The following is a 72,089-nucleotide window of genomic DNA, read 5'->3' as shown; positions in this document are numbered from 1 at the left end:
CTTGTCCTCAAGCAATACAGTCTTGAAATATAATACATCACAAGAATCACTTCTTTATTCTTCACACTTTATACATCAGTGATTTTGATAGAGCGGTATAAACAATGATAGTAACGATAGAACCATGGTTAAAGGTGGGTGTGCCATCCACAGTTGCCTTGGGTTTAGGTCAACGACACTTGCAATCAAATAGCCGATTTACTTTCGGTTTCCAAAGCAAAGTGCACATTTGAAAGGCGGTTTACAGTCCCACATGACTATAAAAATTTAGATCCTTTAGGAAATTGGATCTTTATGAAAACATTTGATCTTTTGAAAATTCAAGCTAGATTTTACCCTAGACAAGTTTTCTGATTTGATCCATCATCGGTGTTGCAAAATATATTTGTGGATCATTATTTTGGCTAAAACTTTTAGGTTCGTGTAATCCACTGCTATCCCGGTATCGGAAAGCACACATCCAGTTTACTTGTTCCGTATATTACCTTTCGGCAAACTACCGTCCGGTTGTAAAGGAAAGCGATGAACAAGAAACTGTTAAGGCAATGTCCCGTGACATGCAGATGATTATGGTCTTTTAACGTGTCGGATGCTAGAACTATCCTTGGTAGGAGCGATAGTAAAGATCATCCTATGATTTTTCGGTCTGGCACAAGGTCCTGTCTCCGACCATGCTATGCAACCACCGTTCTTACGGTTGACACCCGATTTGGTTCAGGTGACCTAATGAATTCCAGGTGAATTCCTAGGATTTTACGTTCAATGGTAATGAACGCATTGAAAATGGATTTTCAGAAAACAAATCGGTTTGCAATTTTGATCAAAATATTTTCTCGTTCAAGCTCGAGTTTAGATATCATTGAATTCCATGAGTTTGAATTCTCAATCTTTAAGGTCAATCTCTAGGATTGAGTAATATCAGTCTTAAAAGCTGATTTTTAATCTTTAAGGAGATTATCCTTTCTGGGGATCTGATTCATTAGTCTTATCAAGCTAATTTGCACGGTGCCCCCCATTGTACGAGATAAATCCTTCTCATGGTTAGGATAAATCTGACCACATGGCGACCCTGTTTGATGCTGAGGTCCGTGGATTTCCTGCTGATTTTAGAGATGACTTTTCTAGATTTTTCGTCAACCTACAGCTGGTCTGGACGACAACTTCATGACCTAAATCAAGAAGCGCGTGTCTTTTTCGGAAGACTTTACTTCCTTTTAATGATGGAATTGATTCATCGTGTAGATCCATCTTTCTTTCAAATGTATTACAGTAAACCGGGTAAAACTGTTAATTTAGTTCAAAACAAAAGCACCTGCAATAACTTTACAGAAACATGTGATAGATAGTTTTTAGTTGAATAACTTGGTACATTCTCCCCACACTTAGTTTCTTTCTTTGCCTTTTTATTCTCCTTTATTCCATTTTAAATGAATTCTAGCGTTTTAGGTTGTTTCTCAATTTATGTCCTTTTCGAGGTAACGATAATTTCGGCATTAACACCTAGTTTTCATCGTTCATAAATATGTATAAACATGATTTTGACTTCATTTAATTGAAAATTTTTCAAATTTTCACAAAATTTGGCAATTGAGATCATGCAATGCCCTCATTTGCATGAAATCAGACTATAATTATAAATTCACGAGGGTGATTAGTGTAGAAAAGTGATTAAAAATACCGAGTTTGCAAACATATTGTTGTTATATCACATTTGATATTTTGCGTCTTGTCGTCAAAATTAGTACCTTTTTGTTGAACTTAATGACAGTCTTTGAAAGTGCATTGTTTTACCCTATTTTGTACATAACATAGAACACAAACATATATATACATATTTTTGAAGTTTGGTATATAACCCCACGTTCAAAAATGTATAAAATCTAAAATCTTTTTAGCATACTTTAGATCAATAAAATTAAAAATAATGATAACAAAATTTGTCGCCCCGTCCTCGGGTAAAGCAATTTCGGCTCTATGACCTAGTCTTCAACTTACGACGAATTTTATAAATCATTTTTTTTTTCAACTTAATGAAATAAAGTAAATTTTGTTTTTAAAATCACACAAAAACTTAAATTTGAAAAGCATATTAATTTCATATAAAACCTACAAAACAAAAAAAAAATTCAGAATGGAGGGAGAAAACTAGTTCTTTAGTGTCTGCTAGCGGAAAAGACCAATCGGATTCCATTCTCGGAACTACACGAGAACAGAACAACTAACTCTAGACAGCATTTTCTTTTTAGAACATTTGAATCTCCCCACACTTTGGTAGCTGTGGTGTCGAAATTGTTATTAGCTTCATCTTCAATTTCTCTTGGTCCATAATCAACTTGCATATCTGTGACTTTTTCTTTAAGCCATTGACTAGCTTCTCCAGTAATATCCACAATTTCAACTAGTTTCGCCTTTTCTTTAGGTGACAGATTGGATACTAACTGGTTACATAACTTAAAGTTCCCCTTACTTCTAGCATCTATAACCCGTTTATAAAGTTTCTTCATTGAACTGTTAATAACGGGATCATTTAATTTCGTATCAACAACGGGGTTATTTGTTATTGGGTCGTCATTTGGTGTTACTTCATTTTCCCCACACTTAGGCGTTTTATTATTGTTAAGCACTACCGTTGAAGTTGGTAAAACAACATGGTTATTACCAATTGTTTTTATTGGTTCAACGGTTTTGGTTGGTGGAGATTTAGACTTTCGAATCATAAAGGTGATCGATTTGTCACCACTCTTAAGTGTCATTCTACCGTTTCCTACATCAAAGAACGCTCTGGTGGACGCTAAGAATGGTCGACCTAAAATTAGAGGAATGTTTGGGTCTTCTTCTATGTCTATGACAATGAATTCGACTAGAAACGTTAAATTGCCTACTTGAATGGGTAGGTTGTCAGCAATTCCAACTGGGTGCTTAATGGTTTGATCAAAGAGTCGAACACTCATATCCGTTGGACTTAACTTACCTACACCTAATCTCTTATATAAGGAAAGAGGCATAACACTTACACTTGCACCTAAATCTGCTAGTGCATCATACATGACACAATCACTAAGTAGACAAGGAACAATAAATTCACCCGGATCACCTACCCTAGGTGGAGGTTTTGGTGGAACTGTATTCACCGGGTTTATCTTTACGGTTTTTGTTTCTTGTACTTTCTTATTCTTTTTCTTCTTCTTCTTTCCAGAGGTATCACAATCTTTATTACCTATCACTTGCTCATACTCAACTCCTTTTCTTGGAAACGGGATGGGTGGTTTATATGGTGCCACCACTGGCTTTACATACTCTGGTGGTGGTGGTGTAACTTCTTCATTTTTACTCTCATCTAAAACCTTCCCATCTTCCGGAGCTGGTTTTTCAGAATTTGTTGAAACCATGTTAACATTCTCATTCCGAGGATTTGCTTCAGTATTACTCGGTAGCTTTCCTTGTTCCCTTTCACTCATCATGCTAGCAAGAGTACCTACGTGTTTTTCTAGATTCAAAATGGAAGCTTGTTGAGTTCTTAATGACTGATCAAACCTCTCATTCGTTTGGGTTTGAGATGTAATAAATTGTGTTTGAGATTCCATTAGCTTTGCCATCATTTCTTCTAGATTTGGCTTTTTCTCTTCGGGTTGTTGTGGTGGTTTATACAAGCCATGTCTTTGTTGATTGAAAGTGTTGGTTTGAGTTGGTTGGTTATTTGGACCTTGTTAGTTGTACGAGTTATTGTTTGGTCCATTTGGATTGTAAAGAATGTTTTGATTTCGATTGAAGTTTAGCCTTGGCGGTTGATAATTATTTTGATAATTATTTCCAGGCCTTTGGTTCATATAGGAAACATTCTCTCGTTGTTCCATCGTTGGTTCAATGTGACAATCTTTAGTTAAGTGTGGTCCACCGCATTGCTCACAACTGATTCGTATTGCGTGAATGTCTTTATTCATCTTTTCCATTCTTCTTTCGAAAGCATCTATTTTTGCGGAAACGGAATCAAAGTCAGGGCTAGAATCGGCTCTAGCCGCTTTAGATGAACGATATATATCTTTTTCTTGGTGCCACTCATGAGAGTGGGATGCTGTGTTATCAATGATTTTGTAAGCTTCAGTTGCGGTTTTCTTCATAATGGAACCACCAGCTGTTATGTCTATGTCTTTTCGTGTAGCAACGTTGACACCTTGGTAGAATATTTGTACTATTTGATAAGTATCTAAACCGTGTTGAGGACATCCTCTCAACATCCTTCCGAATCTTGTCCACGCCTCATATAATGTTTCATTTGGCTTTTGTGTGAACGTAACAATTTCTCCTTGAAGTCTCACGGCTTTAGATGCCGGAAAGAATCTTTTAAGAAATTTCTCAACTAAAACATCCCATGTGTCAATCGCCCCTTCAGGTAACGATTCTAACCAATCTTTGGCTTCTCCCTTTAAAGTCCAGGGAAATAACATAAGATAAATAGTTTCATCCTCAACTTCTCGGATTTTAAATAGATTACAAACCCTATTAAAAGTTCGAAGATGTTCGTTTGGATCTTCTTTTGTTGTACCACCAAATTGGCACTGATTGGTGATCATGTGTAGGATTTGTCCTTTGATTTCAAAATCTGATGCTCTAACACCTGGCTGATTAATGGCGTGACCTTGGCCCGTGCGTATGGCTCTCATTCGGTCTTCCATGCTTTGAGGTTCCGTTATTTCCATTTTTGAATTTGTTGAATTCGAATCACTAGAAGATTCTGATTTAACGGTTTGTGGTTCAGGAGGAATAATTAGTGGTTCAGGATCTCTGAATTGTCCTTGAATATCCTCCGGGTTCTTAGTTGTGAAGTCGGGTTCAAAAGATGGATTGTCGGAAATTTGAGTTGGAGTACTTGATCGACTGGATGACGATTCTAAAGAAAAATCAACGGCGGTTATATTTGCTAAATGTCTTGATCGAGTTACAGGTGGTGAACGTACAAAAGGTGGTGAACGTCTTGCTCGGTGTATTCACTGAATATCCTATTAGTTTTTAAAAAGGAAAGAAAAATTATATAAGTTATCCAATCAATAGACTTTTCTGATTTTGCCCACGTTTCGAATAGCCAAAAGATGCAGCAGAGGGGCAGGATTCGTTTGGTCTCAATATAATTGAGTACTGTTTGGCTCTAATAACCCGGTCCACGTACAAATCCAACTATTACTACGAACCAGAAAATTTTGATGTCTATCAATTTAACCACTTAAAATAAATTTTCGTAATTTTAAGAAATTTAGAGAAGAAGTAGAAAAAATTCTAAGTCCTAAAAACTAGAATGGCGAGAAATAAGAGAGAAAAAGATTGCGCGTCGAAAAGTGTCGAAAAATGAAAAAGACGAAGAGTGGTTTGTAAACACGCGGTTAATCCAACCTTATAACGATCACTATCTTAAAATTAAAACTACAAATAGAGATTACTAATTGGAATTGTAATTGATACATAGGTAAAAGCGTCAAAAAAAAAAAAAAATAAGAAAATAGCACGAAAAATAGCGTCGCAAAATTTTAAGGCACCTAAATCTTAGTCTAAAGAAAAAGCACTTAAGGGATTTTACGGCAAAACTAAAAATTCTGGAAGTAAAAATAACTATGGCAAAACTAAACTTAATACTAAAAGTTGCGAATATAGTCTAAAAATCTAAAGGTAATAAAACTAAAAAAAAAATTTTTTATTGACAAAATCTTAAAAATATATTTTTTTTTATTTTTTTTTTATTTTTTTTTCCTTAAAAAAACGTTTTTTTTACAGAATTTTTTTTTTTTTACGTTTTTTTTTTTACGTTTTTTTTTTTAAGAAAAACGATAGTGGGAACAAAGATAGTGGTTTTTTTTTTTTTTTTATTTTTAAAAAAACTAGTACAACAAAAGAGGGACAAAGCGTGTCATTTTTTTTTCTTTTTTTTTTTACAAATATAAATTAAAAATATAGTGTTTCGCCGAGTTCCCCGGCAGCGGCGCCAAAAATACTTGATGTCGTAGGGGGTGTATACAAAATAGTATTATTTTTAGTGCGAAATACTATTAAATATGCTACAATTTTACACAAGTTATTTATTTATTTATCGAGTGGATATACTTAAACCTTGCTACAACACTTATAGGCAGTGTACCTAATCGTATTATAGTATAGTTTTTAGTAAGTCCGGTTCGTTCCACAGGGAGCTCGTGAAGTATAACACTATATTTTTTACACACAATAATTGTAAAAATACAAATATATATATATAAGTAATATTATTATTATAAAGGGGGGTTTTTACCGTTTAATGACCGGTTTGTCGATTTTAAAACTTTAGTCGCAGTTAAAATCAAATGTAAAATATTAAAAATAAATACAAGACTTAAATTAAAGCATAAAGTAAATAACGATAATGAAATTACGAATAATAAAAGTGCGATAAAATAAACTTGCGATAATTAAAAAGTACGATAATTAAAAGTGTAATTAAATACAATAACAATAAAAATGCGAATATTAGAAGTGCAATTAAATATAAAATAAAGGAAATAAAAGAATTATGCTTATTTAAACGTCCGTAATCATGATGTTTGACGTGTTGATTTTAGTTTTATGCCCATGGGTTAATTGTCCTTTGTCCTGGATTATTTAATATGTCCGTCTGGTTTTTGTCCAAAACAGTCCATCAGTCATAAATATAAAATGCGAGTGTCCTCGTCAAATTATTCTTATACCCGAAGTTAAATATTCCAACTAATTGGGGACTTAAACTGTAACAAGATTTTAATACTTTGTTTAGTAATTACACCAGGATGTCGACTGAGTGTAACCCAAAGTTTTAATATTTTGTTATCAATTATACCAAGTGTCCTTGTACATAATTTCACCCCTGTTTTAATTATTCTAGTGGCTATTAATCCATTCCCGTGTCCGGTTAAATGAACGATTATTCGTACATATAAATACCCCGCCCATCGTGTCCGATTGAGTGTATATGGTAATTTATAGGGACGCCCAATTGTAAATCTTTATATTAACATTAACAAACTATCATTTAGTTAAACAAATATAAAGCCCATTAATAGCCCATAGTCTAATTTCCACAAGTGTCGTTCTTTTGTCCAAACCCCAATTATGGTACAAAGCCCAATTACCCAATTTTAGTAATTAGCCCAACATCATGATTACTTCGTTTTAAATAAGCATAATAATAACTTAGCTACGAGACATTAAATTAAAAAGGTTGAACATAACTTACAATGATTAAAAATAGCGTAGCGTTACACGGACAGAATTTCGACTTACACACTCAAACGATCTCTATCATAAATCTTATTATTATCATAATTTAAAATTAAAATTAAGATTATTGTTATATCTTATTAAGTTAACATTATGATAGAGATATAGAATATAGATATTGATAATTGATATTGATAATAGATAGATGGATCGATATATAGATTTAGGATAGAAAAATGTATCGTTCAATTGATCGTTACATAGCCTTTTATAGGCGAAATTAGAAATTGAATTTTCATTTACGACCCCTGAACTATGCTCAATTAACAACTTTTTATTATTTAATATTATTCTTATTATGAATTATTTAAATATTATATTTTATTCTTGTGCATAGTTGACTCGTAATTTTTACACCGTTGCGTCGAGCGCTGAAAGTTGGTTCATGCCCCGGTTTCAGATTTTCGAACGTCCTTTCGTACAATTTTATATCGTGTACTTTGCGTTTTGTAACTTGTACTCTTGTCATTTTTAGACGTTCCTCATCAATAATTTGAACCTTTTTGATTGTATCTTGTACTTTTGAGCTTTTTGGACCTTTCCGTCTTCAATTCGTCGTTTTCGCCTTTTGTCTTCGCATTTATTTAATATAAACGAATATTACTTGAAAATGGAACAATTGCAACTATAATCTTGTCTTTCTTGGGGAATAATGCTATGAAATATATGTTCCTTTTTAGCCTTATCATGTACCAACTTTAAATTTTTTGGGTAATTCACGCACACTCAACCAGACCTGATTTTGGCGTGTACTTGAGTTTCCATATTGACCTACTAACCGAATCTGTCTGACCGGACCATTTTATTATCTATCATGTCAACTTATTACATTCATTCAAGTGGTCTCCATATTGAGTTTCCATATTGACCCAAATGTATTGGCTTTATGTGGAAGAGCAATTGAAAACATGCGTTCAGATGTGCAGCATCTTCTTTCTCATAAAATGATGCTGTTTTAGTATAAAATGATGTTGTTTTTTGTATGAATGATGTTGTTTGAAGTCCATATTTTTTGCAGTCCAAATTCGGTACTAACAGGTAAAATACCGAAAATTACCGGTACCGAACCGGTACCGGTTTTGTAAAAACGGTACGGTACCGGTATTCGAAATTGGGAAAATTCGGTACCGGTACTTTTCGGTTCTGGTACGGTTCGGTACCGGTTCCGTACCATGCTCATCCCTAGCATAAACAGTGAAACGCTTCAGGGAACACGGTTGAAACACCATGTGCTATTGGCAAACCTCGATCCAAAATAAAAGTAAGCTCTGACATACGATCACCCATTCCCCAAGTCATCAAATGGTCTCGTAGGTTGCCCAAAAACCAATCCAAAGACTCGTTTGTCTTACCGCCAACAATTCCATAAGCCAATGGCAAAATTCCATTATTGCCATCCATCGCAACAGCAACTAAATTTGTACCCAAATATCCTGTCTTCAAATGCGCTCCATCGACGATGATTATCGGGCGACAATGTTGAACAAATGATTGAATCTGCAGGAATGAACAATGTTAAAACAAATATGTTTTTAATTTTTTAATCGATACGCAAGGAACGCAAAATTTAAAATATACGTATTAAATAGTAATAGTGATACTTACAACTACACCAAGGGTATAATAACACATCAGAAATCTATTTTCTTTGTCTGTGATCAAATTCGTTACGCTTCCGGGGTTGTGAATCTTAATGTTATGTAGGTAAATTGGAAGCATTTGGTACGACTCTTCACTACTCCCACGAAGCATCTGTAATGTATGACATTTGGCCCTCCATGCTTGCTTGTAAGATATGCTGACACCAAATCGGCTGCCTATATCCGCACGTATATCGTTTGCTTTATATTCCCAGTTTGCAGATTTGAATGAATCCACAAGCATACTACCCAACACCTTTTTTGTTGCATGTTTATTATTTCCCATAATTAGTGTGCGTGAGCATGTGTGTACGTCATGCAGTTTCTTTACCATAAAGTTTTCAGTGAATCGTATTCTGTAAGCACTACATTTCCACTCACAGTTTGGCAACACACATTTAGCGGTGTATCGAGATTTGTCTGACTTTACAGGCTTTATTTGGAAGTTTTCTTCAAGACATTTTGTAAATATGGTGTTTATAAACTCTTCTTTGTTCAAGAAAGTTTGACGGACTTTAATTAAATCTGACACCCTATACGTGGTTGGTATTTCAGCCGTCTGTTCGCGCTCTTCCTCATGCTGACTCAAAAGAGTTGGCATATTCCAGAACGGATCTTGCTTTTCTTCTTCATATTGGAATTCCGCGTCTCCGTCTTTTCCTCCATCTGAATCACTATCTTCGACAAGAGGTACCTCAAACGGGTGGTCTAATTCTTTAATTTTACATACGTTTTCAAGACCATAGTTATGCAAATCAAACTTGTAGCGACCCGACAAAAATCGTCATTGACGGCGCCGCTAACTTAGGTCCCGTTACGTGGTCGTAGTCCCTATATGAGACTCGTTTGACCAAAACTATGTCGCATTCATTTGAAAAGTACAAGACTTGCAAAGTTTAGTTTACCAAATGGTTCGACAACAAGTTTAAGTTTACAAAAGTTATAAAGTATAAATGAAATAACTTGCGACATAATAAGTTGAAAATCACGGCTGCTATAAATAGTGTAAGTATGTAAACATTTGTTTGAATCCAAAGGTGCTATCACTAGCGTATGCATGTATGTATGCTTGACTCCAAGCAAGAAATCAGAGTGTATGCATGTATGCTTGACTCCAAGCAAGTATAAGTGTACGCGGAAGCATGTATCAAATAGCCATGTATGAACCTGAGAAAACATGTAGAAAACTGTCAACGAAAAACGTTGGTGAGATCATAAATGTATTTGTAAAAGTATGTTTTTGAATCACAAGGTTTAGTATCAAGCGTATACATCTCTAAAGATGTGTTTGTATCAAAAAGTATACATCTCAAAAGATGTTATTTGTAAACCATAAGATTTTGTATAAAGTGAATATCAAGCGTATACATCCCAAAAGATGTTGTCTGTATCACGAGCACCCAATTACCAAAACTTAACTGAATCTTACCTCTGCATAATAGTGTTAGAACCTACACTATACACCGAAAATACGTTTCATCCGTTAGACGAGGGTTCGTCAAACCCGTATGGCCACACAACATAAATTCTCGCTCACACCCTACAAGTGTAACTAATGGTAATTGAACTTGAGGATTTTTGTTCTAACTCGTATGTTTCTTTGCTCTTGTATTAGTATTTGTGTTCAAAGTATGAAAGTATAAACCGTATAAAATGTATATAAAGTATATGTTTCTCAGCCCACGATTTAAAGTATAAAAGTATTTGCAAAGGTGGGACTATGATCTCACCTCGAGTGCACGAGTATAAAAGTACTTCACAAAGTAAACGTGTGCATGAAAGTTGCTTAGCCTTGACCTAAACAAGTAATTTGTATCAATTAACCGGTTACGACACAAGGTCGGGTGAAATGTGTTCAATTATTCCTATGGCTCGTTACGACTCGAATAAATAGCATGTGAATCATGTTATCAAGTTTCATGCAAGAATCAAGTATAAAATAAGATTAGAACGATTGCATAAGTGTTTTGTTAAGTTTGACTAAAAGTCAAACTTGGTCAAAGTCAACGGGGTCGGGTCGGGTCCCGAACTATTTTCCTAAGCTTAGAAATCATATATGAGCATGTTGTCCAAGTTTCATGTTGATCGGGGGTGCGTAGCATGCTTAGAATTGAACGAAAACTGACCAAAATGGGCAGTCTACCTCAGATGCGCCGCATCTGAGGCAGATGCGCCGCATCTGCATCTGGTGCAGCAATTCTGGGGCAGTTTACACTTAGACGATTTCAACTTCAAACGATCATAACTTTTGACTCGTTAACATTCTAAATACGTATCTTATATCATTGGAAAGGTAATTTAACAAGGAATACAACTACACACATTTCATGAATTAAATCCATCATTATCAACAATGAAAACCTCAATAAATGATCATTAAACGTTCAAAATCAAGGTTTCAAGTTCACAAAACGCATTCCTTAACTCGGGAATCCAATTTACAGATACGATACATCGTTTTGAAGGTAATGAAACATAAAATACAATTAAATACTTACTAACAAAATTAACAAGCATTCAATGCATCAAAATCCCGTTTTAAAGTTCATCAAACCCTAACCAAAATCATGAATTCAATAAATTTGTAAAGGAAGCTTTTCTAAATCAACCTAAACATCAATTTAAAGATAATGATGCTTGTAACACTTTTAATACATGAACTTTAACATTTAAACAACATTAACTCATCCAAAATCAAAGATTAAGCACACCCATTTCAAGTTCATGCTAGTTACTCCAAAAACAACAAATCGAGCAAACCAAACATATATTCATGTTTGACTTGAGCCATAGACACTAACTAACACCATTTCAAGTTTATAAAACGAATTTGAGAAATCTAGAGTTTTTAGAAACCTTACCCCAAGCTATGAAATTGGTACCAAATCGAAGAGGATGAAGAGAGGATCACGAATATGTAATTTGTTTTGTGATGAACTTCCTTGATTGAATTTAGATGATAAATCTTTGATGTTGGGGTTTGAGAGAAGATATGAAAGTAGCAAGAATGAGGGAGGTGGAATGGATGGAGGAGAAGGCCACTTTGACTATTTGACCTAGTCAAATTTTTGCCCACTTGGCAAGTTTAGTCCCTCAAGTTTCAAAGCGGGTGCGGGAATTAACCGAGCGAATATTTTTAAAAACGCTAGAGTAAACGAGTGATGTTATAATTAAATAACGGGAATATTATGAACGTTAGTTAACGAAAGACACGAATTTAGATAACAAAAGGTATTATCTAAAAAAAAAGACGGTGTTAAAACAAATTTAACGGAAAAACGCGGGATGTTACATTACCTACACCTTAAAAGAAATTTCGTCCTGAAATTTAGTTGGAAGTAATAGTTGTTGCTTCTTCTTCGAAACCTTGCGTTGTCAATTCTACGAATAAGTGAAGGTACTTCCATGGGCATTTCAACGAATTTTGGCGGTCGAGATTTTACGTTGTTTTAAGGTTCGGCTTTACGATCCATAATTTCAATCGGTTCTCCTATGAAGTAGAGTTTGTCATCGATAGTAAGCTCATCGAAAGGAATACAAGTTCTTGTTCGGCAAGACACTTTTTCAGGTTCGATACATGGAATGTAGGATGAACGGAGACTCAAACGAGTCGGAAAATCTAAATGGCTAGCAACGGGTCCAAAACACCCCAAGATTTTTAAAAGGATCAAATATCGCGGAGTTAGCTTTCTACGTTTCCGAAACGGACTATACCTTTTCAAGGTGCGACTTTTAACGTTATGCGGTTTCCCACATGGAATTTGAAAGGTTTACGTCTAACATTGGCATAGCTCCTTTGGTGACTACGGGCCATCTCGAGCCTTTCTCGGATTGGAATGATTTTAACGGTTACTCCATGAATGAGTCCGGGTTCGGTGACTTGATTATCATTTACTTGGTTCTACAAAAGGAGAATGACGTTTCCGGTCATATAAGATTTCAAAAGGTGTGACGTTAAGATTTGAATGATAACCATCGTTGTAAGAGAATTTGGTTAAAGGCAAAAACTTTTCTCAAGTAAATTTGAAGTCGATAACACAAACTCGTATTATGGTTTTCGAGGTTTGAATCGTGTGTTTGCTTAGTCCATCGGTTTGTGGATGATACTCGGTACTCATGTCTAAACGTGGTCCCGAGGCTTTTTGTAAGGTACTCCGAAATCTAGAAGTGAAACGAGGATTTCGATCTAAAATGAGGTACAGTTCTGTAAGGTATATTCGAACAAGTTTGTTAGGACTTGAAAACGTTTGTTGGAACAAGTTTTTGTTTCTCAAGAATTTTGCGCCGCGGAAGATTTATCGGTTTCTAAAAACGTTCGTTAGAGCATGTTTCTTATCGGGTTCTGAAAAACGTTCCTTAGGACTATTCACCCTCGTGGCGAATACTAGTATAACGTGAAGAGTCTCTCTCTCCATTGAGAATTTAGAATAAAGATTTCCTTAAACGAAAGTACGAGTATAAGGCGAGAGAAGTTTCCGCCTCGATATGAGCATACCAAACATTTTGTAGTTCGTCGATAAAATTGCGCGAAAACGAGATAGTATACACGTATATCATATGGTTGAAGTCGAAGGAATTTGTCATTCATTCGGAAGCATAAGTTTGGTTCGATAATAATCGACGATGTGTACCCGGGTATGGTTGTTATCAGTATTCTCGGAGTTGTCGGATGTTCAAACAAGAAAAATGAAGTCATGTACATGGCACATGGTGGTGATTAGGTTGATCGAGTCCAATCACCATCACGAGTCATTAGAACTTTGGTATGGCTTACCATAATATAACCACGTTGATCGAGTGTCGTTATATTATGCTAACTCATACCTCCATTCCCACATCACCCCATAAATTCAAGTTCGTGTAATCGTGAAAATTTAAAATAAACAAAGTGTAACGACGTCTCTAACGTGACTCGTATTGAATCGAAAGAATTAGTGCAACTCTAAAGAAGCGTTCCCCGAGGGAAGTGTATAAATGATTGTTCACGTCAATGCGGTTCAAGTCAAACAATAATGCATTTAGGTACTAAAAGAGTAATGCATCATGATAACGAATAGTATGCAACCGTAGTGATAAGTAGTGACGACGATACTCACCTAGAGTAGTGATGGTAGTAACACGAAAAAGTAGATAGTAAGAAACACCGGTGGGAAACTGATAGTAAGTTGAAACGGTGGCGAATAACAATCTGAGAGTCGAAGTTCCCGAACAAATGTGACTAATGAAGTCGTCGTCATCCTTACGCGCATGAATCTCGAATTTACGTGTGTTATCAGAAAGTGGTAGAATACTGATTCGTATGATGAAAGTTTGGTACCAATAAGGAGTTCACCTAAGAAAGGTTTAAGTATAATGCACAACTAGTCAAGTAAGTGCTATCTATAGCAAATGTATGTCAGAATGCAATGGTTAACTATCCGGTTGTAGTCTAGATTCACTAATGCGTCCTAACGACTCTGTCAGACACACTAATGCACATCCTAGATCCCTACAACCAACGCTCTGATACCATCTGTAGCGACCCGACAAAAATCGTCATTGACGGCGCCGCTAACTTAGGTCCCGTTACATGGTCGTAGTCCCTATATGAGACTCGTTTGACCAAAACTATGTCGCATTCATTTGAAAAGTACAAGACTTGCAAAGTTTAGTTTACCAAATGGTTCGACAACAAGTTTAAGTTTACAAAAGTTATAAAGTATAAATGAAATAACTTGCGACATAATAAGTTGAAAATCACGGCTGCTATAAATAGTGTAAGTATGTAAACATTTGTTTGAATCCAAAGGTACTATCACTAGCGTATGCATGTATGTATGCTTGACTCCAAGCAAGAAATCAGAGTGTATGCATGTATGCTTGACTCCAAGCAAGTATAAGTGTACGCGAAAGCATGTATCAAATAGCCATGTATGAACCTGAGAAAACATGTAGAAAACTGTCAACGAAAAACGTTGGTGAGATAATAAATGTATTTGTAAAAGTATGTTTTTGAATCACAAGGTTTAGTATCAAGCGTATACATCTCTAAAGATGTGTTTGTATCAAAAAGTATACATCTCAAAAGATGTTATTTGTAAACCATAAGATTTTGTATAAAGTGAATATCAAGCGTATACATCCCAAAAGATGTTGTCTGTATCACGAGCACCCAATTACCAAAACTTAACTGAATCTTACCTCTGCATAATAGTGTTAGAACCTATACTATACACCGAAAATATGTTTCATCCGTCAGACGAGGGTTCGTCAAACCCGTATGGCCACACAACATAAATTCTCGCTCACACCCTACAAGTGTAACTAATGGTAATTAAACTTGAGGATTTTTGTTCTAACTCTTATGTTTCTTTGCTCTTGTATTAGTATTTGTGTTCAAAGTATGAAAGTATAAATCGTATAAAGTGTATATAAAGTATATGTTTCTCAGCCCACGATTTAAAGTATAAAAGTATTTGCAAAGGTGGGACTATGATCTCACCTCGAGTGCACGAGTATAAAAGTACTTCACAAAGTAAACGTGTGCATGAAAGTTGCTTAGCCTTGACCTAAACAAGTAAGTTGTATCAATTAACCGGTTACGTCACAAGGTCGGGTGAAATGTGTTCAATTAGTCCTATGGTTCGTTACGACTCGAATAAATAGCATGTGAATCACGTTATCAAGTTTCATGCAAGAATCAAGTATAAAATAAGATTAGAACGATTGCATAAATGTTTTGTTAAGTTTGACTAAAAGTCAAACTTGGTCAAAGTCAACGGGGTCGGGTCGGGTCCCGAACTATTTTCCTAAGCTTAGAAATCATATATGAGCATGTTGTCCAAGTTTCATGTTGATCGGGGGTGCGTAGCATGCTTAGAATTGAACGAAAATTGACCAAAATGGGTGGTCTGCCTCAGATGCGCCGCATCTGAGGCAGATGCACCGCATCTGCATCTGGTGCAGCAATTCTGGGGCAGTTTACAGTTAGACTATTTCAACTTCAAACGATCATAACTTTTGACTCGTTAACATTCAAAACACGTATCTTATATCGTTTGAAAGGTAATTTAACAAGGAATACAACTACACACATTTCATGAATCAAATCCATCATTATCAATAATGAAAACCTCAATAAATGATCATTAAACGTTCAAAATCAAGGTTTCAAGTTCACAAAACGCATTCCTTAACTCGGGAATCCAATTTACACATACGATACATCGTTTTGAAGGTAATGAAACATACAATACAATTAAATACTTACTAACAACATTAACAAGCATTCAATGCATCAAAATCACATTTTAAAGTTCATCAAACCCTAACCAAAATCATGAATTCAACAATTTTGTAAAGGAAGCTTTTCTAAATCAACCTAAACATCAATTTGAAGCTAATGATTCTAGTAACACTTTTAATACATGAACTTTAACATTTAAACAACATTAACTCATCCAAAATCAAAGATTAAGCGCACCCATTTCAAGTTCATGCTAGTTACTCCAAAAACAACAAATCGAGCAAACAAAACGTATATTCATGTTAGACTTGAGCCATAGACACTAACTAACACCATTTCAAGTTTATAAAATGAATTTGAGAAATCTAGAGTTTTTAGAAACCTTACCCCAAGCTATGAAATTGGTACCAAATCGAAGAGGATGAAGAGAGGAACACGAATATGTAATTTGTTTTGTGATGAACTTCCTTGATTGAATTTAGATGATAAATCTTTGATGTTGGGGTTTGAGAGAAGATATGAAAGTAGCAAGAATGAGGGAGGTGGAATGGATGGAGGAGAAGGCCACTTTGACTATTTGACCTAGTCAAATTTTTGCCCACTTGGCAAGTTTGGTCCCTCAAGTTTCAAAGCGGGTGCGGGAATTAACCGAGCGAATATTTTTAAAAACGCTAGAGTAAACGAGTGATGTTATAATTAAATAACGGGAATATTATGAACGTTAGTTAATGAAAGACACGAATTTAGATAACAAAAGGTATTATATAAAAAAAAAAGACGGTGTTAAAACAAATTTAACGGAAAAACGCGGGATGTTACAAAACTCTTCTGTGTTAGGAAGTGGCAATTCAGGTTCTTTCGCTTCCAAATTGTTGCTTGCAAGGTTTTCTTCGGTATCACTTTGTAGTAATAATTGTTGTGGTTGGTGTTTTAGTGGTTTTGGTGATTTTGGTTTTTTTGGTGTGGGTGTTTCTTGGTTTTGTTGTAGTAGTGGCTGGTTTGTCGAGAATTTTGTTTCTGGAATCCATTGTGGCTGATGCATTATTAATCTATCGACAATATAAATATCAATAGGAGCATTTACAATTGCATATTGTAAAAACTCTAGAAAGTCTTCATCATCATCAGTAATATCAAAAACTTGATTATTAAAAACGTATCTCATTGAAACAGCTGCATTCGGTGGGAATTGAATCTTTTTAAGAACATTTTTTAACAATATTCTCCGATTCATTGGTTTTACGGGCGCAATTGGGAGTCTTAACCGAATTCTAAAACAATCTCGTGGCATATATATGGTTATGTTGTTAATGTACTCAAAAGAACTCCCACAACATATATTAACAACAAATTTATCATCATTTACACAATTCATAATGACAAAATTAGTGAAAAAGTGATTAAAATAGTACCTTAACGTGGGTATAAGCTCTGCATTGAAAATTTTTGAAATATTTATGAGACTGTGATTTCAAAGTCTCAGGGTCAATCTATATATAGGGACATAATATTATCCGTAAAAATCTAGGATATCTGACGAAATCTTATCCACAAAATCGTATTTCTGATCAGATAAGGTCGCAAGCTCGCAAGACGCAAGGACTCAAACTTGCACCTTGCGATGGCAACTCGCAAGCCTCCTTGCGTCTTGCGAGGGCAATCTGGCAATTTTTTTTTTTTTGGGCTCCAGCGCAAGAAACTACATGGGAATGGGCATTTTGGCTATAATCCCGCAGGCAAGAGATTAAAAGGGGGTCAGAGATTCGCTTTCGCACGATTTAGCAAAGTGATTGATGAAGATTTTATGTTATAAACACTAAAACACATAAGTTTCGATGGCAACCCTATTCGAGTATTCAAGGCTGTAGAACGGAGACTTGATGATGATGATAAGTTCAATCCCAACCAAACTTTCAAGAACTATCATCCTGGATATAATCATCAAACCTACAACAATAATGCATTCAGAGATCACAGGTGTTACAGTGATGTTATCGGTAACAACGTCCCTGGGAATCAACAAGACATACGCCATTTTCTGAAAAAAGCGGACCTGAGAGAAGTTCTTAATAACAAAGCTGAAGAAAAGAAAGCAAAGGAGTGTAAAAATTCTGACAAGGTGAAAATAAAAAAGATAACGGTTAAGAATCATGAACGCAACACTCATCTATCAAAAAGATCACTAGTGGGTAATGTTAAAGATTGGAAGATAATACCACAAATGGTTGAACTTAGTCGGGCCAAAGGATTAATCAACTGTGAAGTTAAATATTTAGGTGGTACTGATATTTTGCAGGTGTTTAATTCATCATTTGAAGCAAAATGTGTTAGAGATAATAAGGATTATGCAATTCATAAGTGGTGTAATAGGGTTAGGGTTATGGATGATAACTATCTCTGTGATTCTAGATTGGTCTGTTTAATGGTGAAGAATGTACCAACAGTTTGCTGGAATGAAGGAGTCTTCAGATCAATAGGTTGTATGTGGGGGGAAGTAGTTGACATGAAGAACTGTGAAATTACTCAAGGGGACCAAAACCTTGATCATGGTGAAGTCATCATAGTTTCTAGGCATAAGGGTATAATAAATGATGAAATTATTGTATCTGTAAGTAATAAGGATTGTCCAGTCCTAGTCAATGAAGATTGTCATGCTGTCACATGTCTTAAGTTAGTTCTGAGTCCTGAGGAAGATGAGTATGATGAAAAGGAACAAGATTTTAATGATGTTAATGTTGAAGATGAGGATGAAGCTAAAACAAACGATGACATGGTAGATGATGATGACGAGTTCGTTGGGGATACCTTTGATGAGGAAGATAATGTTAGTCTCAATTCGTTTAACTCTGATTTTGAGATTAATATTAACTATATCAATGTTGATAATCAGTCGGCAGAAAATAACAAAGAGATGAATGAGGTCAAAAGTCCAATGGAAGATGAGAATCCTATGGAAGATGGTTTTTCCGGTGAACATGGTTGCACGGAGAATATTCCGGTAGTAGAGGAATATGGGGAGACTAGTTTTTGTATAGGTTTACAAGAACTTTTTGAAGATATCGATGTTGGGAAATTAGAAAAAGATATAGTTGATGAGAATTGTGACAGAGATATTGTCGAGCGTGTGTCTCCAGGCATTATAAGTCCCAAGAAGAAAAACCCTTGTTTCCCCATAACAGAAACACGCGTGGAAATAGAGAAAGAAATAAATCTGGACGTAGGTAAAGAAAAAGTAGATAACATTTTAGTGGGCCAAGGTGATGTAGAGAGGGCCGAACTGATGATAATGAGGTAGACCAGGAGATAAATTTAGGCCCAAAGGTGGATATTTCAAGCAAAGTGGGTCAAAAGGATAATGGGCCGGGAGTTAAAACTACTAAAACTAAATTGAAAAGCAAAGAAACAAATAAACGTGGTTCTGAGAAGAGACACAAGTGCTGCTGGTCAAGTATGTGTAGATGGAAGGCATCATCAAGGATGATGAACATAAAAAACACCGCAAGGAGCTCAAGAACTGATGAACATCCAATCCGTTCCATGTGCTCATCATGTGACAAACATCTCAAGGACTCGGTGAATAACGTTCACTCACAGAAAACCCACTCGAGCAACAGTAATTCAACAGGTTCAATCAATTCCACAGATGTAAGAATTTATGGAACCAAATTGGGGCTTAAGTGGAAGGCCAAAACACCTTCTCAGTAAGCTTCCTTCATCCCCTCCTTTTTCATAATTTTTATTTTTCATGAAGATTATATCTCTTAATATCAGAGGGTTTGGGATCGGGTCCAAAGAAAATAAAATTTATTGGGTTAAAAAATTTATTACAAAAGAAAAGCCTACGTTTTTAGCGCTGCAAGAAACTCGTTTGAAATTGATAAATCTCAATTGGATTCATTCTCTTTGGGGCTCACCCGATTGTGATTTTATCCAAAAGGAACGGGTTGGAATGGCAGGGAGGCAACTGATTATTTGGGATTCTAGGTATTTTGATGCATCTGACACTATTTTCAGTGATGGTTTAATCGGTATTAGGGGAAAGTGGAAGGATTCGGGTTATAAGTTTAATCTTATTAATGTTCATGGTCCACACAATGATGTCGGTAAAGTTAAATTATGGGAAGAATTGAGTAAGCTAATTGACGGATGTAATTCGGGTTGGATTATTTGTGGGGACTTTAATGAGGTGCGCGCCCAATCGGATAGGTTAAATTATGAATATATTGAGTATAGGGCGAGAAGATTCAATGATTTTATTTCAAACAATGGGTTGATGGAAGTTCCAATAAGTGGGAGAAATTTTACAAGAGTTAGTGATGATGGTCTCAAGTTTAGCAAGATAGGTAGGTTCCTTGGCACTGAATCTTTTTACAACATGTGGAAAGATCTTACAACGGTAGCACTAGAAAGAAAAAACTCGGATCATTGTCCAATTATGATGCATGATGAAGAAAGAAACTTTGGTCCTAAACCATTTAAAATCTTTGATGCATGGTTTGAAGAAGAAGGTATTGAGGAGGTAATTAAGAATTCATGGTGCGTTCCGGTATCAAGTAACACTCGAAAAGATTGTGTGTTCTGAAACAAGCTAAAAAATGTGAAAGGTGCGCTAAAGGAATGGAGTATGAACAAATTCAATAGTCTAGATGGCGAGATTGAAGCTTTGAAAACACTTTCACTCAATCTTGAATTGAAGGCGGAAAACAATCAACTTAGTGAAATTGAGAAAGAGAATTGGTTAGAAACAAGAAAAAAGTGGATGGATAAAGAAAGAATGAAATCGAGTATGTTGAAACAAAAGGCACGAATCAAATGGATCCTAGAGGGTGATGAGAATTTAAAGTATTTTCACTCAATTATTCGAAAGGAAAAATAATAGAAGCAACATTAGGGGGTTGAATATCAATGGCATTTGGGTCGACACACCATGTACTATTAAAGAAGAGATTTTTATCCACTTTAGTCGAATGTTTGAGGAACCTAATATTGAAAGACCAAGTATGGAAGACCTTAACTATCCTTGTCTTGCCATAGATGATTCCATGACCCTTGAACTACCATTTTGCGAGAAAGAAATTAGGGATGCGGTTTTTGAATGCAGGAGTACTAAGGCACCCGGACCCGATGGTTTTAATTTGCGTTTTTATAAGAAATATTGGGAAGAAATAAAAGGTGACTTGATTGGTGCAATTGAATGGTTTTGGGAAAAAGGTGAAATCTCACTTGGGTGTAATTCCTCCTTTGTTACTTTAGTCCCGAAGAAGACCGATCCCATTGGTCTTTGTGACGATCGCTCCAAATCCATATGGATGAACACGTCATTCATCGATTTCATTGCGAGATATTTGACCTCTATATGATACGTTTTGTAAACATTGCATTCTTTTAAAAAGGCACACCATAAATGAATATTTAAATCAAAGGTTTTCGACATCTGATGATTTCTACATATAGACAATCACCATAAATAATAGTTTATAACAGTACTTCCGTTGACAATGCAGTCAAAATAAGATACATGGTGATGATTTGGTGAATGCAACGTTTTCTTGAAAAATATGCCATGTAAGACTCCATGCACATAGCTTGTCTATCATATAAGCAAACAGCGGAAGACTTCTAGGAAACCTGAGAATACACATGCTAACAAGTGTCAACACAAAGGTTGGTGAGTTCATAGTTTTAGTGTTTCGTATAATCTGTATATAAAAGTGAATCACAAGATTTCAGTTGTTTCATCCAGAAACGTTTATCAAAATATTCTACAAGATTGAGCACCCTGGTAGCTAAACTTTAACGTTATAATAAGTACCCCTGTTTTAACATACATGCAACCAACATGTACAATACACGCAAATCAACGTGTACTAAACTCAAATAGCATACATCTATTTTATACTTCAGGCTAGGGTTTCTATACCTGGAACAGACGGGGATGTCAAGCCCTATGGATCCATATACTGCTACTCGCGCCCACCAGTTCTTATAACCGGCAGTTACTAGTTACCAAAGCTAAGGGATTTTCGGTTTAAACTCAGTGTAGAATTAAGTATGTACTTGTGTCCATTGTGTTTAAAATAAAGTGCATGTATTCTCAGCCCAAAAATATAGATTGCAAAAGCAATTAAAAAGGGAGCAAATGAAACGCACCTTAGCAGCATATAAAGTTGTTCACCGAAATGTGATCGAAACTCGAAATACCAAATAACCGTAGATCTCAACCTAGAGAGCATATGTTGGTCAATAAATGTCTATCAAGTTAGGTCTGGTCATAGTGTATCATAATCCTAATGCTCGAGATCGACATACAAAAGTTATCCAAAGTCGTTTCAAAAAGTCAATTTTGACAATAGTTCACAAAACGTGATGTACCTTATATAAGGATTCATTTACTCGGTTGGTAATATTCAAAAATCCATTTTATCAATCTCGCAAACAAGTTGTTTAAATATTAATTGCAGATTCAAAAGCAATTCCAATTAACGTCAATCATAATTCAGTTGATCATATCTTTTAATCCGTTCATCGAAACTATTCGATATCTAAATGAAAAGTTATTGATTTTTTGTTAGCTTTCCAAAAACATGCATATCATATATCTTTTTCCAGTAATATATGTATTTAATTCGAGATTCATTATAAACTGTTTAACGACAAAATTTAGCATACAAGCATGCATAAATATAAATACTCGAGCACTAGACATGGATACACAATTAATATATAAAAGATAAGATATGAATACTTACGTATCAATATTGTGATTCAATATTGCAGGAAAGTATGTAGACGCAACAGAGATGATAAACACTAGGTTTGATTTGCAAACAATACTCATGAATATTACCCATAACCTCCATAGCAATAACCCATAATTTTCTTAGCTCTATCCCGCTCGAAAAACCCATTTTGAAAGTGACACGCTCATGACCTCGTCGTAGTATTTTATGTATAAATAATAATAATACTAATACTACTAATAATAATACTAATACTACTAATAATGATAAGATTAATAATAATATTAATCTTAATAATAATAATAATAATAATAATAATAATAATAATAATAATAATATATAATTTAAATATATACGGAGTAAACTGATTGAGGAAACAAAGAACCAGATCGAGCTTTTATAGTATGTGGCCTGCTACAGTACCCCATGCGATCGCATGAGTTTTCAGTGCTTTTTCCATGCGATCGCATGGCCGCCTGATCCGCTTTTGTTTGCTAGTTCGTCCACATAAAAATACTGTAGCAAATAGTGTTTACTGTAGCAAGTCGTTTTCACTGGAGTACTGTAGCAAATAGTGTTACTGTAGCAAATAGTGTTTTACTGTAGTAAAGTCGTTTTCACTGTAGCACTGTAGCAAAGTAGTTTTTTACTGTAGCAAATAGTGTTTTATTGTAGCAAATAGTGTTTTTCGAAAACACTGTAGCTTTTCGGGTACTGTAGCAATTCGAAAATACTGTAGTAAATTAGTGTTTTACTGGTTCATCTTAAACGTTTTAGTTAACTTATCTAAATATCAATCAGATAATCAAACCAATAAGGTTAATGCACGGTATCATTTTCATAACACTTTGTTACGTTTTCAAGTTATAGTATATATATATATGTATCTATTTACATATAATTGTTCGCGAATCATTGAGTACAATCAAAGGGTAATTGAATAGTTCAAAATTTTGAGATTCAACTTCATAGACTTTGCTTATCGTGTCGGAAACGTTAAAGATTAAGTTTAAAGTTGGTCAGAAATTTCCGGGTCATCACAGTCTTAGTGATTATCGTTCGATTAGCTTGATCGGTAGTTACTACAAAGTCATTGCAAAACTCCTTTCGAACCGTTTGAAGAAGGTAATTCCACATCTTGTTGGATCGGAACAAAGTGCGTTTATTAAAGGTAGATTTATACTTGATGGTGCATTAATCATAAACGAAAGTATTGATTACTTAAAGCCGTTAATAAAAAAAGCATATTATTCAAAGTGGACTTTGAAAAGGCATTTGATTGCCTAAATTGGAATTTTTTATTGGATGTCATGAAAAGTATGGGTTTTGGTGTGAGGTGGCGAAAGTGGATTCTTACTTGCTTACAATCCGCGGCTATCTCTATATTAGTAAATGGGTCACCAACAAAAGAGTTTTCATTGGGAAGAGGTATTCGACAAGGTGACCCGTTATCGCCTTTTCTTTTTATTTTAGCCACGGAAGGTTTAAATATTTTGACTAAAGCCGCCACCGAGAGGGGTTTATATAAAGGTGTTGAAATTGGAAATGACAAAATAACTTTATCTCATCTCCAATACGCGGATGATACTATTTTTATTGGAGAATGGAGTCGTGAAAATGCTTTCAATATTCGAAATCTCCTTAAATGTTTCGAATTGGCTTTGGGTTTAAAGGTGAACTTCCATAAAAGTTGTCTATATGGTATCGGGGCGAGTGTGAATGAACTTACTCATTTTGCAAATCGACTTGAATGTCAAGTGGGGGCCTTTCCATTTACATATTTAGGGCTACCAATTGGTGCAAAAATGAACAAGCTAAGTAGTTGGAACCCGGTGGTTGACAAAATTAAATCGAGACTCTCAAGTTGGAAAATGCGGTCGATGTCTTTTGGAGGGCGACTAGTCCTTATTAAATCGGTCCTTAGTAGCCTACCATTGTATTATTTCTCGATCTTTCGTGCTCCGATAAGTGTGTTAAAAATTCTTGAGAGTGTGAGAAGAGTGTTTTTTTGGGGTGGGTCGGATGATATTTCAAAAATTTCTTGGGTCAAATGGAAAAACGTTGTTACTTCATACGTTAACGGGGGGTTAAATATTGGGCTTCTAAAAAGTAAAAATCTTTCTTTATTGGGTAAATGGTGGTGGAGGTTTAATACCGAAACCAATTCTTTATGGGCAAAAATAATTCGTAGCATTTATGGTTCGTGTGGAGGCTTGGAATTAGAGAGTGAAGCAATTCGCTCTTTGAGACCAAGTGTGTGGAAAAATATTCTTATTTCAGGTACATATATGGAGGACTTGGGAGTCAATTTCAAAAACTCGTTCGTGAAAAAAGTTAGTAGAGCATCAACATCAAGCTTCTGGAAATCAAAGTGGTTGATAAATGGAACGTTAAGATCGAGATTTGCAAGATTATTTCGATTGGATGCTGAAAGTGACGCTGTAATCGCTGACAGGCTGGAGCATTCTGATGCAGGAACAATTCTGAAGAGCAACTGGGTCCGAGATCCTGCTGGCCGAACAGGAGTATGTATTCGAGGATTCGGGGTGCGATACGTGTTCCTGGGCATTAGCACATAACGGTACTTTCACTGTCCGATCTTTATCCCTAATTATTGATGATCTTTTAATTCCAAATACAAATGTAGAAGAAACTATGCGCAATAAATTGGTGCCTAAGAAGCTAGAAATTTTTGTGTGGCGGGTATGCAAAAAACGATTGCCCGTCAAAGTTGAGCTTGATAAAAGGGGTATTGATTTGCATAGTGTAAGATGTCCGTTGTGTGATGATGGCTTAGAAACCGTAGAACACTCCTTAATCTTTTGTAAATGTGCTATGGATGTGTGGGATCGAGTATTTAGGTGGTGGGGGCTTGGAAACATGACCAACCTTAGTATTACCGAGATTTTAAGAGGAAATGGTCCAAGCTCGCCATCTTCGATTGGAAGGAAAATTTGGCAAGGGGTTGAATGGGTATGTGCATACCTAATTTGGAAAAATAGAAATGAGATGGTCTTTCGGGGCAAATGTTGGAATTCTCCGGTAGCTTTGAACGAGATTCAAGTCAAGTCATTCGATTGGATTTCAAGAAGATTGAAGAAAAAGAAATTAGATTGGCACTCGTGGATAAACGACCCTAGTTGTTATTTAAATAGTTTGTAATTATTCTCGACTTCGTGTTTAGTTGATTCGTGTTCTAGTTGTGGGTTTGGTTTGCTTCCTTTGCAAACCAATTTGTTTTGTTCATTGCAAGACTGGACTCTTGCATATTCTCTGTGTTTTCTATTTATAAATTATTCTTGCCTTTCAAAAAAAAAAAAAAAAAGTTTAGCTTAATTTGACAAATCAAATTCTATTGTACTCCGTAACAATTCACTTTACAATAAAATATTTAAGAAAAGGCACACCAGACCGAAATTTATATCAATTTTATTTTATTTTATTATTATTATTTTTTTGCTAATTTAACGAAAATTACATCATGATGTAATATATTATTTCTTCTAAATTAATGTTACATGTAACCATGAAAAAAATATCACTACTCAAATTCACATGATCAACAACAAAATATGAAGACATACAAAAAGAAAGAAAAAAACTCGGATCTCTAATTTCTACTCGCATCATATCACAGATTATATGAAACCCATGAAAAAAAAATAAAAATAAACATAAAACTACAAATTAATTAACATGTTCATCTTGAGTCGATCATTTTCATTTTATTTACGTAGTAGTACTATAAATTGTTACTATTGATTTTCCCCAAATTTTCCGCAATTTGCTTTAGTGAAATCAAGTTACATCGTACAATCGTATCAACAAACACACACGTTTCTTCTTTAGTATTTTCCGGGGGCACATCCACCACATACGATTCCACAACCACCGTGCTCCCGTCACAGCTCGGTGACGAATGTAAAGTCGTCACCGATCGGTAATTCTTAAGCCGATGGTCCCCACCAACAACGCTAAAGCTCATGACGTGGCGATCATCATCTAAGATCTCAAGTCTTTCAGTACTGGATCCAGCTGGTAATCCTGACACCACGTGGACTTCTCTTAAAGTGCCCACGTCACCATCTCCGAGAATTACGTTACAGCTTTTAAGAAAGTGTTTATACGCTTGTGGGTTGTCGAAACGACGGACGACAGACCAGACGGTGGCGACAGGGGCGGCGATGGTTTGGACGACTGCGGAGGAAGACTGGTGGTGACCGACTGCATGTGTGTGGTGATGGATTAGGTCTTGTGGGATTGATATGGAAGATGGGGGTTTTGAAATGGTGGTTGTTGACGGTTGTTTATGGTGGTTGACTGTGGTGGAGGTGGTGACGGTGGTAGGGGTGTGGATTCTTTGAATTTGAATAGGAGACGTCATAATATTTAATTTAATTTAATTGTTTGGGTTTAATTTGGTGATTGTAGAGAGAGTATATATGGATGATATGTACGTACGTATAAATGTGTATATATAGATATAGAGATAGAGATGGATATATAGAGATAGCGTGAGGGATGGGAGCAAGTGGTAGTATGTAATGTCGTAATGTAATGGTGGAAAAGTTTAAAAGAAGAGGAAACACAGGGATTACGCCGGACATGCAAGTGGGAGCAACCAACTTGCATAATCTTCTTTTTTCCTTCTTATATATAGTAACTATTTCATATTTCATTTTTTTATATTTATTACTATTTTAATTTTTTTTTTCATTTCTCTCTATTAATTATTAATTATGATTATTATTATTATTATTATTATTATTATTATTATTATTATTATTATTATTATTATTATTATTATTATTATTATTATATTCGTATAAAATTCATGTTCAGTGTTTGTTTCTAGTTCATACAAAGAATACATATAACCACTTAAGACTTAAAGTATTTTTGCTCGGACCATCTTTAATAGTGATGAATGTGTTGGCGTGTTGATTGGTAAAGGTGAAGTGCTTGATGGGCGTGTTGGTAATCTGTAAATAAAGGTTGACGTGCTTAGTGGCGCGTGAATGGGTAAGGGTGGGCAATGGGTATTTTTAATTTCTTTCTCATTTTTCTTATTATATAAAATGATTTTAATTTTTATCTTATTTAATTAATTATATTAGTATTTTATAATTATAAAAACAAATTATATTAATAAAATATACTTAAAATTAAACAAACCATTACAATAATTTAAAAATTCAAACATTATTAAAGGTCATACTACAATTTTTAGGAGTCCTGAAAACGAAAAGTTATAATTATTAAAAGTATCATTCCATCGAATCTCCTGATTCGGAACTACTTCCAGAATTGGAAGGGATCAGATTAGTTTTTCACATGCTTAAATCTATAACATACAACTGAATTCGATTACCATTTTCCTTGGCTCGTTTTTAAAGCTTCTTCGATACGTCATTACACAGGAACATCACTTATGTCTTCTTTCGACTAAATACCAAATACTCGAAAATGGGACAGGTATTTCTTCTTTTAGTAACTTCTCCATCTCTGAAAAATAAAAGTCATTAATGTAGAAGTCGTTAAATTCAATATTCGTTTCGCCAACGTATGACTTCCAGTCGCTCGTTGTATTACCTCCAAAATGAACGTTGAACGAAGTCCTCATCGCTGTCATTGATGAAGTTGTGTATGTAGCTGAAAATGTATATGTTTGTGTATGTATGTAGCAAAATATATATGTATGTGTATATATAAATTAGCAGATCAAGGGGTGTATATATGTTAATTAAAATTGAAGTGGCTCAAATATATAACCAATATATCATTGCCATTTATACAACACGCCACAACTTCCTCTTTGTCATCTTCCAGCACGCCACCGCCGACCATTCACCAGCACGCCACGTTAGCAGCGTTCTTCCGGCGTGTTGCTGGCACACATGGCTAACACATGAGCGTTAATGATGGTCTTATGGATAAAACAGTTATGTCGTTTCAACGAAAGTAAGCTCGTAAGAGACATTTTCTTTCATATGTAACTTGTTTATTATGTTTGTACTAAATCATTGCTTGTTATAAAACTTAAAAAGTTATGTGACTCACTTTATTTTGCTATTAATTTGTGTCACCTATGATATAAATTACTGGTTTCGCCCCCGTATATAGATACTTTTAATATATATAGTTATGTGACTCACTAATATATAAATTCTTTCATATAGTTATGTGACTCACTAATAATAGACGCCATGAAAATGGTAGAATCAAATTTTCATGGGTTTTAAATCTTGCCTGAAATTTGATTTAGGCTCTAAGAGTCAGTCAAGTTGTCAATAAATTGACGATTGTTGTCGACTCAATAGAGCCGTATATATATATATATATATATATATATATATATATATATATATATATATATATATATATATATATATATATATATATAACCCGGTGAATAGTAGCATTAATATTTTTTTTTCTAAAAAAAAATCTTTCTTTTTTTTTTCTTTTCATTTTTTTATCGAGGCAAAATGCAATATCACCATATGATTGTGTCATAGTAACCAACCCTTAACACTTTATTAATCAGATCAACAATCGTAACAATATTCAGAACATGATCAATCACTAAGATTGCAAAACTCTCTCAAACATATAGCTGAAATAACAGAACAATGAGATCAGGTTAACAAACTAATATCACAATAAACAAGATTATCAGGATGATAATCTTTAATAATAAACCCTAATGGGTTATAAGCACTGTGGCAAAAGACCTCATCTCAAGCCGTTGCGACGTCCGTTGTGACCGAACCTCGAAAAGGACGTTGCTACCTATGTTGGAAGATGTTTGACTTGCTCCAAAGTCAAGGCCGAACATCAAAGACCATCTGAACTACTTCAACAACCTGAAATTTCGCAATGGAAATAGGAAATGATCACAATGGATTTTATCACAAAACTACCTAAATTAGTAGGCGGTTATGATACCATTTGGGTTATTGTTGACCGTCTCACCAGATCTGCTCACTTCTTAGCTATGAGGGAAACTGACAAGATAGAGAAGCTTGCCCAGTTGTACATAAAGAAAATTGTATCTCGACATGGTGCGCCATTGTCAATTATTTCAGATCGAGATTCTCGTTTCACATCTAGATTTTGGAGTGCCTTGAAAGAAGCTTTGGGTACTAGATTGGACATGAGTACCGCGCACCATCCACGAACCGACGGACTGAGTGAATGCACTAACCAAACCTTGGAAGACATGTTACGTGCTTGTGTTATCAATTCTGGAAACAGATGGGAAAAGTATTTGCCTCTAGCCGAATTCTCTTTCTACAATAGTTATCATTCGAGTAATAATTCCACACCTTCTGATGCTTTGTATGGCCGGAAGTGTCGATCTCCGATTTGTTGGGCCAAAGTAGGTGACAAGCAACTCACCGAGCCCTAGATCATCCATGAAACAACCGAAAAGATTGTCCAAATCCAAGAAAGGCTAAATACGGCCCGTAGTCGACAAAAGAGCTATGTCAATGTCAGACGGAAACCTCTTGAGTTCTAAGTGGGTGACTGTGTGAGGTTGAAGGTTGCACCATGGAAGGGTGTAATTCGTTTTGGAAAATAAGGAAAGTTGAATCCCCGATATATTGGACCTTTTGAAATTTTGGAACGCATTGGACCCGTTGCCTATCGTTTAGATCTACCGTTTCAATTAAGTTCTGTCCATCCTACCTTCCACGTGTCGAACTTAAAGAAGTGTCTTGCAAAACAAGAATTTGTTATTCCTCTCGACGAACTTACTATTAATGATCAACTCCACTTCGTAGAAGAGCCAGTTGGGGTTATGGACCGAGAGGTCAAACGATTGAAACAAAGCAAAATTTCCAAATCGTCAGAGTTCGATGGAATGCTGAACAAAGACCCGAGTTTACTTGGGAAAGGGGAGATTAAATGGATGGGAAGTATCCTCACTTATTTGGAAATGGGGCAATGGAAACCCTCGAGGAGGAACCAACACATGTTACATCCACTTAAATTTTCGGGACAAAATTTTCTTTAACAGGTGGGTAATGTAAAGACCCGACTTTTTCGACTTATATTTATACTTTATACTTTCATGAATCTGCGTATATGTACGTACTGAGCTAGATAATATTCTAGAGTCATTATCCATGCTAATTACTCTTGTTAATACCTTACAACGTGTTATTAAGTGCGTAATTACTTAACTTGATCCTCGAATGCTTTTACGACCATTAGTGTCACTAGTCGTTCAGAACGAGCTACGTACTTGGTACACGTTAACCTTTGGTCATAATGGGAATATTATGACACCTTAATTCTGATTGTTATTTCTTAATGACAATTACTTAGTTCGTCATTTGCTTAATTACGTTTAGTGAATTGTTAATTACTTGGGCTTATCTTAATTGGACTAGGTTTAACACCTCAGATTTTTTTTATATACAGCGGAAGACCTGTTTATCACATATATAATATAAAATCCACTTGAATATAATCATGTTAATATTTAAAAGTTCGAGTGTTATATTAAACATTAAAACAACTTTTAGTATAAAGGACACGACATCAGAGTTTCCGGCTTTGTTAAACATATCTTCCAGCATCCCATCTTCACCCTGAGAACTATCATACAACAAATTCATAACCTGCGAGGAAGATGTGGGGGATTAGCACGAAACTAAGTGAGTGCAACTAACCACATGTAATAGCATACAGGAACCGTCATACTAATCATGTCACATAGTCTAACACATAAACATCACCCAAGTGCTGTCTACAGAGACTCTGGCGGCTCGGCCAAACCATTAACCACCAGTTGATCGGACTAGGGCTTACCAGAAGTTCCTCCACCACCGTATGTATATATATAATCCACACGCGACGGACACGTCATTCACATATATATACACCACGATTTTCTAGGCTACCACATGAGGAACCCAACCCGCAGGTTGATCTCTCCTACCGAGGCTACCACACAATAGGGACGCACTAGGCTCCAGCAGACAAGCATCAACTAACATGCAGTCATCACAACGTACTAACTAATGGTAACAGTAAGTATATCTAATAAGCATGGCAATCATAATATAACATGCTACTCTATACTATATACTCCAGTTAGTCCCACTCACTGATACCAGCATCACTTGGTAGTCTAATGTCACCAAGTCTTCTCCTCGTCTGTATCACCTGAAGACAATACTCACAAGTTAGCAAATCATATTCCAAGTACTAACAATATCAAAATCACAATGTATATGTATATATACATATATACATACACGCGCGCACACACACACACACACACACACATATACTTAATACATATACATATACTTCATCATTATACAAACGGACAGCATAACGGCTATAAATCAACACTTAGTAAAATTTTCCACTGCCAAAGACACTCGGTCGACTGTCAGAGACAGTCGGCCGACTGTCTACACTCACTCGGTCGAGTGTCGAGTCATTCGGTCGATGGTCTCATGCAGACACACTCGGTCGTGTGTCTTACACTCTCGGTTGATGGTCGAGACGGTCGGTCGAGTGTCTGGAGACACTCGGCTGACTGTGTTTATCTGCAGGTGCTGAAGAACAAAGTTACGGGTTTCACACCCAATCCACCAATTCTTGATCTAGAACTCGTTTTTGACATCCAAATTAACCACAACTCGACAACAACATAGTTTGGACTATAAACCCACAATTTTGAAATCAAAACAACATCAAATTTAACCATTTTGACCCAAATTACACTTTGTAAAACCCAACACAAAAACTCAATTTTCTCAAAGATTAGAGCATGAAAGCTTGTGATTCTTACCTCAAAAGATTCAGCAAATCACAATGAACAAGAAAATGTAAAGGATTCGAGCTCTAGATCAAAGATTAGAATTTAAGGTTTGGTAGTTAGAAGGGATGAAGAACGAGTGTGTTTGGTGATAATCTGGAAGAATGGGGAAAATGAAATAAAACATAACACTAGTCATCTAAAGTGAGTTAATTTCCCATACTGTGTAACACACGGGTATTTATCAGTTATCTGATATCTTTCGTACGTCATTTGGTAACCCAAACGAAGTCCAAATTAAATAAACAAACCTGTCATGTGACCCTTGTCACAAACTGGTCCTAACCACATCATCAAATAATAATAAGCATTAAATAAAAATAAAGGCATATAATAACACAACACAAACTTAAGGGTAAACTAGTAATCTTACAGCTAGGCCCAGTTGAGGATGTTACACTAGGATTACCAGGGCCCACCCTACTCTAGTTAATGGGTTAATTAATAAGCCATCTTAATAAGTTAATTAACCCATTAAGCTTAAGATAATCCGTTAAGACATAAGATAAAAGTGTATGCATGCATGCTTGTACCACCCTACACATTTTGGCACCATGCACCATGCCACCCAACATCACCACCTCACTTTTGTACCACCATGGACCACCACCTCCCCCACCCTCCAAATCGTCATTTTATGTCCCCCACCATCACCACCATTTTGTTGTCTTGTTTTGTGATTACTTGCCTATAAATACAAGACCCCTCCATTCACTAATTTATTTTGCACATACACTCTTCTCTCTAGTTTCTCACTCTAACTTCTCTCTAGTTTTGCAAGCTTTTCTTCTTTCTTTCTTCTTCATCATCCACGAAATTCATCATCATCATTATTGTTTCAAGATCAAGTTTTATAACTTGTATCTTCTTTACATCTTGTTGCTTCAAACTCTTGTTTGAAGATTATGCAAGAACATGAAGGATTCAAGCTCTCTAGCTTTGAATCTTTCTTTACTTGTTTAAATTACTTTACTTTTTTTAAAAGATCAAAACTTGTGTTTATGATCTTCATAAAACTTGTAGATCTAGCTTTATGCTTTAAGGATCTACAAGAACATTAGAGATCCAAGCTTCCTAGCTTAGGGTTTCACCATTTTATTTAGATCTAAGCTTTTTAGCTTTTGATCTCATTACTTTTACTAGATCTAAGCTTTCTAGCTTATGGTCTCATATATCTTGTTTGGATCTAAGCTTTCTAGCTTATGGTCTCATTAATCTTGTAGGAATTCACGCTTTCTAGCTTAGGGTTTCATAATACTTGAGATCTAAGTTTTGTTGTAGATCTCATTTACTTGTAACCTTTTTATAATTTTTATGGTGATAAAAATCAAGCCCTTATCATCTACATATGATAAAGGCACATAAACTTATATAAAGATGATAAGAAACAATGCTTAATGCTAAGGATGTAACTTTGGTTCATCATGTAGCCTGAAACTCTTAAAGAGATGATTTTTCTTTTCATTTAATGTTAATAAGTGTGTTGATGGTTAAAGCTTGACCAAAATGATGCAAAAGTATCTAGAGTTGTACACTTGAAGCTTATATGCATCAAGGATGAGAACCATGATAAGCACCATGAGTTAAGAAACCCACCGGAGCACAAACTACTATATATTACGGATCTGAACCAGTACCTGGTATTTCTGGAAAATTGTTTTTCAAAAAGTTTAGTTTGTGTAGATAACTTTTCGTTTAGGACTCGCCTAAATTCGATATACGGTTTAGGAGTTATGGTCAAAAGAAACTTACTACTACCTTGTAACGACGTGCTGAAATTTCTGACCTGTTCTCGCTCAGACTATCGCCGTGGCTTGACAACTTTGAGTTCAGATCTGCGGTTAAAGGACTCACAAACGGAGCCTTGGCCACTGACCACTCGTCAATTGAATTTGTATAGAGGGCACAACGGTTGTCCTAAGTCAGCCCTCTAAGCCAGTCTTTACTTTTGTTAAGCGACTTTTCTTTTGATGATTGATGATGATTGATGATGATGATGATGTCACTCGACTTACTTTAAACTTCATACGAAACTTATCTAGACACGATTACTGACTTAGCAACTTGACGAGGGCTCGTTGGATCGACCACCTTACTTGCTTACGTTTACGCCCTGTTTACTATACTGAGCATTCACTGTAAGTTATAGCTCCCCTTTTACTTTAACTATTTTTGGGACTGAGAATACATGCGCTTTTTATGTTTTACATACTAGACACGAGTACTTTAACTTTATATATGTATGGGTGACATAACGGCACAAATTTTCCCCTTAGCTCGGTAACGTTTAACTATCGGTTTATGAACCGGTAGACGCGAATCTTATATATGGATCCATAGGGTTTGACATCCCCACTCGGGCTAGTCGCGCTAGCATTTAACGGGTGTTTAATACTTCGTCTATTTTAACGCACTCGCCAAGTGTACTTTTAGGGGGTGATATTTATATTACTTTGTTAAGTTTGTTACCGAGTGCCCACGGATAAGCATATACTTTTCATACTGATTTGAATACAAAAATCTCGTGGTCTACATTATTGTTTACAATAAAACTATAGCTCACCAATATTCGTGTTGACTTTTAAAGCATGTTATTTCTCAGGTACTTAGACGAAATCGCTTCCGCTGTAATAGACTTGTTGTGTTATGAAATGTCCCGTTCTTATTGATTAAAAAACGTTCCATATTAATTGATTTCGTTGCGAGGTTTTGACCTCTATATGAGACGTTTTTCAAAGACTGCATTCATTTTTAAAACAAACCATAACCTTTATTTCATAAATAAAGGTTTAAAAAGCTTTACATAGATTATCAAATAATGATAATCTAAAATATCCTGTTTACACACGACCATTACATAATGGTTTACAATACAAATATGTTACATCGAAATCAGTTTCTTGAATGCAGTTGTTACACAGTATCATACAAACATCGACTCCAAATCTTGTCCTTATTTTAGTATGCAACAGCGGAAGCTCTTAGTATTCACCTGAGAATAAACATGCTTTAAACGTCAACAAAAATGTTGGTGAGTTATAGGTTTAACCTATATATATCAAATCATAACAATAGACCACAAGATTTCATATTTCAACATACATCCCATACATAGAGATAAAAATCATTCATATGGTGAACACCTGGTAACCGACATTAACAAGATGCATATATAAGAATATCCCCATCATTCCGGGACACCCTTCGGATATGATATAAATTTCGAAGTACTAAAGCATCCGGTACTTTGGATGGGGTTTGTTAGGCCCAATAGATCTATCTTTAGGATTCGTGTCAATTAGGGTGTCTGTTCCCAAATTCTTAGATTACCAGACTTAATAAAAAGGGGCATATTCGATTTCGATAATTCAACCATAGAATGTAGTTTCACGTACTTGTGTCTATTTTGTAAATCATTTATAAAACCTGCATGTATTCTCATCCCAAAAATATTAGATTTTAAAAGTGGGACTATAACTCACTTTCACAGATTTTTACTTCGTCGGGAAGTAAGACTTGGCCACTGGTTGATTCATGAACCTATAACAATATATACATATATATCAAAGTATGTTCAAAATATATTTACAACACTTTTAATATATTTTGATGTTTTAAGTTTATTAAGTCAGCTGTCCTCGTTAGTAACTTACAGCTAGTTGTCCACAGTTAGATGTACAGAAATAAATCGATAAATATTATCTTGAATCAATACACAACCCAGTGTATACGTATCTCAGTATTGATCACAACTCAAACTATATATATTTTGGAATCAACCTCAACCCTGTATAGCTAACTCCAACATTCACATATAGAGTGTCTATGGTTGTTCCGAAATATATATAGATGTGTCGACATGATAGGTCAAAACATTGTATACGTGTCTATGGTATCTCAAGATTACATAATATACAATACAAGTTGATTAAGTTATGGTTGGAATAGATTTGTTACCAATTTTCACGTAGCTAAAATGAGAAAAATTATCCAATCTTGTTTTACCCATAACTTCTTCATTTTAAATCCGTTTTGAGTGAATCAAATTGCTATGGTTTCATATTGAACTCTATTTTATGAATCTAAACAGAAAAAGTATAGGTTTATAGTCAGAAAAATAAGTTACAAGTCGTTTTTGTAAAGGTAGTCATTTCAGTCGAAAGAACGACGTCTAGATGACCATTTTAGAAAACATACTTTCACTTTGAGTTTAACCATAATTTTTGGATATAGTTTCATGTTCATAATAAAAATCATTTTCTCAGAATAACAACTTTTAAATCAAAGTTTATCATAGTTTTTAATTAACTAACCCAAAACAGCCCGCGGTGTTACTACGACGGCGTAAATCCGGTTTTACGGTGTTTTTCGTGTTTCCAGGTTTTAAATCATTAAGTTAGCATATCATACAGATATAGAACATGTGTTTAGTTGATTTTAAAAGTCAAGTTAGAAGGATTAACTTTTGTTTGCGAACAAGTTTAGAATTAACTAAACTATGTTCTAGTGATTACAAGTTTAAACCTTCGAATAAGATAGCTTTATATGTATGAATCGAATGATGTTATGAACATCATTACTACCTTAAGTTCCTTGAATAAACCTACTAGAAAGGAGAAAAATGGATCTAGCTTCAATGGATCCTTGGATGGCTCGAAGTTCTTGAAGCAGAATCATGACACGAAAACAAGTTCAAGTAAGATCATTACTTGAAATAAGATTGTTATAGTTATAGAAATTGAACCAAAGTTTGAATATGATTATTACCTTGTATTAGAATGATAACCTACTGTAAGAAATAAAGATTTCTTGAGGTTGGATGATCACCTTACAAGATTGGAAGTGAGCTAGCAAACTTGAAAGTATTCTTGATTTTATGAAACTAGAACTTTTGGAATTTATGAAGAACACTTAGAACTTGAAGATAGAACTTGAGAGAGATCAATTAGATGAAGAAAATTGAAGAATGAAAGTGTTTGTAAGTGTTTTTGGTCGTTGGTGTATGGATTAGATATAAAGGATATGTAATTTTGTTTTCATGTAAATAAGTCATGAATGATTACTCATATTTTTGTAATTTTATGAGATATTTCATGCTAGTTGCCAAATGATGGTTCCCACATGTGTTAGGTGACTCACATGGGCTGCTAAGAGCTGATCATTGGAGTGTATATACCAATAGTACATACATCTAAAAGCTGTGTATTGTACGAGTAAGAATACGGGTGCATACGAGTAGAATTATTGATGAAACTGAACGAGGATGTAATTGTAAGCACTTTTGTTAAGTAGAAGTATTTTGATAAGTGTATTGAATTCTTTCAAAAGTGTATAAATACATATTAAAACACTACATGTATATACATTTTAACTGAGTCGTTAAGTCATCGTTAGTCGTTACATGTAAGTGTTGTTTTGAAACCTTTAGGTTAACGATCTTGTTAAATGTTGTTAACCCAATGTTTATAATATCAAATGAGATTTTAAATTATTATATTATCATGATATTATCATGTATGAATATCTCTTAATATGATATATATACATTAAATGTCTTTACAACGATAATCGTTACATATATGTCTCGTTTAAAAATCATTAAGTTAGTAGTCTTGTTTTTACATATGTAGTTCATTGTTAATATACTTAATAATATGTTTACTTATCATAGTATCATGTTAACTATATATATATATCCATATATATGTCATCATATAGTTTTTACAAGTTTTAACGTTCGTGAATCACCGGTCAACTTGGGTGGTCAATTGTCTATATGAAACCTATTTCAATTAATCAAGTCTTAACAAGTTTGATTGCTTAACATGTTGGAAACATTTAATCATGTAAATATCAATCTCAATTAATATATATAAACATGGAAAAGTTCGGGTCACTACAGTACCTACCCGTTAAAGAAATTTCGTCCCGAAATTTTAAGCTGTTGAAGGTGTTGATGAATCTTCTGGAAATAGATGCGGGTATTTCTTCTTCATCCGATCTTCACACTCCCAGGTGAACTCGGGTCCTCTACGAGCATTCCATCGAACCTTAACAATTGGTATCTTGTTTTGCTTAAGTCTTTTAACCTCACGATCCATTATTTCGACGGGTTCTTCGATGAATTGAAGTTTTTCGTTGATTTGGATTTCATCTAACAGAATAGTGAGATCTTCTTTAGCAAAACATTTCTTCAAATTCGAGACGTGGAAAGTGTTATGTACAGCCGCGAGTTGTTGAGGTAACTCAAGTCGGTAAGCTACTGGTCCGACACGATCAATAATCTTGAATGGTCCAATATACCTTGGATTTAATTTCCCTCGTTTACCAAATCGAACAACGCCTTTCCAAGGTGCAACTTTAAGCATGACCATCTCTCCAATTTCAAATTCTATATCTTTTCTTTTAATGTCAGCGTAGCTCTTTTGTCGACTTTGGGCGGTTTTCAACCGTTGTTGAATTTGGATGATCTTCTCGGTAGTTTCTTGTATAATCTCCGGACCCGTAATCTGTCTATCCCCCACTTCACCCCAACAAATCAGAGACCTGTACTTTCTACCATAAAGTGCTTCAAACGGCGCCATCTCAATGCTTGAATGGTAGCTGTTGTTGTAGGAAAATTCTGCTAACGGTAGATGTCGATCCCAACTGTTTCCGAAATCAATAACACATGCTCGTAGCATGTCTTCAAGCGTTTGTATCGTCCTTTCGCTCTGCCCATCAGTTTGTGGATGATAGGCAGTACTCATGTCTAGACGAGTTCCTAATGCTTGCTGTAATGTCTGCCAGAATCTTGAAATAAATCTGCCATCCCTATCAGAGATAATAGAGATTGGTATTCCATGTCTGGAGATGACTTCCTTCAAATACAGTCGTGCTAACTTCTCCATCTTGTCATCTTCTCTTATTGGCAGGAAGTGTGCTAATTTGGTGAGACGATCAACTATTACCCAAATAGTATCAAAATCACCTGCAGTCCTTGGCAATTTAGTGATGAAATCCATGGTAATGTTTTCCCATTTCCATTCCGGAATTTCGGGTTGTTGAAGTAGACCTGATGGTTTCTGATGCTCAGCTTTGACCTTAGAACACGTCAAACATTCTCCTACGTATTTAGCAACATCGGCTTTCATACCCGGCCACCAAAAATGTTTCTTGAGATCCTTGTACATCTTCCCCGTTCCAGGATGTATTGAGTATCTGGTTTTATGAGCTTCTCTAAGTACCATTTCTCTCATATCTCCAAATTTTGGTACCCAAATCCTTTCAGCCCTATACCGGGTTCCGTCTTTCCGAATATTAAGATGCTGCTCCGATCCTTTGGGTATTTCATTCTTTAAATTTCCCTCTTTTAAAACTCCTTGTTGCGCCTCCTTTATTTGAGTAGTAAGGTTATTATGAATCATTATATTCATAGATTTTACTCGAATGGGTTCTCTGTCCTTCCTGCTCAAGGCATCGGCTACCACATTTGCCTTCCCCGGGTGGTAACGAATCTCAAAGTCGTAATCATTCAACAATTCAATCCACCTACGTTGCCTCATATTCAGTTGTTTCTGATTAAATATGTGTTGAAGACTTTTGTGGTCGGTATATATAATACTTTTGACCCCATATAAGTAGTGCCTCCAAGTCTTTAATGCAAAAACAACCGCGCCTAATTCCAAATCATGCGTCGTATAATTTTGTTCGTGAATCTTCAATTGTCTAGACGCATAAGCAATCACCTTCGTTCGTTGCATTAATACACAACCGAGACCTTGCTTTGATGCATCACAATAAATCACAAAATCATCATTCCCTTCAGGCAATGACAATATAGGTGCCGTAGTTTAAACGCTTTCTCTTGTTCATCATTCCATTCAAATTTCTTCCCTTTATGCGTTAATGCAGTCAAGGGTTTTGCTATTCTGGAAAAGTCTTGGATGAACCTTCTGTAGTAACCAGCTAGTCCTAAAAACTGGCGTATGTGTTTCGGAGTTTTCGGGGTTTCCCACTTTTCAACAGTTTCTATCTTTGCCGGATCCACCTTAATACCTTCTTTGTTCACTATGTGACCGAGGAATTGAACTTCTTCCAACCAAAATGCACACTTTGAAAACTTAGCGTACAATTCTTCCTTCCTCAATACTTCTAACACCTTCCTCAAATGTTCACCGTGTTCTTGGTCATTCTTTGAGTAAATAAGTATGTCATCAATGAAAACAATGACAAACTTGTCAAGGTATGGTCCACACACTCGGTTCATAAGATCCATGAACACAGCTGGTGCATTAGTTAAACCAAACGGCATGACCATAAACTCGTAATGACCGTAACGTGTTCTGAAAGCAGTCTTTGGAATATCATCTTCTTTCACCCGCATTTGATGATACCCGGAACGTAAGTCAATCTTTGAATAAACAGACGAGCCTTGTAGTTGATCAAATAAGTCGTCGATTCTCGGTAGTGGGTAGCGATTCTTTATGGTAAGTTTGTTCAACTCTCGGTAGTCGATACACAACCTGAATGTACCATCTTTCTTCTTGACAAACAAAACAGGAGCTCCCCACGGTGATGTGCTTGGTCGAATGAAACCACGCTCTAAAAGTTCTTGTAATTGGCTTTGCAGTTCTTTCATCTCGCTGGGTGCGAGTCTGTAAGGAGCACGAGCTATTGGTGCAGCTCCTGGTACAAGATCTATTTGAAATTCAACGGATCGATGTGGGGGTAATCCCGGTAATTCTTTCGGAAATACATCGAGAAATTCTTTTGCGACGGGAACATCATTGATGCTCTTTTCTTCAGTTTGTACTTTCTCGACGTGTGCTAGAACAGCATAGCAACCTTTTCTTATTAGTTTTATTAGTTTTTGTGCCTTCAAATTACTAATAAGATGTAGCTTCGTGTTGCCCTTTTCTCCGTACACCATTAAGGGTTTTCCTTTTTCTCGTATAATGCGAATTGCATTTTTGTAACAAACGATCTCTGCTTTCACTTCTTTCAACCGGTCCATACCGATTATCACATCAAAACTCCCTAACTCTACTGGTATCAAATCAATCTTAAATGTTTCGCTAACCAGTTTAATTTCTCGATTCCGACATATATTATCTGTTGAAATTAATTTACCATTTGCTAATTCGAGTAAAAATTTACTATCCAAAGGCGTCAATGGACAACTTAATTTAGCACAAAAATCTCTACTCATATAGCTTCTATCCGCACCCGAATCAAATAAAACGTAAGCAGATTTATTGTCAATAAGAAACGTACCCGTAACAAGCTCCGGGTCTTCCTGTGCCTCTGCCGCATTAATATTGAAAACTCTTCCGCGGCCTTGTCCATTCGTGTTCTCCTGGTTCGGGCAATTTCTAATAATGTGGCCCGGTTTTCCACATTTATAACAAACTACATTGGCGTAACTTGCTCCGATACTACTTGCTCCGCCATTACTCGTTCCGACACCATTTGTTCCTTTCGTTCTATTAACCCCTAGTCCATAAACCTCACACTTCACCGCGCTATGACCATTTCTTTTACACTTGTTGCAAAATTTGGTGCAGAACCCCGAGTGATACTTTTCACACCTTTGGCATAGCTGCTTCTGATTGTTGTTGTTGTTGCGGTTATTATTGTTGTTGGGATGATTGTTGTAGTTGCTGTTGTTGTTGTTGTTGTTGTTGTTGTTGTTGTTGTTGTTGTTGGGTCGTTTGTTGTAGTTGCGATTGATGTTGCGATTGTTGGGATAATTGTTGCGATTATTGTTGTAATTGCTGTTGTTGTTGTATTAGTGATTCTTATCACTGTTTTCCTCCCACTTTCTTTTGACTTGCTTCATATTGGCCTCTTCAGCAGTCTGTTCTTTAATTCTTTCTTCAATCTGGTTCACTAGTTTGTGAGCCATTCTACATGCCTGTTGTATGGAGGCGGGCTCGTGTGAACTTATATCTTCTTGGATTCTTTCCGGTAATCCTTTCACAAACGCGTCGATCTTCTCTTCCTCATCTTCGAACGCTCCCGGACACAATAGGCATAATTCTGTGAATCGTCTTTTGTACGTGGTAATATCAAATCCTTGGGTTCGTAACCCTCTAAGTTCTGTCTTGAGCTTATTGACCTCAGTTCTGGGACGGTACTTCTCGTTCATTAAGTGCTTGAATGCTGACCACGGTAGTGCGTAAGCATCATCTTGTCCCACTTGCTCTAGATAGGTATTCCACCATGTTAACGCAGAACCTGTGAAGGTATGCGTAGCGTACTTCACTTTGTCCTCTTCAGTACACTTACTTATGGCAAACACCGATTCGACCTTCTCGGTCCACCGTTTCAATCCGATCGGTCCTTCGGTTCCATCAAATTCCAAAGGTTCGCAGGCAGTAATTTCTTTGTAGGTGCATCCTACACGATTTCCTGTACTGCTAGATCCAAGGTTATTGTTGGTATGTAGCGCAGCCTGTACTGCGTCTATGTTTGAAGCTAGAAAAGTACGGAATTCCTCTTCATTCATATTCACGGTATGTCGAGTAGTCGGTGCCATTTCCTTCAAAATAGTCAAATGGAACAAGTTAATCATACAGAATATTAAGAGTAGTTAATAGTATTTCGTAGCATAATATGAACTCATTTATAAAAGCTTTTTCTTCATATTAGTGTTTTATAAGTTTAAATTCGGGTAGTACCTACCCGTTAAGTTCATACTTAGTAGCTAATATACAATTCAACTACTACAATTCTATATGAAAAATTGATTATAATAATATTTCACGTTCAAACTTTTACACAATATTTTACAAACTTACAATACCGCTTATTTTACATATAGCATAAAATATAGCACACAATAAATTTGATACAAGATGGTTGTGAAGATAATTCTAGCTAGTACACAAGTCGTTCAGCAAAGGCAATAAAGACACGTAATTCATACGTCTAGAAACAAGTCATGCATTCTGGTTTTACTAGGATTACTTCCCATCCTTGGTCTTGTGGAACATAACTGTTATGGCCGTTGATAAGACAGCGTGTTGTAACGTCGTCAAAGGGACGAGGGTTACGTAATGTCCAACAGTCCCGTAACAATCTAAAAACCTCATTTCTTACCCCAATTACCGACTCCGTCACTTGTGGGAACGTTTTGTTTAATAGTTGTAGCCCGATGTTCTTGTTCTCACTTTGGTGAGAAGCGAACATTACTAATCCGTAAGCATAACATGCTTCTTTATGTTGCATGTTAGCCGCTTTTTCTATATCACGAAGTCCAATATTCGGATATATTGAGTCAAAATAATTTCTTAACCCATTGCGTAAAATAGCATTTGAGTTCCCCGTAATATATGCGTCAAAGTAAACACATCGTAATTTATGGATTTCCCAATGTGATATCCCCCATCTTTCGAACGAAAGCCTTTTATAAACCAAGGCATTCTTGGAACGTTCTTCGAATGTCTTACAAACTGATCTCGCCTTAAATAGTTGTGCCGAAGAATTCTGACCGACTCTAGACAAGATTTCATCAATCATGTCTCCGGGTAGGTCTCTTAAAATATTGGGTTGTCTATCCATTTGGTGTTTTTATACTGTAAAATAGACAAGAGTTAGATTCATAAAAAAAATACTTATTAATACAAGCAATTTTTACATATATCATAAAGCATAAGCACACTATATTACATATATTACACCACACGAATACAACTATCTTATTCCGACTCGCTTGTTTCTTCTTCTTCGGTTTTGGTTCGTTTTGCCAAGTTTCTAGGGATATATGATGTTCCCCTAATACGAGCCATCGTTTTCCACATTGGTTTAGAAAAACCTGGTGGTTTAGAGGTTCCCGGGTCATTGTTACAACTTAAGGACTTCGGGGGTTGACGATACATATAAAGTTCATCGGGGTTGGAATTAGATTTCTCTATTTTTATGCCCTTTCCCTTATTATTTTCTTTTGCCTTTTTAAATTCAGTTGGGGTAATTTCTATAACATCATCGGAATTCTCGTCGGAATCCGATTCATCGGAGAATTGGTAATCCTCCCAATATTTTGCTTCCTTGGTGGAAACACCATTGACCATAATTAACCTTGGTCGGTTGGTTTAGGATTTTCTTTTACTTAACCGTTTTATTATTTCCCCCACTGGTTCTATTTCTTCATCCGGTTCCGATTCTTCTTCCGGTTCCGATTCTTCTTCCGGTTCCGACTCTTCTTCCGGTTCCTCTTCGGGAACTTGTAAATCAGTCCACGAATCATTTCAATTTACATTTGACTCTTCATTATTATTAGGTGAGTCAATGGGACTTGTTCTAGAGGTAGACATCTATCATATAATATCAAACGCGTTAAGAGATTAATATATCACATAATATTCACATGTTAAAAATATATAGTTTCCAACAAAATTTGTTAAGCAATCATTTTTCAAGTAAACACGGTCGAAGTCCAGACTCACTAATGCATCCTAACAAACTCGATAAGACACACTAATGCAAAATTCTGGTTCTCTAAGACCAACGCTCGGATACCAACTGAAATGTCCCGTTCTTATTGATTAAAAAACGTTCCATATTAATTGATTTCGTTGCGAGGTTTTGACCTCTATATGAGACGTTTTTCAAAGACTGCATTCATTTTTAAAACAAACCATAACCTTTATTTCGTAAATAAAGGTTTAAAAAGATTTACGTAGATTATCAAATAATGATAATCTAAAATATCCTGTTTACACACGACCATTACATAATGGTTTACAATACAAATATGTTACATCGAAATCAGTTTCTTGAATGCAGTTTTTACACAGTATCATACAAACATGGACTCCAAATCTTGTCCTTATTTTAGTATGCAACAGCGGAAGCTCTTAGTATTCACCTGAGAATAAACATGCTTTAAACGTCAACAAAAATGTTGGTGAGTTATAGGTTTAACCTATATATATCAAATCATAACAATAGACCACAAGATTTCATATTTCAATATACATCCCATACATAGAGATAAAAATCATTCATATGGTGAACACCTGGTAACCGACATTAACAAGATGCATATATAAGAATATCCCCATCATTCCGGGACACCCTTCGGATATGATATAAATTTCGAAGTACTAAAGCATCCGGTACTTTGGATGGGGTTTGTTAGGCCCAATAGATCTATCTTTAGGATTCGCGTCAATTAGGGTGTCTGTTCCCAAATTCTTAGATTACCAGACTTAATAAAAAGGGGCATATTCGATTTCGATAATTCAACCATAGAATGTAGTTTCACGTACTTGTGTCTATTTTGTAAATCATTTATAAAACCTGCATGTATTCTCATCCCAAAAATATTAGATTTTAAAAGTGGGACTATAACTCACTTTCACAGATTTTTACTTCGTCGGGAAGTAAGACTTGGCCACTGGTTGATTCACGAACCTATAACAATATATACATATATATCAAAGTATGTTCAAAATATATTTACAACACTTTTAATATATTTTGATATTTTAAGTTTATTAAGTCAGCTGTCCTCGTTAGTAACCTACAGCTAGTTGTCCATAGTTAGATGTACACGTATCTCAGTATTGATCACAACTCAAACTATGTATATTTTGGAATCAACCTCAACCCTGTATAGCTAACTCCAACATTCACATATAGAGTGTCTATGGTTGTTCCGAAATATATATAGATGTGTCGACATGATAGGTCGAAACATTGTATACGTGTCTATGGTATCTCAAGATTACATAATATACAATACAAGTTGATTAAGTTATGGTTGGAATAGATTTGTTACCAATTTTCACGTAGCTAAAATGAGAAAAATTATCCAATCTTGTTTTACCCATAACTTCTTCATTTTAAATCCGTTTTGAGTGAATCAAATTGCTATGGTTTCATATTGAACTCTATTTTATGAATCTAAACAGAAAAAGTATAGGTTTATAGTCGAAAAAATAAGTTACAAGTCGTTTTTGTAAAGGTAGTCATTTCAGTCGAAAGAACGACGTCTAGATGACCATTTTATAAAACATACTTCCACTTTGAGTTTAACCATAATTTTTGGATATAGTTTCATGTTCATAATAAAAATCATTTTCTCAGAATAACAACTTTTAAATCAAAGTTTATCATAGTTTTTAATTAACTAACCCAAAACAGCCCGCGGTGTTACTACGACGGCGTAAATCCGGTTTTACGGTGTTTTTCGTGTTTCCAGGTTTTAAATCATTAAGTTAGCATATCATACAGATATAGAACATGTGTTTAGTTTATTTTAAAAGTCAAGTTAGAAGGATTAACTTTTGTTTGCGAACAAGTTTAGAATTAACTAAACTATGTTCTAGTGATTACAAGTTTAAACCTTCGAATAAGATAGCTTTATATGTATGAATCGAATGATGTTATGAACATCATTACTACCTTAAGTTCCTTGGATAAACCTACTGGAAAAGAGAAAAATGGATCTAGCTTCAATGGATCCTTGGATGGCTCGAAGTTCTTGAAGCAGAATCATGACACGAAAACAAGTTCAAGTAAGATCATCACTTGAAATAAGATTGTTATAGTTATAGAAATTGAACCAAAGTTTGAATATGATTATTACCTTGTATTAGAATGATAACCTACTGTAAGAAACAAAGATTTCTTGAGGTTGGATGATCACCTTACAAGATTGGAAGTGAGCTAGCAAACTTGAAAGTATTCTTGATTTTATGAAACTAGAAATTTTGGAATTTATGAAGAACACTTAGAACTTGAAGATAGTACTTGAGAGAGATCAATTAGATGAAGAAAATTGAAGAATGAAAGTGTTTGTAGGTGTTTTTGGTCGTTGGTGTATGGATTAGATATAAAGGATATGTAATTTTGTTTTCATGTAAATAAGTCATGAATGATTACTCATATTTTTGTAATTTTATGAGATATTTCATGCTAGTTGCCAAATGATGGTTCCCACATGTGTTAGGTGACTCACATGGGCTGCTAAGAGCTGATCATTGGAGTGTATATACCAATAGTACATACATCTAAAAGCTGTGTATTGTACGAGTACGAATACGGGTGCATACGAGTAGAATTGTTGATGAAACTGAACGAGGATGTAATTGTAAGCATTTTTGTTAAGTAGAAGTATTTTGATAAGTGTATTGAAGTCTTTCAAAAGTGTATAAATACATATTAAAACACTACATGTATATACATTTTAACTGAGTCGTTAAGTCATCGTTAGTCGTTACATGTAAGTGTTGTTTTGAAACCTTTAGGTTAACGATCTTGTTAAATGTTGTTAACCCAATGTTTATAATATCAAATGAGATTTTAAATTATTATATTATCATGATATTATCATGTATGAATATCTCTTAATATGATATATATACATTAAATGTCTTTACAACGATAATCGTTACATATATGTCTCGTTTAAAAATCATTAAGTTAGTAGTCTTGTTTTTACATATGTAGTTCATTGTTAATATACTTAATGATATGTTTACTTATCATAGTATGATGTTAACTATATATATATATATCCATATATATGTCATCATATAGTTTTTATAAGTTTTAACGTTCGTGAATCACCGGTCAACTTGGGTGGTCAATTGTCTATATGAAACTTATTTCAATTAATCAAGTCTTAACAAGTTTGATTGCTTAACATGTTGGAAACATTTAATCATGTAAATATCAATCTCAATTAATATATATAAACATGGAAAAGTTCGGGTCACTACATGTTAGACTTCCGCTGTCGTTAGAAGGCCTACCTTTGGTGTCTCAGACTTTATTCAAATTTACTTTTGCATTCAATAAAACGAAACTGTATTTCGATACACTATTATGTAATGACTTACGAGTCACGTACTACTTATGATGCTTTCTATCTTTAGAAGCATGCTACTTTGTTAAACTTTTTACTATGGTAAAACCTTATTTCAATAACGAATGCAAAAGCTTTGTTTAAACTAGCATATAGTGTTGTAACCGTGTGATGAACCTGTTGTTGATGATCCGTACCATAGAGGTTTTGGACGGGGCGTCACAATGAAGAACAATGATAGATGAATAATAGGAATGATAGATGTTGATTCAGATGAATGACAAGAATATACGAGTTATATTAAACCTTAACACATCATGAAATCCGACTTTAGCCACAAAAACTTCATAAATCATAACTGCACAACAACGAAAGCAAGTTCCAAACTTCATACTTTAGCCACCAACATTTCCCACATCTCAAAAGTGTGTGAGAACCAATAGTTGTGATGTTTAGAACTAGATTGCTTATTAATTTTTAACATATTGGATGATAGGAAAGTGAACAGTAGCAGTAATAAATTTAAAAAAAAAATGTTTCTTGTTTTTTTTTTCATTTTCATTTTGTTTATCTCCACTTAACCACTAAAGTTTCTTAGTCATGGATTAAACCAATATATATATATATATATATATATATATATATATATATATATATATATATATATATATATATATATATATATATATATATATATGATTCAGATGAAAAAAATTAATATTTTTTTAGATTCATAAATTAAATCTGCATCAAAATACTCTCATAATCTATATTTTTATACGCCAAAACATTCGAAATTATTAAAAAATCGATGATGAATGATAATAATCGTGATGAATGATTAATTTATCATTTATCTGAATAGTGATGAATGAATTAATCATTAATCACTATTCAGATGAATGATAAATTAATTATTCATCATGATTATTATCATTCATCAACGATTTATTAACGAATTTTTTTTTTTTTTTTTTTTTTTTTTTTTTGTAATTTTTGTGTTTTCTTCAATCTGCATATTAAGAGATCCTAAAAAGATAATTTTTTTAAAAAAAAAAATTTGAAATTTTGCTTATCCATTCTTAGTCGTTTTTAAGCTTCTCTTCTATTTCTCAACCGATCACTTCTACCTCTTTTATTTTTTAAAATTAATATTTTCGTCGTAAAGCGCAAAATTCCTACCTCGTTTGCTAGTAATTAAGTAGCAAAATTTTGATAGTTAAGTACATTATATGTAACTTTGTTGGTTGCAATGTTAAATTGAAAATGATATATATATATATATATATATATATATATATATATATATATATATATATATATATATATATATATATATATATATATATATAAGTCTTGGTCTTGGATGGTCAGATGGGATAAAGAGAAATTAAACCGTGCATGAACCTTCCGAACTACCGACGATTCCATGTCCCCTTTTTGACTAAACCAAAGTTAAAAGTATCAGTATTCATATATTTTAATCTTACATATATTATATGAACAAGTAATGTGTAAACCTTTGGAGCGAGCAACAAATAGAAGAACGCAATGTCAGTTTATAAGAGGTCTTAATTATATCAGATTAGGTACATTAAGATAAACAGTTTTCTAGCTTCGATTCTATCTTAAACGCAATAGGATATAAACAAATTCATATATAGCATGTAAACAATTATATATGTCAATATTATTAATTAAATTATACAACATTTTGTCATCCCTTATTAATTAAAATTTTTACTAGCATAATTGGTGGATTGTAAGTCATCATGTCCAAGTTCATTCGCTCCTAATTCTGACCATTGCATTAAACAAAAGCAACAAGGATCAAATAAAGTACGCAAGTAATCAACTTGCCTTATATATTTCTTTTAGATTTGCTTTACACAAACTAAAATTAGTTGCTAACTAGGAGGAACAAATCATCAAGAATAATGTAAACTAACATGTATATGTATGTACATATATTACAAAAGAGGTAGAAGTGAATAATAAATACGTATGAGTTTTCATAAAATATAAATTACCTACAAAATAGGGTCACCTCTAGTTCAAATGGCTTATAACTTTTTTTTAAACTTGAGTATTCAACTTATTTTTACGAAATGACTAATCCCAGAATGATTACTCACTTTGCGAGCAGCCCGGATTCATTGCGAGCGAACCTCCGTGGCCATGAAGAGAAATTACTGCAGATCGAACCCATAACTTAAAGATGAGATCAACCATTAGACCACTACCCCATGGTTAAATTGTTTATAAACCTCACTACTAGACCTAGTACTACATTTACTCTACTACTAACATTAGTATCTTTTTCAAGGGGTCATTTGCACCTACAAGGTACAAGTGGCTACGCCACAAGTTTTAACAGCTACTACCCTCGTCAACTTGATGATTTCTATTAAGACTGCTACCCCACACTCATTTTGGATCATGATGTTTTTTAGAAAAACGTACGGTAACAACTGGCTATAAGATCACATGTTATGGGCATGAATCCTCTAATTATGTGACACAACTACAACGCCCTAAGTGCCTCTTTATGGGGCTTTGTGGGTCGAGTTTTTTTGAGTCGTGATATAAGTTTCACCGGGCGAGAAGTGTTTAATAATATTCTATTTTTGTCTTCTCTTTTTAACTCAAATACAGAGTAAATTTTGTCATATCACTGCACACGTAATTTTCTCATAAACTCTTTAACAATCTTCCCTACTATGAACGTTTCATGTAAACGTTGTTTGGACGGATCTTAGGTCGCTTGTGATTGTATCTAGAGGCGAAATACACTAGACACAACTAAAACCGAGATATGGGTCGTGTTGGATTCGTTTTAGTCAAAACTAGAGAGAAAACTAGATTAGAACGAAGCCTTAACGTGTTATTTCGGTGGTAAATTTGTGAAGACCCGTCCTAATCCATCCGGACGAAGTCCATATCGATTATAAACGATTCATAACAGTTGATTACATCGCAAGGTACTTGACCTCTATATGATACATTTTACAAACATTGCATTCGTTTTTGAAAAGACATTCTTTCATAACATCGAAGGTTGACAGCATGCATACCATTTTATAATATATCCACTATAATTGACTTAATAATAATCTTGATGAACTCAACGACTCGAATGCACGTCTTTTGAAAGATGCCATAAATGACTCCAAGTAATATTTCTAGAATGAGCAAATGCACAGCGAAAGACTTCTTTCATACCTGAGAATAAACATGCTTTAAAGTGTCAACCAAAAAGGTTGGTGAGTTCATTAGTTTATCATAAAGAATCATTTCATAATTTTAATAGACCACAAGATTTCATATTTCCAATTCTCATAAACATACGTCCCATGCATAGAGACAAAAATCATTCATATGGATTGAACACCTGGTAACCGACATTCACAATATGCATATAAGAATATCCCCATCATTCCGGGATCCTCCTTCGGACATGATATAAATTTCGAAGCACTAAAGCATCCGGTACTTTGGAAGGGGCTTGTTGGGCCCGATAGATCTATCTTTAGAGTTCGCGTCAATTAGGGTGTCTGTTCCCTAATTCTTAGATTACCAGACTTAATAAAAAGGGCATATTCGATTTCATAATCCAACCATAGAATGTAGTTTCGATTACTTGTGTCTATTTCGTAAAACATTTAGAAAACTTGCGCATGTATTCTCAGCCCAAAAATATAAAGGGTAAAAAGGAAAATGAAACTCACACATATAAATATTGTAAAACAGTTAATAAAGCATTTGCATGTATTCTCAGCCCAAAAATGTATATAAAAAGGGAATAATGAAACTCACCTAATGTATTTTGTAGTAAAAATACATATGACTGTTTTGAACAACTGAACAATGTAGGGTTGGCCTCGGATTCACGAACCTATATAAAGTATATATATTAACTCGTATAATTAACATGTAATAATAATCAAACTAGTTTATATATTACCTAATTAATTTATTAATGGATTTGTTATTTCAAAGATTATATATATATTTATTTATTTTGAGTATTATATATATATATATATATATATATATATATATATATATATATATATATATATATATATATATATATATATATATATATATATATATATATATAGTTATACTAATACATATGTATCTATATAATTAATATTATATTGTTACATCCAAAATTTCATTATATATAAATACTTATTTAATTAATGTTATTAGATTTAATATATAATGTATATGTAATATTAATGTAGTTATAGTATACGTAATAAATATAGTTTTTATATATGAATTTGTTATTTATAATAATACTGATAATAATAATAATAACTATATTAATAAAAATACTTTATTTAGATTATATCTTAATTATCATTTGTATTCATAACCTTTAATTTCATAGTTTTATCAACATTTCTAACTAATACATACTATTTAGAATTTATAATTTGTAATCATAGTATTAACAACATATTTAACAAATCATAATAATAATAATAATAATAATATTAATCATATTAATAATAAACATATACTAATTAGATTAATTAATACCCATGGCTTGTTGGAGAAAGACTGCAGCCCAGTAGAAGCCCAATCCGGAATATTTTGATTTGGCCCAAGTTTAATCGATGAGTGAGTATGCTGATGAGGTTCGGCCCAAAGTAAAGATAAATAACTTAGACAGATCCCAATCAAACGAATTAGGCCATTCAGTTCCCAACTCAATCGATCAGAATTTGGAAATGGAATTCACAACACTTGCGAACAAAGGAGCAGAAATCTTTTACAGTCGGGGTTTGATTGACGGGTTTTCGAGTTAGAAAAAGGATCAAACACAGCGGCGTGTATTTACAGAGACTACATCGAATCATCATCAGTTGATCCTGAAATCGGTTCATTAATTAATCAAGTATGTAATCGATTCAATAATATTCTCTTAATTTAATTAATCCCTTTATAATTTTCTGTATAATTATTTGATAGCACGATAGCAGAAATTTTTATGGTGTTCCTGATGGTTTGATAATGATAATTGAAAAGAAAAGAAAAAAAAAATTGAAGAAACAGTGTATCAGATGTTGAGGTCTATTCAGTTCTTAACGATTGTAAAATGGATCCTAATGAAGTTGTTAATCATCTGTTATCTCAAGGTTTATAAAAAAAAATTAATTTGTTTGCCCTTTTTATCTTATTGTATATTAATGGTATGATTGCTATACAAAGGCGATTATTTTTATGGGAATTCAGGTTTACCAGTTGAAGATGGTGGTTGTTTTGTACTCACCTGTGTGTATATATGTATATATATAGATGATGAAGATGATGGTTATGTTGCAGGGGAACGAAACAGAAGGTAGTCATTGATGAAGACGGGAAAGGTGTACAGCAGCACTGCAGTTACAGTCGGATAGTAGAAGGTTGTAGCAGGTTGAATTGAGACTGTAGGGGCGGTTTATGACGGGTTAAAACAGAAACATAGCAGCTGTAGTTACAGACTTGATCGTGGCAATGATCTCATGGGTTTCCAGGGAATAAAAGGTAATCTTGTATATAATCTATGTGTATATATGTATGTAGATATGTATGAGATAGAGAGGAGGGAGAGATGTATAGATAGAGGGAGATGGGCGTATGGTGTTACAGTTTCAACAGAAAATGCAGGGTGGTTATACGGTTTATGGTTGTGAGAGATGGTTATAGGATGATTTGTTAAGGGTTAATTATCGAAACAGAGACAGAAGTATTTCATTTAGTTTGAGTAGTAACTAAATGGTGGTGGTTGAATAGGTCTATGGTGGTGCTCTTTGTTGATGACAGTAGCAACTAAGGGTTGGCAGAAAAGGAGTATGAGGTGATTGATGGTGTCCGTATGGCCTGTGGTGGTGACGTTTCATGTTGATAGCAAACCAAACCAGGAACATTTCGAAGATGTCTGGGTTTGTTAGTGGATAGCAAACATGGAAAAAGGGGTGTTCGTTGTAGGTGATTAAGTGGGTGTTGGTCAATGACAGAGAAGAACGATATTAATAAAAGTAATAGTGGTATGGTGTAACATCCTTTGATTTTCAGAACTGAATCGTTTTATGAATTTATCAAACTTACAAGCAAGACTAATGTGAAGTCTACATGTATAGAATAGAATGATATAATATGTATATATTGTATTATGTAATATAAAAGTTGAGCTAGACAATTACAATGATATTCCATTGCTAGTTATTAAAGTACATGATATGGATTGTGACAGGAAACAGCAAATTGAAAGAAAGGTAGGTGATTGTTTGCATTTCATTGTATATGACCATAATTCATATGCCTTTTTTAATTTTATATAATAAACCTAGATATAGATTGAAATCAACCACAGTTAGCCTTTTCAAATCACGGATATTTTAGTTATTACCCTGTTGACTCATTTAATTGTACACATATGATAAGAATAAAGTGATACTAATAATTAATAATAATGTAGTAATAATTATAATGATATTTAGTTTTAAATGTGTGAGTTGAAGAATCATTTGAATTATTGAGTCAACAATTTTATTTAGTGGTCTTATTCCGTATTCCGTTGATAGTTAGTGACGGATAAAAGTCTTCAGATAGATTTCATATTTTTAAATTAAATAGCTTTATTTATTTTGATCGTTATGATATAAAATTCGGGCATTAATTATTAAATAAAAATTACATTAATTATTCGCTTCCAACCTCAATTAAAATATATAAAGTTTTAAAATTTAACAAATATCATCTAAATACATTTTTTAATAAGCTTATAATTTTATAAAACTCATTTTCAGATCACCGTTTATTTTAAAGTCATATAAGTTTAAATTCAACTTGCTTGATATCAATCGAAACATCAAACGAGTATTACAATCATTTAATATTTACTTTTAATATACATTATTTATATATAGAGATATATTTTAAATAATAATTATTATAATATCCTATTTTTATTTTATTAACTTTTAATAACAACAAAATATAATACTTCAAATTATATTTCGAAATATTATTTATATATACATACACATATCTATCTACAATTAAAGGTTCGTGAATCGTCGGGATAGTCGAAGGTTAATTGAATCCATATAAATAGTTCAAAGGTCAAATGTATGCATGAACACAGTTCAAAGTTTATGAGACTTCAACATTACCAACTTTGCTTATCATATCGGAAACCTATAAAGAATAAGTTTAAATTTGGTCGAAAATTCCCGGGTCATCACAAAATTGTGTTAGGGATCGAGAGAAACCGTAACCAGTCGATTAGGGTAAATGGAGAATGTAACCTAGCCATGTAGGTCACAACCCGTATATATACTGCAACCCAGACACAGTCAGTCGACAGAGTCACTCAGTCGGTAGACTGAGTCACACAGTCGGTCGAGTGTGTGGACACACTCGGTCGACTGTGTATGCAGTTTAACTTATTGATTGTTTAAATAATTAAGCACACACAAACACGAATATAATCAATAGTCATACGAATATGTTATTACATGACCGAATGTATTAAAACGATAAGAAATCTATGGTTGGGGATTCATGCACCAACATTTCAGGGCAAAACTAGTTGAGCTAGAGTTTATATTTGAAAAAGTTGAAACTTTTTATTTTTACTAGTGTTGGTAGAATAACTAAAGGTTATAGTTGTAAACTATGTAAAATAAAACAATATTAAAGAATTATAAATATTTCATAAGTTATAAGGTCATACTCTCTCTATCCCAATTTAATAGTCATATATATATATATATATATATATATATATATATATATATATATATATATATATATATATATATATATATATATATATACACACATACACCTTTGACTTTAAATAACTATTTTGTGTTATATGATACATGATGAAATTTATATAAATCAATAAAGTTGTTTATACGTTTCGTCTGGTATAACTTTTATTAAATATTATACTCCGTCCGTTCCACTATAGTTGTTCACATTTAACTTTCAAAGTCTTTCTTCGTCAACTTTGACCATATATATTTTTATTTGTGTTATATATTATTTGATTAAATTTATACAAATAAAATCGCATTATAATCCCAATCCATTCATATAGTTTTTATCAAATATTATATAATAAAATAAAGATTTACGGTCAAAGTTAGTATAGAAAGACTCTGAAAGTAAAATGGACACTTATAATAAAACGGATGGAGTATAACACAGAAAATATTATTATTTACATTCGAAGTTATGAAAAAAAAAGTATAGGATTATTGAATTGAGATGGAAAGAGTAATAAGAGTTAAGTGTGTTCATAAGTTATACTCCCTCCGTCCCACCAGAAGTGTCTTCTTTGACTTTTCTCAGTCTTTCTTCATCAACTTTGACTCTAAATATTTTAATTTGTGTTATATAATATTTGATGAAAATTATATGAATAGATTGAGTTTTAAATGTGTTTTCATTTGTATAACTTTGATGATGTATTATATAACACAAACAAAAATATTTAAAGTCAAAGTTGATATAGAAGGACTACTGAAGGTCAAAGTGGACACTTCTGATGGAAAGGAGGGAGTACCTTTTATCACCTATCAAACAAAACTTATTTCTCAGCTCGTAGCTTATCAAAATCATAAACTCGTCTCACTATAGTTATTATAACAATAAATACTCCGTAAGTTATATCAAAATACAAAAAAAAAAAAAAAAAAAAAAATTGATTCAGACAAATTGAAAGGTAATAATTTAAGATCTCTATTTAAATTTTGTTATAAAGAAAACTCATGTATATACACTGACATTATAATCGTGCATGACTGTAACAGTCAACGGTTGGTGGTCGGACTTCTAAAAAATGGAAAAATAGTACCGTATGAGACGACCTGTCCTAATCCATAAGGACTAATACAATAACATATGATTACATTGCGAGGTATTTGACCTCTATATGATACATTTTACAAACATTGCATTCATTTTAAAAGACAATCTTTCATTTCATCGAAAGTTGATAGGCATGCATACCATTTCATAATATCCAACTATAAATGACCTAATCTGTCATTTGCATAATCATAATCTTTAATGAACTTAACGACTTGAATGCATCGTCTTTGAAATATGCCATGAATGACTTCAAGTAATATCTTTAAAATGAGCAAATGCACAGCGGAATATTTCTTTAATACCTGAGAATAAACACGCTTTCAAGTGTCAACCAAAAGGTTGGTGAGTTCATTAATTTATCATAATCGATTATTTTCATAATTTTAATAGACCACAAGATTTTCATTTCCATTTCTCATAAACATCATCTCATATCAGGCATTTCGCACTGCATAGAGATAAAAATCATTCATATGGTGAACGCTTGATAACCGAACTAACAGGATGCATATAGAATATCCCCATCATTCTGGGACTCTCATCGGATATGATAAATCGAAGTACTAAAGCATTCATAACCCGAATGGGACTTGTCAAGGTCCATAGATCTATCTTTAGGATTCACGTCAATTAGGGGCCATTTCTCTAATTCTTAGGCTACCAAGCTAATAAGAGGCATATTCGATTTCGATAATCCAATCATAGAATGTAGTTTCGATTACTTGTGTCTATTTCGTAAAACATTTATAAAATAGCGCATGTATTCTCAGTCCCAAAATATATATTACAAAAGCATTTAAAAATGGAGCAAATGAAACTCACAATACTGTATTTCGTAGTAAAAATACATATGACGTCATTGAACAAGTGCAAGGTTGGCCTCGGATTCAAGAACCTATATTAATTATAAATATACATATATGTTGGTCAATATCTGTCTAACAATTTAGGTCAGGTCATAGTATATCACAATCCTAATGCTCGAGATCGATATGCAAAAGTCAACAAAAGTCCACTTAACCCAAAATGACCTCCAAAATATATACATGTTTATTATATAACTTAAATATAGTCATTTAATATATTTAAATATATTTATCAAAATTTTTTAAAGTAATTAATAATACAAGTCATTTATTAATAAATAAGAATGTATATTAAAATTTTAAAAATATGATAAAAATATGTTTTTATATATCTTAAGTAATATAGTTTATATAGTTCACTTAATATCATAAAAATATAGTGGTATGTATTATTATATTACGTGTGGTAAAAATATCTTTGTATCACATATTTATTTGATAAGATAATATTGATAATAATAATAAATAAAAGTTGTATTATTTTGTAATAATAATAATTATTATTATTCTACTAATAACAATATTTATATTTGTTAATGATGATAACAATTATGATAAATGATAATTCTAATCATGATAATTTTAATAATAACGATACTTTTTAATAATAATATTTTTATATAACAATAATAATTCTAAAAATGATAATTTTTAATCATAATACTAAAATGATAATAATAATGATATTTTATAATAAATGTGATAATTTTAATGAAAATGATAGTTTTAATATTAATGATAATGATAATAATAATAATAAATATTATAATAATATTAATGATAATAATAATAATAATAATAATAATAATATTAATAATAATAATAATAATAACAATAATAACGATAATATAAATAATAATTTTAATAATAATAACGATAGTAATAATAATAGCAATAACAATTTTTAATGATAATACTTATATTAATAATGATAATGATAATAATAATAATAATAATAATAATAATAATAATAATAATAATAATAATAATAATAATAATAATAATAATGATAATAATAATAATAATAATAATAATAATTATTATTATTATTAGATAATAATAATAACGATGATAATAACGACGATAGTAATAATAATAATAATAATAATAATAATAATAATAATAATAATAATAATAATAATAATAATAATAATAATATTAGAATTAATAATAATTCAGTCGATCATATCTTTAAATTCGTTCATTGAAACCACACGAATCCTAAATGAAAAGTTATTAATTTTTCGCCAGCTTTCCAACGACATGCATATCATATATCTTATCTCAGTAGCATATGTATCAAATTCATAATTCATCAAAACTATCTAACGATGAAATAAAGCATACAAGCATGCATAATCATATATACTCGAGCACTAGTCAGGGATACACTATTAATATATAAAAGATAAGATATGGATGCTCACGTATCAATATTGAGATTCAATATTGCAGGAAAGTACGTAGACGCAACGGAGATGATAAACACTAGGTTTGACTCACGAGCAATACCCACGAACAATACCCATAACCTCCATAGCTATAACCCATAATTTCCTTAGCTCTATCCCGCTCGAAAAACCAGTTTTGAAATAACTCGCTCATGACCTCGTCGTAATATTTTATGTATAATACTAAGAATATTACTAATATTACTAATAATAATATTAGGATTAATAATAATAATCTTTAATAATAATAATAATAATAATAATAATAATAATAATAATAATAATAAATAAAATAAATTTTACAGAGTATAATGAGAAGAGAGATCGAGATAGATTGAATTGAATTGAGCCAGATTACGTTCGAGCTTTATAGCCCCAAACTGGAAACACCAGCTCCGCGATTGCGATACGTTTGTGTGTATATTCTTCGCGATCGTGGAGACCTCAGTTACAGCTCATTCCCACTTCGTTTTTCTGCCGACGGTTTATATAATAAAATTATATATATATATATATATATATATATATATATATATATATATATATATATATATATATATATATATATATTAAAATTTATAATTAATTAAATATTATATTATATTTACATGCATAGTTAACTTGTAATTTTAGCATCGATGACTTATACGTTGTCACTCGACTTATGTCCCGGTTCTGGTTTCTTGAACGCATTTTCGTACGCTTAGAAAACTGGTACTTTACGTTTCGTGACTCGTACTCTTGTCAAAATATAGACTTAGATTATTAATAAACTATATCACTCAAGATGTATCTTAATCATTTGATTGTTTTGGTCATTTGCTTCTATAAATCAACGTCTCGTTATATAATAATATAATTTTAATTCATAACGTTTTATGACTACGTTATATATATATTTTTATCTCAAATATAAGTTTGAAATATTTATTTATTAATATAATATTTAGTTTTTCAAAAGTAATTATATTTCAAGACTCATTTACAATCGTTTAAATGATAGAAAATATTATGTCATATTACGTTTATATTTTTGAAACACAATATATATATTTGTAAATTATAATATAAAGCTGTAATTAAGTTATTAAAAATTCATTAACAAAGTATCTTATAAAACGTTTTGATAATAAAGTTCTTTTTAAATTGAAAACGTTTTAGTACTAAATCAAATAAATATGATAACTTTTGTTTTCCAAAACTAATATATATTTAAGAATCATTTTGTTAAAAGTTTAAAATAATGGAAATCGTTATATCATAACATGTTTTAGGAAAATAAAATCATATATGACACATAACAGGTTTCAAATTTCTAAATTACCGTTTGTTGGTGAAGCATAGGATATAGTCCAATGGTTAATGTATGTAAAACGTTGATTTACTTAACTTGTCGATATCCAATATCAAAGTTATTTACACTACACGTTCTTACTTTCTCATTAAACAAAATGAAAGGTAAAATAATTATCTCACTAAAACCACGAGGAAAAAAATATTGTAAAGCATGAATTGAAAATCAAGTAGGAATCTCCACTAACCCTTGTCTAGTTCCCGTTAATTGACACTTTTATTCTTACTTGAAATTCACTTAATCAATTATTCCGAATACCATTAAAAAGGAAAGGTTTCCTAAATCAAAGTGGACCTCTCAACAGAGACTCGTAATTATACAATGTATCTGATAAATAAATTATTTGATATTATATTTTAATTTCTGTAAATAAATATATTGAAACAAATACGTTCATGTAAGTATTATACATCTAATACTTTGTTAATATTTTCAATTAGTATAATTATATATTATATATACATATCTATATACACATAAATGTTCGTGAATCGTCGAGCACGGTCAAAGGGTAATTGATTACATGAATGTGGTTCCAACATTTTGAGATTCAACATTACAGACTTTGCTTATCGTTTCGGAACATATAAAGATCAAGTTTAAATTTGGTCAAAAATTTTCGGGTTGTCACAGTACCTACCCGTTAAAGAAATTTCGTTCCGAAATTTGATTGGGATGGTCATGGCTGACAATAAGTATGTTTTTATGACACATACAAGCTATAAATTAGAGTTTTATCATCATCGAGTTATATAGACAAATCAATTTTATTTTTGTGAAGAGTACGAGTGAAGCTATCACAAAAGAGTGAAATGAGTAAATGTAGATTCGTCATATCTTTTGACGTAGATAGGATTGATTTTCGGAGTTCAGGGGATTTAGAGAAAATCTTCGTACTAATATTTGATGCTTCGGTAATTAAGGAAATTAGAATCCTCTTTGGTTAAATGCGATAATCTGTCTCGATTACTCTGTCGGATATTTTACTATAAATCCACCCTCTTCGTTTCCTTATTTTTCACAACTCACACCTTCTATTCTTTCTCCCTCAACTCATACTTTAAAGCATTCGTCAATATGCTCCATCCAGTTCCGCTTCTTGATATACTCCTAACTTTCATATATGTCATTCTTCTATTTCATCTACCGCCAGAAAAATCTATTTACTTCTACTATACTCTTGGTTTTATAGTGTTCTTAGTTCTCCCGTATCTTTATATTGCTATATGCATCGATATATACAGTTTGTAATTTTTGGTTTGTTGTTAGGTTTTGTATCTTCTCTTATATTTCGATGTCTCTGCTTCTGTCTTTCTATAATCATTGACATCCACAGTTAATGTTTTCTCCTATTTGCTGCGATTTATACCCCCTTTCTATTTCGGAGCTTCATGCTTTTGTTTTCTTTTCGCAAGTGATGGTCCAGAATTCGTAGGTATGGAGTTTCGAATTATCATAATATACAAAGTAGAAAGGAAAGGTAGTAGCACGATTTGATTTGTCAAATTACCAGAATATTCGGAAAAGACTGAATCATCAAGAAAATATTTTCTTGATATTTTTAGAGGTTAAATAGAATGAAAGAGTTATGTAACATGGTTCATGATGAGGGTATGATCTGTGAACCTTTATCACGTTCCATTAGAAACTCAGCATGACTTACAGTAATATAATCACGTTGATCAAGTGTCATTATATTATACTAACTCATGCTTCAGTTCCCAACACTACTTCAAAAACATTCATATTTTAAACTCGAAGATTTCAGAATTTAGAAACTAAAATAGTTTCTTTTATGATGTAACACAGGTAGTGTGAAGAGGTAAATGATTTTGAATAACAATAGTTATGAAGATATCTTCAGGAACATCGAAGATATTTATAATGAAAGATATGATGATATCTTAGAATTTCTAACATCGATGGATGATGATGAAGATTTGTCCGTAAAGGTTTAGAGTTAGGAATAAGGTATTCGTTAATGACTTCAGCAGACACTGAATCATTTGGATTCTTTGAAGGCAGGTTTAGTCTTTGTGATTTGTCCACAGCCTCCTTCATGGTTTGCTTAATTCGTTTTTTTTCAGTTCCAAATCTTCTCTTTTTCTGAGCTTTGCAAACACGTTAATCTTTATCGTTAAACTTTTAACTGTTAAGGTTGTTTACAATTTTTGCTGCTTCATCAGCATTTTTTAAAATTTCGAGAACTAGTTCGTAGTTCAGGGTGTTTTTCAGAAACTTCACATTCGAAGTATTTAAGTCTTGGAGGTAGACGTTATATGTATATATATAACTGCTAGTGTAAAATTGCTGCGAAATTCAAAATATTGATTGCTGATTCCCAGTAGTTGGTATGGCAATTATTGTTACAAGTTGTAGATGAGTACTTGATAGAGTTTCAATGAATAAGTATCGTGATTTTTCGGAGAGACTTAAAGATCAACGAAGTTGTTGGTAAGTTTACTGCTAATGTGGCGAGATATAAAAGGTTCCCCAGTAACAATGATGAAGGGGTAATTGTTATAATAAGGCTTATTCGAATGAACAATTGAAGTTGATTTGCTGGATTTGTGACAAAACTGTCTACGTTGAAAAGGGATTGAAAAGTTATTTTTTGCTAATAAATGCCAAAGGATCTGACACGGATACTTGTTAAACTATGACTTTGGTTTTGAGAGTTTTTCAGGTGCAAGACTGTGGGTAACATGTGGTTGGATCATCTCGATTGTTCATTATTTGAAGTGTCTTCAGGAATTTAGAAGGGTTTGAACACATATTGTAATTGTTAATATACATATAATGTTCTAAGATTTTTTTGAATGATACAAATATTCTTCTGGGTTCTATGAATAAAATGATGTTCTAGTACAGTTTTGAAGTCAAAGTATAGCTTTTGAAAGATGTAGGAATCTAAGAGTGATGATACCAGTTATATCTCGAATTGGATTCTGAGATTTCCAAAATCAGAATATGTAATTGGATTTGAATGAGTATGGTTATTTTGATTTCTATAAAAGAATGTATATTGTTGTGAAAGTAGGGAGTATAGTAGATGATTTGCTGAATCAGAATCTAAGAATGTAACATATTAGTTGTGAATTTATATATCTCTTGGGTATTACCTACCCGTTAAAAGTTTCACAAGTAATATTTTGTACAGGAGAATATTTATTACAGCCTTTATGAAAATATGTATCTCTTCTTCAAATGTAATACAGATTTAATGAGTTAATATTAAATTAAACTCATTTGTTTTTCGACTGGAACTAGAAATGAGAAATTTCTAAAACTTTAGAAATTTCGTAATCTTCGTGGATTATTTCTTCAACGTAAATGAAATTATGAATCAATACTTCATTATTCATTCTTATTGATATTTACTCAGTGAATGATGTTGGTGCTCGTGGAATTCTTGTGAACTTCGCAAGATATGAATGATGTTTTCTTAGAAAGTTTCGAGTACATCGAAGATGAAAGTGTAAAATCAAACATATAATTGAATAATACACTTGGTTTATTATGAAATGGAATTCATTGAATTGAAACAGAAATTGTAGTTAACGATGGTTAAGTTATTAACAAAGGATGTACCTCATAGCATATTAATAATATGAATTTAACCGAGTACTATCTACCCTTTTTCAATTCATACATAATAGCCTAGTACGAAAGATATTTTGTAGTTTAAAAATTTATATATATAAAATATACATATAAATTCTTCAGAGGAAATGAGTTAATACTTCATAACTCGTTGATACAATATACGTGTTGTTGATTTGTGATGATGTTTGCGGTGATTATGGAATTGGTGGAGTATGTAGTGCTACAGGTTTTGCCGGTGTTGGTGATACTAACGGTACTGTTGATGCTGCTGGTAAAACAAGTCTAGCTTGTAAATCATGCACTATCCCTTGTCAGGGTTTTTACTCTTCCTTTTATCATTTCGATCCACCCATCTGATTTATGGTTAAGGCTATAATAGATAATCTCCAAGACTTTGGAGATTACATAATCGCCACAGAATGTTTCTCCCATGAAGTTATAGATTACTACTTCATCGGTTATTGTTGTTGGTACTCCTTGGTATCTATGGTGCGTGTGACGTTGATGCTCGAGGCACAGATTGTGATGTTGATGTGTGGGATGCAGATGTTGCTGTTGGTGGTGGTGATGGTACTGTTGCTGCCGGTGCTGCTGCTGGTGCTTGTAACCTTTGCACCATATTCTCCAAAGCCACTACCCGAGCTCGAAGCTCGTTAACTTCATCTATTACACCGGGATGATTGTCGGTTCGGACGAGCGGATGAATAAGATCTAGAATGTGAGATAGTATATAATCTTGACGAGATACTCTGGAAATGAGAGAGAAAATGGTATTACGAACAGGTTCGCCGGTAAGTGCTTCAGGTTCTTCACCAAGAGGGCAATGTGGTGGATGGAAGGAATCACCTTCTTCTTGTCTCCAATGATTAAGTAGACTACGAACCCATCCCCAATTCATCCAGAATAGATGATGGCTAATTGGTTGATCCATTCCGGTCACACTGCTTTCGGAGCTTGAGTGGAATTCCATATTGGAATCCGAGGGACTTGAACTAGTGACGAGTTCCATTTCGTATGATTGAATAAAGGATTTTTCGATATGAATTGATTTCCGGTTATCGGATGGTATTCTAATTACATAGAATATCTATATATATTATAGAGCAAAAGATTTCGTAGATTACGGAGGAATTTACGGAATATGTTAGGAAAAGTTTACAGTAACAGATACGCTAAGATATGAATTAGCAGATACGCTAAGATATGAATTTTGTCTATACACTATTCATGCAATCAATGCAGTAAGATGTGTCTAGACTAAGAATGATAAGCAGCTAATTTTCTAAGGGTGATAAGCAGATGATTTCTGACTAGAAATGATAAGAAAAACTTTTGACATGCAGTTAAGGTCGAAGTCCAGACTCACTAATGCATCTTAATAACTATCTGTTAGACACATTAATGCAAGACTTGGTTCGATAAGACCACCGCTCTGATACCACATGAGACGACCCGTCCTAATTCATAAGGACGAATACAATAACATATGATTACATTGTGAGGTATTTGACCTCTATATGAAACATTTTATAAACATTGCATTCATTTTTAAATACAATCTTTCATTTCATCGAAAGTTGATAGGCATGCATACCATTTCATTATATCCAACTATAAATGACCCAATCTGTCATTTGCATAATCATAATCTTTAATGAACTTAACGAATTGAATGCAACGTCTTTGAAATATGCCATGAATGACTCCAAGTAATATCTTTAAAATGAGCAAATGCACAGCGGAATATTTCTTTAATACCTGAGAATAAACATGCTTTCAAGTGTCAACCAAAAGGTTGGTGAGTTCATTAGTTTATCATAATCGATTATTTTCATAATTTTAATAGACCACAAGATTTTCATTTCCATTTCTCATAAACATCATCTCATATCAGGCATTTCGCACTGCATAGAGATAAAAATCATTCATATGGTGAACGCTTGATAACCGAACTAACAGGATGCATATAGAATATCTCCATCATTCCGAGACTCTCATCGGATATGATAAATCGAATTACTAAAGCATTCGCGTCAATTAGGGGTCATTTCCCTAATTCTTAGGCTACCAAGCTAAAAAGGGGCATATTCGATTTCGATAATCCAACCATAGAATGTAGTTTCGATTACTTGTGTATATTTTCATTTCCATTTATCTAACAATTTAGGTCAGGTCATTGTGTATCACAATCCTAATGCTCGAGATCGATATGCAAAAGTCAACAAAAGTCCACTTGACCCAAAATGACCTCCAAAATATATACATGTTTATTATATAACTTAAATATAGTCATTTAATATATTTAAATATATTTATCAAATTTTATTAAAGTAATTAATAATACAAGTCATTTATTAATAAATAAGAATGTATATTAAAATTTTATATATGATAAAAATATGTTTTTATATATCTTAAGTAATATAGTTTATATAGTTCACTTAATATCATAAAAATATAGTGGTATGTATTATTATATTACTTGTGGTAAAAATATCTTTGTATCACATATTTATTTGATAAGATAATATTGATAATAATAATAAATAGAAGTTGTATTATTTTGTAATAATAATAATTATTATTATTCTACTAATAACAATATTTATATTTATTAATGATGATAACAATTATGATAAATGATAATTCTAATCATGATAATTTTAATAATAACGATACTTTTTAATAATAATATTTTTATATGACAATAATAATTCTAAAAATGATATTTTATAATAAAAGTGATAATTTTAATGAAAATGATAGTTTTAATATTAATGATAATGATAATAATAATAATAATAATAATAATAAATATTATAATAATATTAATGATAATAATAATAATAATAATAATGATAATAATAATAATAAAAATAATAACGATAATATTAATAATAATTTTAATAATAATAACGATAATAATAATAATAGCAATAACAATTTTTAATGATAATACTTATATTAATAATAATAATAATAATAATAATAATAATAATAATAATAATAATAATAATAATAATAATGATAATAATAATGATAATAATAATAATAATAATAATAATAATAATAATAATAATAATAATAATAATAATAATAATAATAATAATAATGACGATAATAAAGACGATAGTAATAATAATAATATTAAAATTAATAATAATTCAGTCGATCATATCTTTAAATCCATTCATTGAAACCACACGATTCCTAAATGAAAAATTATTAATTTTTCGACAGCTTTCCAACGACATGCATATCATATACCTTATCTCAGTAGCATATGTATCAAATTCATAATTCATCAAAACTATCTAACGACGAAATTAAGCATACAAGCATACATAATCATATATACTCGAGCACTAGTCAGGGATACACTATTAATATATAAAAGATAAAATATGAATGCTCACGTATCAATATTGAGATTCAATATTGCAGGAAAGTACGTAGACGCAACGGAGATGATAAACACTAGGTTTGACTCACGAACAATACCCCCGAACAATACCCATAACCTCCATAGCTATAATCCATAATTTCCTTAGCTCTATCCCGCTCGAAAAACCCGTTTTGAAATAACTCGCTCATGACCTCATCGTAATATTTTATGTATAATACTAATAATATTACTAATATTACTAATAATAATATTAAGATTAATAATAATAATCTTTAATAATAATAATAATAATAATAATAATAATAAATAAATAAAATAAATTTTACAGAGTATAATGAGAAGAGAGATCGAGATAGATTGAATTGAATTGAGCCAGATTACGTTCGAGCTTTATAGCCCCAAACTGGAAACACCAGCTCCGTGATTGCGATACGTTTGTTTGTATATTCTTCGCGATCGTGGAGACCTCAGTTACAGCTCATTCCCACTTCATTTTTCTGCCGATGGTTTATTTAATAAAATTATATATATATATATATATATATATATATATATATATATATATATATATATATATATATATATATATATATATATATATATATATATGTATATATATATGTATATATATATATATGTATATATATATATATTAAATCTTTATAATTAATTAAATATTATATTATATTGACATGGATAGTTAACTTGTAATTTTAGCATTGATGACTTGTACGTTGTCACTTCGACTTATGTCCCGGTTCCGGTTTCTTGAACGCATTTTCGTACGCTTAGAAAACTGGTATTTTACGTTTCATGACTCGTACCCTTGTCAAAATATAGACTTAGATTATTAATAAACTATATCACTCAAGATGTATCTTAATCATTTGAGTGTTTTGGTCATTTGCTTCTATAAATCAACGTCTCGTTATATAATAATATAATTTTAATTCAAAATGTTTTATGACTATGTTATATATATATTTTTATCTCAAATATAAGTTTGAAATATTTATTTATTAATATAATATTTAGTTTTTTAAAAGTAATTATATTTCAAGACTCATTTACAATCGTTTAAATGATAGAAAATATTATGTCATATTACGTTTATATTTTTGAAACTCAATATATATATTTGTAATTTATAATATAAAGCTGTAATTAAGTTATTAAAAATTCATTAACAAAGTATCTTATAAAACGTTTTGATAATAAAGTTCTTTTTAAATTGAAAACGTTTTAGTACTAAATCAAATAAATATGATAACTTTTGTTTTTCAAAACTAATATATATTTAAGAATCATTTTGTTAAAAGTTTAAAATAATGGAAATCGTTATATCATAACATATTTTAGGAAAATAAAATCATATATGACACATAACATGTTTCAAGTTTCTAAATTACCGTTTGTTGGTGAAGCATAGGATATAGTCCAATGGTTAATGTATGTAAAACGTTGATTTACTTAACTTGTCGATATCCAATATCAAAGTTATTTACACTACACGTTCTTACTTTCTCATTAAACAAAATGAAAGGTAAAATAATTATCTCACTAAAACCACGGGGAAAAAAATATTGTAAAGCATGAATTGAAAATCAAATAGGAATCTCCACTAACCCTTGTCTAGTTCCCGTTAATTGACACTTTTATTCTTACTTGAAATTCACTTAATCAGTTATTCCAAATACCGTTAAAAAGAAAAGGTTTCCTAAATCAAATTGGACCTCTCAACAGAGACTCGTAATCATACAATGTATCTGATAAATCAATCATTTGATATTATCTTTTAATTTCCGTAAACAAATATATTGAAACAAATACGTTCATGTAAGTATTATACATCTAATACTTTGTTAATATTTTCAATTAGTATAATTATATATTATATATACATATCTATATACACATAAATGTTCGTGAATCGTCGAGCACGGTCAAAGGGTAATTGATTACATGAATGTGGTTCCAAAATTTTGAGATTCAACATTACAGACTTTGCTTATCGTGTCGGAACATATAAAGATCAAGTTTAAATTTGGTCGGAAATTTCCGGGTTGTCACACCGTATGATCTTGCTAGCAATGTAAATTCCATTCGCAATATTCAAAATCGTTGTCAATAAATTGACCTAGCCAGTTCTTTGGTTTGCTATATATGAGACGAAAGGTAATATAAAATGTCTTCAACACAAAAGTTTGATAAATTTATGGATCCAATATTATTTTAATCTGTTACTCCGTATGATAATAAAAATAGCTAGTTATATCAAAAAATGTCAAGCAAAACTATGAATTATGAAATAAATAGAATAATTAATACTTGAGTTAATTAACTAGAATAGACCTTGTCTTTTGCCAAATGGTTTAATATTCATAGTCATGTAATGTTATTATTATTATTATACATGCAAATTGACACAATATATATATAGAAAATATTGCTCAAACGGATTAAGATTCAAAGGACGATAAGCATTCGACCCCGTCTTTGATTTATTAAAACTACACTTTATGCTTTTGAAATATTATATTATATAAATAAATATATAATATGAGTGAGGATCCAGAGAGAACCAAAGGTGGTAGAGAACCGAGAGAATCAACAGCTCGACCTTCATCTATGTGCAGCTCGACCTTCAATCTGTGTGCAGCTCGAGTCAATCTTCGTGCAGCTCGAGTCAAGCTGCGTGCAGCTCGAGTCAAGCTGCGTGCAGCTCGAGTCAAGCTGGGTGCAGATGAAGTCAATATGCGTGCAGATTGAGCTTGTTTTGGGTGCAGGCACACTCTGTTCTTCGTAAAAAAATTGAATCTCTCAAAATCAAACCTATAGCAAAAATTAAAAACGCAGATTTATTAGGTTTCATCACGTGAATCTATGTACAAAGTTTAAGATTCTAACTCCTAGATTTGAGCTCGAATTCGTGAGTCAAAGATTTCGGGGAAAAAAGTCAACAATTTCTTCATAGCTCAAATTCATAATCTATATGATGTTTCAGCTTAAATTGACAATTGGTGAGCATTAGATGCAACATTTTAAGCAACTTTCATGTTGGAATCATTATCTAAAATGCCTTTGATTGATGTTACGAATTCATGTTCATCGATCACATGTGATGGTTCGCTGGGTTATCTGCTATGCAGAGTTCTTCCAGGATCATTTTAATATATAATATAATATATATAATATAATATAATGTACATTTATAATATTTATATTAGTTGTGCATAATTTAAAAACTACTCCGTAGAACATTGATAATTGAGTATATAAATTCATTTTATTATTTACAATGTAGTAAAATAATTAATGCTAGCTAGTATCTAATTTGAAGAAACCAGAACAACAAGATATTTTAAGGTAAAAGTTGAAATACTCCGGTAGTTCTATATGAAATACAAATTGAATCCTTCAAGTAAATCTCCAATAATAGAGCAAGAGGAAGAAAATTCGACTGGCTTACGTGGATATCTAATCCAAGTATATATCTCAATATTTCGTGAATTCGTGAAGTGTAAAACTTGGGTTGTTCTCATTGCAGCCTTCACTATCTCGTGTTAGATTGTATAGTTCTGGTTGCTACCTGCAACCACCATTCTTTTTCGTATGTAATTCTTAGTAAGAATTTTTGGGTGATTCATGATCTATGGATCATCCTATTCGTAATGCTTTCTTGGTAATATAAAGTTTCTTGCATTTCAATAAAAAAATATAATGATATTGCTACCTGGTAATTAAAGATTTAATAAAATAAAATAAAAATTAATTACTCAAAAAATGCATTATTTTCTAATAAATATACAGGCCTCAATCTAAATGGAGGCCAGTATCATTAATTAATACAATATTATTATTATACGTAATCATTTTAAGATACTTAATTTGTATTTGAATTTAGATTTAAAATCACCCGAGTAAATAATACTCATTTCATCCCAATATATGAATTGTTTTAAATGCAAAAGTTTCTTTAATTTATGTCCTTAATATATTAATGTAT

General features: G+C 32.9%; 3 protein-coding genes and 1 non-coding gene across 4 annotated transcripts; 3 read left to right on the top strand and 1 right to left on the bottom strand.

Annotated features, from left to right (window-relative positions):
- Nucleotides 1-4,206: 4,206 nt before the first annotated feature.
- LOC139865135 (small nucleolar RNA R71) lies at nucleotides 4,207-4,313 on the top strand. The gene has a single exon (XR_011764660.1). It is a non-coding gene; the product is annotated as a small nucleolar RNA R71 (small nucleolar RNA).
- Nucleotides 4,314-19,590: 15,277 nt separating this feature from the next.
- LOC139863213 (uncharacterized) lies at nucleotides 19,591-21,016 on the top strand. Its single transcript, XM_071851858.1, has 3 exons — nucleotides 19,591-19,841; nucleotides 19,912-20,659; nucleotides 20,729-21,016. Exons 1-3 carry the CDS (start codon nucleotides 19,591-19,593, stop codon nucleotides 21,014-21,016), a joined length of 1,287 nt encoding a protein of 428 aa, XP_071707959.1.
- Nucleotides 21,017-25,535: 4,519 nt separating this feature from the next.
- Nucleotides 25,536-26,042, top strand: LOC139863211 (uncharacterized). The gene has a single exon (XM_071851857.1). It carries the CDS (start codon nucleotides 25,536-25,538, stop codon nucleotides 26,040-26,042), a length of 507 nt encoding a protein of 168 aa, XP_071707958.1.
- Nucleotides 26,043-26,487: 445 nt separating this feature from the next.
- LOC139861779 (abscisic acid receptor PYL4-like) lies at nucleotides 26,488-27,458 on the bottom strand. Its single transcript, XM_071850283.1, has one exon. The coding sequence runs from the start codon at nucleotides 27,262-27,264 to the stop codon at nucleotides 26,623-26,625; it is 642 nt and encodes a 213-aa protein (XP_071706384.1). The 5' UTR covers nucleotides 27,265-27,458; the 3' UTR covers nucleotides 26,488-26,622.
- Between the last annotated feature and the right edge of the window lie 44,631 nt (nucleotides 27,459-72,089).

The sequence above is a fragment of the Rutidosis leptorrhynchoides genome, chromosome 8 (assembly GCF_046630445.1).
Source record: "Rutidosis leptorrhynchoides isolate AG116_Rl617_1_P2 chromosome 8, CSIRO_AGI_Rlap_v1, whole genome shotgun sequence".
Taxonomy (NCBI): domain Eukaryota; kingdom Viridiplantae; phylum Streptophyta; class Magnoliopsida; order Asterales; family Asteraceae; genus Rutidosis; species Rutidosis leptorrhynchoides.
This window is presented reverse-complemented; position numbering and strand designations above follow the sequence as displayed.

Excerpts from the sequence above, each read along its gene's own strand:
- LOC139863211 (XM_071851857.1), top strand. The coding sequence starts at position 25,536 with ATGCGCAATAAATTGGTGCCTAAGAAGCTAGAAATTTTTGTGTGGCGG.
- LOC139863213 (XM_071851858.1), top strand. The coding sequence starts at position 19,591 with ATGTGTAGATGGAAGGCATCATCAAGGATGATGAACATAAAAAACACC. Across the intron at positions 19,842-19,911 it reads AAGGCCAAAACACCTTCTCA|AGGGTTTGGGATCGGGTCCA; the intron begins GTAAGCTTCCTT and ends TCTTAATATCAG. Across the intron at positions 20,660-20,728 it reads AAGAAGAAGGTATTGAGGAG|CTAAAAAATGTGAAAGGTGC; the intron begins GTAATTAAGAAT and ends TTCTGAAACAAG.
- LOC139861779 (XM_071850283.1), bottom strand. The coding sequence starts at position 27,264 with ATGACGTCTCCTATTCAAATTCAAAGAATCCACACCCCTACCACCGTC.